Here is a 60,948-nt window from a genome sequence, read left to right as displayed (position 1 = left end):
CGCCCCCTATATAAACGCTGCCGGCGGGTTCAGTCTGTCATGGCGGCGGGGACGGGCGGAGGGGTCTGGTGGGTGCTCTGCGCCTCGCACCGCCTCTCTCTGAGCGTCGTTGCTGTTTCTTTCTGCTTCTCATAGTCCTGCTGCTGTTCCCTCTCTTGCATCCCCTGTTTCTCTCGTCAGCCTTTCATCAGGCCTTGCCTTCCGCTCCTCATTCCTCTGCTGAAGGCCCCATGTCGGCTGTGGGCCTGTGGTGTGGGTGCCCGGCTGCGCTTCACCCCAGAGCCGGTCCGGGGTGAGGGTGCCTGCCCTTCCTCCCCTACCTGCTGCTGGTCATTGACCTGCACCTATGGAAATCAGAGACATGAGGGCACTGAGCAGCCATCCTCCTTTTGCCTGCCTGGGCCTCCCTCAGCAGCACCATGAGCTTCTGGAATTGCCCTCTCAGGTGGCTCCCACCTTGTTTCTCCAGGGTACATTCAGCCTCGTGCATGGTGCTGGAGGAACATGTGGATCCCCTCTGCTGAGTTTGTCTTTGAGGTATCCTGGGCTTGACAGGGAGCCAGTGGCAGCCCCTGTTTTTCCAGTAGAAATCACCATGGAGTGTAAGCCTGAGGCACTGACTCACAGGGGTTGTCTGTGCTGCTGGCTGGAATGGTGTTTGCTTTTGGAGCAGCAGCGTTAATACCTGGTGCCTCCAACAAGCTTACTTCCCTGGGGGTACAGTGAGTCAGTGTCCCCAAATGCCGGCTTCCCCTTTAACTATGGTCTGCAGTGCTGGTGCTGGCCTGAAAAGGAGAGTAAAAAGCTCTCACCTTGGGTGGCCCTGCGAGGTTTTGGCACAGGGAGCTCCTGTTGCTCCAGGCTCCACTGTGCTCTCGCCTGTGAAGCACCTTTGCAGAGTCCCAGGCTTCTCTCTGAGGAGACAGAAGATGCCTTTAAGAGCTGCCACATTATTTCCTGAAAATACCAAAGCAGATGCCAAATCTAACCACAGAGTCGGTCAGAAATGCTGCTGCTGCGTCACGATGACTGCCCCCAAAGAGCACACAGTATAAAGCAGGCCTGTGACCAGCTCTGCCCAAAACCACACCATTTGCTTGTGTGGTGGAGCATATTTCAGAGCTGCTGAAAGCGCGGCGTCTTGCTGCAAATGTGGCAGACAGCAGGCACCCACTCAGCTTCTTTTTTAGCAGACTGGGAGTAGGCTGAGCAGCGCCGGTGGACTGGCTGCCATGCAGATCTGTCCGGCTGTACCGCTTTGAAGTCACTTGGGCGTTTGTCTTTCTCATCGTTTTTAAGATCCCGCAGACACTTCGCATACATCCAGCAAAAATGATTCACTGGTGCTGGATTTTCTGACAAAGCTGGGCTGACACAGACATTGCTTGCTGGTCGTTGTCTCCAAACCTGTTTCAGTTCCTCTCCAGCACATGGGAACTCTAATAACCCTGAAAAGTTAAGACTCCCACCTATTCTTGGCTTTTGAAACCTGCTTAGAGCCGTCTAGCCCTGCAACCCGTGACTTCTGTAGACCACAGGCATTCCTTACTCCCACCACAGCACAGCAAGGGGAAATAAGAAGCTAGGATCATTTCGGAGAGTTGGAAGCTGGGCTTCCTAAACTTTTGCATCAAATTTACAGCTAAATTATATCATCTGTGCCTCTGTCTGTTTTGCCATTCTCAGGCTGGCCCGAAGGTCTTCACTGACAAGGTACTCTGGAAGGGAAAATCCGTTGTAAACCAAAAGATAGAATCAGTTTTTATGGTGAGACCACAGGACTCTGTCAGAGTTAACTGCGGTTTTAGGAGCATCCCAAGGGCAGACTCTGCCCGGTACCTGCTGTGGAGACTTTAACGTCTTGTTGGGAAAGATTCGTTTGGGTCAAAGGCTTTATAAAAGAAAGATAAGATGAGCACTCTGCCTACATGGAGCTTGAACACCCTCCTGCTCCCATTGCCAGTGCTCTGTGGTGCTGCCCTGATGGCTGTGAAACATAACAGCTGAAAATAAGAAATTAAATTTGAGTCAAAACGCACTGAGGTCCAGATGCAAAGAAGGCTGGAATGACATCCATGCTCTCATTTGCTAAATATCCAGTAGCAATTACAGCAGCGCTGTCTTAAAAGGCATCGTCAAGATGGCAAAATTAAACAAATTAAGCACTAAGACCTTTGGGAATGTAAACATTTAGGCTGCTTGTGCAACCTGATCTGTCTGACATATCCCAGTATCCCGACGCAATCTCCGGTTACGTGATACCACACTTGACCCCCGGCAGCTCTGCTGCAGGGGTGGGGTTGGGCACCTGGAGGACCTGTTTGCTGCAGGACTTTGCCTCATTTGTTGCAAAATTTGGGAGATGCAAAGGGCATGAGGCAAAGGGATTGACGTAAGTCTTACAGTTTCATAAGAGCTTCAGCCGGAGTCAGGTCCTATCCTCGCTCCTGTGAAGAAATCCGCGTGGGATGCTGGACAGTTCTCTTAATCCAGCTCGTTTTAGGTGTTTGCTGGTTCTTTGCCAAACTTTCTGTGCTCCTGACTCGGTTCCAGGTCTGATGTAGGGTGCTGAGCACCACAGCTCAAGTCATGAAGCTGCCCTTTGTGAATGCAGTGCTAAGTAGCCCAAGGATATGTTGCCAGGCCTCGCTCTTGGAAATGGTTTTGAGCATTTTAACCATAAAATGATATGGCTGACAAGCATATAAAATTCCATTCTCATTATTTAAACCATGGACAAGGGTTGTCTGTGAGAACACGACAAGGAATCGTTCTCTTCCTAAGGCTGCTTAGTAATCCCAAACTGTCTTTACCCCTTTAGCTCTTAGACACGCTGCTCTGGGTCAAAATAAAAGAAGGTCCCCAAAAGAGATGTATCCGTGACCCAAGCACAAAATACCGGAGAGCTCAGCCCAGCAGCTCAGCGTGCCGGAGAGATGGGTCCGCAGAGGCAGGAGCCCGAATGCCTTCTCCAGCGCTGGCCCTAAAGCTCACCATACACCACTCGGTATTTCACAAGGGTTGTGGGGCTGCGAGGAGGAGACTCTTGGGGTGTAGCCAGAAAGTGAGAAGAGATGATTTTTCAGATCTGCAATCCACTTTCAGATTGGGTGACTGCCAAAGCCTCAGACTGAGACAGTCGCTGCTGGGGAGCGGGCACACGTGTAATGCAGGGTGCTGGCTACATCTTGTAAGAGAGATGTAAATCACAGAGCCAGGAAGGAGCCGATGCAGCCAGCGTCTCCTTACGCAAAGGACTTCACTCAGACAGGTTTTTGGCTACTTGACAAAATTGTCTGGCTCCCAGCTGCTCTCCCCTCCCCATCGTATCGTCCAGCCTTGCCCAAAGTCTGTGTTTTCCATCCGACCTGGTCCCACTCCAGGCTGCCCGGCCTGAGGGGTATTAATAGTCCTTTAGGCTGTGAACTCCAGGAGCTGGCTGGCGGCTGCAGAGCCCCGCATACTCTTTGCCTGAGACATCGCTCTCTGGCAACTGTCCCTGCTCCGCGTGACAGTGTGGGATGTCTCAGCCCGCAGCCGGGTCTGGGAACGGATTGGATGCGATTAATTGGTTTCACATCTTCAGATGGCCAGTCCCTCTGCCCAGTATGCGGGGCTACGGCGGGGAGTGGGAATTCAGGCGCTTCCCCCGCAGAAGAGACGTAGCAGGTCTGCCACTTCCCTCTGAAGCATCCTGGGTGAGTCATTTGCGATTACACCTTGTAGGAAAGGTGTGTCGCACCCCCAAAAAAGGGGCGAGAGCCAGGGCTGGGGTTGGAGGAGCGGGAGAACCGCAGCCCAGACACACGGTCGTGTTACGACTCAGTGAGTTCGGGCATCTTCTGTGCCACCACAATTCCCCAAGGCATGCTCCTGTCGATCACAGCGACAAGGAGGTCACTGTTAATGGATGCTGCACGCCTTGGAGCTGTGAAAGCCCCAGGTGACAGGGAGAGCCCATGTCGAGGAGCTCCGGACTTCCATCTGGTTTGCTGGTTCCTCCTCTTGCCATGGCTGAGGACTTAAGTGCCCGTGCTGTGCGTTCAGAAGAGCTGATCTTGGGATGATGCCTATCTGGATCTTCCAGCCCCATTTTCCTTATCACCCATGTAAGCAAGTCCCTGGGCTTCCTGGGAGAAGAGCCTGCAGACCTTGGGAGCGTGCCGGATCCGTGCCTCACTGTGCCATCCTTTCCCAGGGAAGAGGGGGCACCAGAACATCCCCCTCCTGCAGACCCCCCCACAGCTTCCTCGGGTCCCCGCTCTCTCCCCACTGAGCAGAAACACCCAAAAGAGCTGTAAAAATGACCACAGTTTCTCCTACCCCAGCAAAAAACCCCGCTTGTCCTCAAAACATGTCCTGTTTGACTGCAAGCGGCGGCTTACCAGATGTTCTCAAAGCAGCTTAAAAAGGACCTGAGTGGTGCCAGGGCAGCCGAGTCCCTCTGTCAGGGGGTGTTTGGGGATGCTGCCGACTTAAGGCCGTGTTTATCTGCTGTGCTTCCCTCCGCAGCCGCGTGCCCCAGCCCCTGCAGCTGCTGCTCCGCAGGGAAGGAGCTGGGCTTGACTGGGGGAATATGTTTCCTTCACACTCCACTGGCACATCCACCCCTGTTGGAGCTGCCGGGCTCAGCTGGGAGCTTTCCTGGCAGATGGTGCCTCTGCAGCCGGGCCCGGATCCTGCACCGCTGGCCAGGCTCTCCGGGCTGGCTGCATCAGGGACTGGCTTCCCAGCCAGGCATCCCAGGCCGTGAAATTACCGCTCCCCCCGCCCGGGACTGCCCCTTGAGATCCATTTTTGCGTATCCCTATCTCCTGCCACAGATGCTCTGCTCTGTTTGGATGCTGAGGTTCCAAAAAATCTTGTGAGAGTGAATTTTGACGCTCAGTTTAAATAGTGGTAAAGTGGGGCAAGGCCTGGGGAGATGGGATGGACTCAGGGTTGCATCGCTGCAACGAGATCGCGAGCACTCAGATGAAGCCACGCATGTAAATGAGACTGACAGAATAAAATGAGAGTATTAGATTAAAGATTAAAAGGCAGTTTTGGAGTGGGAGCAGCATCTCGCAGCGGCACGGAGTGGGGCAGGGCGATCCCGCGGGGATCCCAGCTGTGGTGGGATCCCCTCCGCTTCTTTCCACATGGCTCCAAGGAGCAGGATTGAAACGGAGGAGAGAGCGGGGGTGGCCCCCTCAAAAGAGGAGCAAAGCGTACCGCCCTGCCCCTTCTCGTGTCCGGCTCCTCGGCGGGTCCTTCGAGCAAAGCCCCCAGCGAGACAGCAGCTCTTCCCGCTGGTGTCAGGGCTGCTGGAAACCCCCCTAAAACACCCTCTTCTTCAGGCTCTGTTCCCTGCAAAGCTCAAGCAGGAGCTGCCCCAGAAACCCTCCGCTTTGCTGCACGCAGCCTCCTTCACGTTTGAATCCTCCGCCAACAGACGATTCCCCCTCCGTCCTACCCAGGCTGGCCGGGAACAAGGACATGGAGGAGCCGCCACCTCCCCATCGCCCGCTGCTCCTCCACCGCAGGACGGGACCCCCGGGCTTCGCTTTCTGCCCCCCGTTCCCCGCTGCACCCTCACCAGCCGCAGCCTTGGGGCTGAAGCAGGAGACGAGGGAAAGCACCTGCTTTCCCACGGTCGCCCGGTTAATTTACTAATTCATTGGCAAGGCCTGACAAGGGTGACATTTCGGCAGCTGCGGCGTGGCACGGAGCGGGCACGGGGAAGCCCGGGGGTTCGCTGTGCTCCCCCCGCATTGTCCCTGGGGCATGTGAGAGCCCCTGGCCCCAGACAGCAGCTGCCAGCCCCCGGGGCCCGCGGGGGGCTCGTGCTGCGTGACACCGGCGCAGAGGCTGGGGACAGCCTCCGGCCACCCACCCGTGCCTCCAAACAGCTCCCGGGCATGCCCGCAGCTCCGGGGGATGCCGTTCCCGCTGGGCTTCTTCACGGCTAGCTGAGCTGATGCACAGCTCCTCAGCTGGGATGCTGGAAGGACTGGGAGCTGGGGAACTGGGAGAACTGGGAGCTGGGGTGCTGGGCGGTCAGAGGACGGGGAGCCCTGGTGCTGGCAGTCCCCCGCACGGTCACACCAGGGTTACACGTCCCAGCAACTGATGTAGCTTGAAATTGCTGAGCTCCGGGGCCGCATCCTTCTCCCACCCAAGCCCCTTTCCCTGCCTCCAACTGCCACCCCTGGGCCACGTTTAACACGGAGGGGAGGGCACGATGAGGACCGCAGGCACGTCAGCGTCCCCTCTGTGCCACCTCCCGTGGCACCCCTGCCCAGGAGGATGCGTCCCCCCCCAGCCCAGTGGCTCCATGCCCCCCCTGCCCGCAGTGGGCAGGGTGCCGGGGGGGTCCCACCAGGCCCTTGGTGCAGGAGAGCAGTTTGGGAGGAGAAGGGACATTTCTGGGGCTGGGGGGGTTGTCAGGGTTCGGAACGACCCGTGCACAGGAATTGGGGGGAAAAACAGAAAATGCCCAATGTTCTACCCCCCCAGCACACAGCTCTCCCCTCCCAGTGCGAACAGCTCCCCAATTCCCTCCTCTGGCTCCAAAAAGGGACCCAGACAGGGCCTTTTGGGTGCTGCTGTGGCCACCAGTACCCCCAAACTGGTGCAAATCCACCGCAAAATGGCAGCAAGATGGATGGGAAAGCGGGAGAGAAGGGATGTAGAGGAGCGGGTGGGTACAGATGGGGAGACGCGGGCGCTGGGCTGGTGGGACGAGCGCCGGAGGACGGGGCTGGTTAAATGCAGAGGGACGTGCAGCAGGCAGGGGACGTGCAGCACCGCGTCCCTGTTGGGGACAGAGCAGGGGGACGTGCAGCCCCGTCCCCGTCCCCGCAGAGGCATCCCCGTGGCCGGGACCACGTGCAGTGCCGAGGGAGGACGTGTTTGACATTCCCCCGTCGGCGGCAGGGGCCCGGGACGGTGTGTGACCGCGGTCGGTGGCATTCCTGGACTAACTCCGGGCACTCGATGGCCTTCACTGACCTTGCAGGGCTGTCCTCGCCCGTTACCCGTCCCGTTAACCCCACAGGATCCGGGGATGGGGTGGCCGGGGCAGAGCCGTGCCCACCAGGGCCCACTTACACCATCGCCGGGTCCGTGCCAGGACCTCTCATGCCCCAAAGTGACCCGGGAGCCCCCAAACCGCTGCCCCCCAACAGCTCCGCTCCTCGCCCTGCCTGTGCGCGGGAGCTCCATCTCCCTGCGCCCCCAAAAGCCGAAGGGGATCCGCAGCTGGGGGTCTGGGGGGGGGCAACCACAAATCCACCGGAGCCGTGGGGGTCCTTGTGGTGGGACCACGGCGCGGGGCCGGACCCACGCTCGCAGCGGGGAACATCTCCCGTTACGGGCAGTAAGGACAAACGTCCCTGCGCCCCCCCGGGTGCTGCCTCCCCCGGGGCACCGGGGAGTGGGGGCTGCCCCGGTTCTGCCCCTCCTTGTGCTGTCAGATGCCTGGCAGCACCCCCGGACCCCCGCCAGTGTCTCCCACACCCCAAAACCCACATGGGCAAGACCCGATGCACCATCCCCTTGTGCCGGGAGGGGGGTGCCCAGCACCTCCCTGGATCAGGCCCTTTAGCCACGAGCTATTTTTGTCCTGTCTGGTGGCACAGCCCGGTCCTCAGCCATACAAGGAGCCATTGGCCGCCACTGGGGAGGTAATTTGTCCCCAGGGTGCCACATTTCAGGTCGCCCAAGTAGATGGCAGCGACGGAGGGATTGTCACCTCGGCAAAGCAACCTGCTCGTCTTACATCCCCGGCTGGTCACTGCCGACATCTCGCTCGCTTCTTGGGGACACCTTGTGATGTTTGTCCCTCCGTACCCAACCTCTATTTCTCAACTCGCCCCGAATTAGCACCTGGTGATGAGCAGGTTCCCGACGGATGAGGGCACACGGTTAGAAATAGCTCATCGCTCCGGCCATCGATGGGAGCGTGGTGGCCGTGGGGCTGGGGGACGAGGGGAGGGACGGATCCAGGGCCGTTGGCCCTGGATCCGTCCCTCCCCTCGTCCCCCAGCCCAGTATATTGGGCTTTGCTCGGTAGCGCATCTCCCCATCAAGCAGGAGAGCTAAGTGACATGGCCAGGGACATCCCGGACACCAGTGGCAGAGGCACCAGGACTTTCCTGGGGGTCATCGTACCCCGAGACGGGGGGCTGAGCGTTGCACACGCGCGTGCAAACCCCCGCGCTCACGCGCAAATTGCTGAGCGAACCCGAAGGGTCTCTGGATCACACAGCATCCCTTGGCGGACCCCCAAACCCCGTATCCCCCAGGATGGACCCTCGTGCCAGGGAGGGGGTTCTCACCTCCCCACAGCGTGGGGACCCCCCCGGGGCCAGGGGCATGGGAACCCCCCCCCAAGCTGCCACCCCCCCCCCCATTTTAGCGACATCCCAGCCCGGTGGGTGGAAGGGGTTTGGGGTCACCCCAATGGGTGGGAGGAGGTTTCGGCACACCCCCTTCTGCTGTGGGGCCCCCCACGGGGATGCACCCCTGTCCCACGGGCACCCTCCTGCTGTACCCCCCCACGGGTCAGCCCCCCCCGGTGTGTGGGGGGGCTGCTTCTCCCACCCAGCTCCTCCGTACCCCAACGCGGGGTCCGGCTGGGGCAGGGGGGCACCGCGGGGCTGGGAAAGGCTCAACCCCCCCCAAACCCACCCTGCGGGGGGGCTGGCAGCCGGGCGTGGGGACCCCCGGGGGGCTGCGGGGACCCTCTGGGGGCTGCGGGGACCCCCGGGGCTGCGGCACTCACCGTCCGAGCGGGTCGAGGGGCAGCGGGCCGGGGACCGGGGGGCGCTGGGGGCCCCGATTTCGGGGCGCGGAGCCCCCGCCGCCGCCCGCCGGCATCTCGGGGGGCCGGGGCGCGGGTGCCCGCGGGTGCCGCCCGGCGCGGCCCCAGCTCGGTCCTGGCAGTGGGCCCGGGCTCGTCACCGGGGGGGGGGACGGGGGGCGGGCGGTGGCCGGACACGGGTACCCGGGGGGGGGCTCGGGGGCGGCGCTGGGGAAGCCGGGGGGCACAGGGCTGGGACCCCCCGAGGTGCCCCCCAACACTGGGGTACGGGGCTGGGTCCCCCCCGGGGCTCCCCCATGGGGTGCCCCCCCCATGGTGCCCCCCCCCGTGGTGCCCCCAAAAGTGGGGGTGCAAGGTGCGGCCCCCCGCACTAGGGGTACGGGGCTGCGTCCCCCCCGGGGCTCCCCCCACTCGGGGGGTGCGGGGTGCCCCCCCCCACGTGGTGCCCCCAGAAGTGGGGGTGCAAGGTGTGGCCCCCCGCACTAGGGGTACGGGGCTGCGTCCCCCCCCGGGGCTCCCCCCACTCGAGGGGTGCGGGACTCGGTCCCCTCCCGAGGTACCCGCAGCACTGGGGGTGCAGGGCTGGGTGCCCCCCGGTGCCCCCCAACTCGGGGGTGCAGAGGTGGGTCCCCCCCCGAGGTGCCCCCCCCGAGCCACGAGCCCACCACGTGACAGCCCCCCCCCCCCCGAGTGCGGGTGCCCGGGGAATCCCCCGCCCCCTCGGTGTGTTTACATCAACCCGCCAATCAGCGGCTCTCTACCAGCACTACCGCGCAGGGGGGGGCGGAGGGGCTTGTGACGCCTCTTTCCATTGGGCGCTGCGCCCGCCAATTAGGATCTGGGCGAAGGGGCGGGGTGAGGTAGTTATTTACATTGTGGGCGGCCACGCCCACCCCGCCACGGTCCCGCCTCCGAGGGCTGCCTGTCTGACCCCACGTGGGGGACGCGTGCGCCCAACCAATCCGACCCTTCGAGATTAAACCAATCCGGAGGCTAGGAGGCGGATCCGGGTCTCCAATCAGAGGGCGGCAGAGCGGGCGGGACTAGAAGCTGGAGTGACAGCGGACTGGTGGAATAGCGACACGCTCGCGCTCCCCTCCGCCCAACAAGGCCTAGAGCCGAGCGCGGGGGGGCGGGGACGCGTGCCGGGTCTGACCAATGGGGTGCCAGCTCCTGTTAGGGCGGGCCGGGGGGGCGTGTCCCCGCCGCGCGGGGCGGGCGGGCGGCGGCGGCGGTGGGGTCCGGCGGCGGCGGCGGCGGCGGCAGCGGAGGGCGGGCGCCCGCGGAGCGGCAGCGGCCCGGCCCGGCCGGCAGGTACGGGGGCGGGCAGGGGGCTCCGGGACGAGCCCGGGGCGCAGGCCCCACCGGGCCCGGGCAGCCCGCGGGCCTCTCGGGTCGAGCACCGGGCGGGGGTCTGGGGCTGACGGGCCTCCGGCGGGCGCAGACCGGGCAGGCCCCGGCCCGCCTTGAATTAAAGCCCCGCTGGGCGACGCTCGCAGGCCCCGGCCCGGCCCCGGCTGCGCCTCGCACCTCTGTCTGCGCAAGCACGAGGCTCCGGCAGCCCTCCTCCGGGGAGCGCCGGGTGTGCGGCCGCGCTCCGGCCTGCGGGGAGGGCTGCCGCCGGCGGGGGTCAGGGGCGGGAGTGAAGGAGCACACCTCGGGTCCGGGTTCTTTACCGGCTCGCAGGCGCCGTGTTGCGCTGGGGGAGCATCCCTCCCCGGGAGGCGCGGGCCAGGCGAAGCCGGGGCCTGGGAGGCGCAGGGCTGGGGCTGCCCGAGGACCTCCATCCCTGGAAGGGTGCGGAGGACGCCCGGGAGCAGGGATTCAACCACGGCCCCGGTGGGAGAGATCGGTAGAAGTCCCTCCTGGCTGGTCTCCCCAAAGGAACCGGTGTTGGCGGCTGGGGCCCTGCCAGACTCCAGCTGGGCCTCTCCCGGCCCCCCTGGGGAGCAGGCTCCCGAAACGGTCCCCGGGCTCCTCTCTGGGTGGGCCTGGCCCCCCACCCATGGGGCGAGGTGAGGGGAGCGTGCCCCCGGCCCTGCTGACCCACCCTGCGGGGAGGGGATGCGTTCAGCAAAGCCATGGGGCAGGGGGAGATTGGCTTCTCCCTCCGAAGCCCGCTCTGACCCGCTCCCGCAGCATGATCTCCGCTCCGGCACAGCGTGCGGGGGGACAGGCACGGCGGTCCCGCAGGCTGCCGTCGCTCCGGAGGGACGCCCAACCCGGAGGTAGGGGTCACAACGTGCTGTCTTCGCAGACTGCGGTGACTGGAAGCTGGGTTCTCAAATTTACCTAAAAAACTAGCCCAGCCTGTGCCGCGGAGGCTCGGCACGTGGCACACGGGTGGGTTTGGGCTGGGAGGAGATTGCCCTCCCCAGCCCGGGCCAGCCTGCCCCCGCCAGCCGTGTTGACAGGGGACGGGATGCGGCACCGGCAGGCTCGGCGTGGCGTAGCCGGCTCCTGGCTTGTGCCCTTCAGATATTTTGTTACGTGCTGGCTCTTCAGGTTTCAGCCTGACGTGCAGCAACAAGTCAGATGTTGCTACAGGAGCATCGCGGTCAGGTAGGGAAACTTCTTTCTGCGTCTGATGTGGTGACTGCTTGACGGGATGCACGCGGGGCTCTGCGTCGCTTTGGAGGACGGCTGATCCGGATCCTTGTTCCTCTGTTAGCCTTGGCCATAGAGGCCACAGAAAAGGCTGCATGAAGCCCTCAGTTGTGTTCATTCGGTTTCTGATAGCTCAAGACAAAAGCGCGTTATTATAATATTGCGTTGAAAATGTCCACGTTTCCTTTCTGTGCGAAGAGGTCTGTGTTTTTTTCCCCTCCGAGGAGCTCCGGGGTGGCAAGCTGAGGGGACAGCCCTTTTCCAGGCTGAGTAAGGAAGAGCCAAGCATGCGTGTGCGCTGTGTGTAAGAGGCACGTGTGTCCTTGCAGGATCCTCCACGTACTCACTTGAGATGGGCAGAAAACACCAGCCGTACGCAGGTGGACAGTGTATCCGAGGGCTGTTAGAGGGAGCTGGTTTTTCATTAGAACTTTCAAGCTTTTCTTCTGGAAGCGAATGGCCGAGGAGGGGAGCAGGCTTGTTCCCCTCCCTTGAAGCAGGAGTTTGTTTTCCCCTCACAGCTGGCCGCGGGATGGTGAAGTGAGACCCTCGGCCGTTCACCTCTGGGTCGTCTCTCACTGCCAGGCGGGGCTGGCTGGTTCACGGCACCCCAGGGACCACAACGGCACGAGGACGGCGTCCGTCCCCGGAGCTGTCATCGGAGCGGCCCTTACACCGGTGTTAATTTGATCCATGCCGGTGTTGTCAGCAGCCGAAATCCAGGCTGCTGAAAGGCAGCCGCCAGCCAGCCTGCCCCGCGCCCGCTCTTGTTTGGTGTTGACAGGGTGCGTTTCGTCAGGTTTTGGGGGCCTGGAGAAGGGTGCCGAGCCCCGGCAGCTGTGACCGCACTGCCGTCCGAGGGAGGGAGCAGCGAGAGCCGGTGCAGACCTGAGCTCCCGCAACACGCGTCAAATCGCCACAGCCGCCTTTGCCCTCCCGGCTTTGCCGCGCTTCGCTTCCCCGTCCCTGCTCAGAGTGAAAGCCGCGGCGTGGAGGGCAGGCGTCCGGCGCTGGGACGGGCGAAGCCTGAGGTGTGAGTACAGGGCATGCGCTGCGAGCTGCCTGGAAAGGTGCCTCCGTGTCGGGCCTCCGACACCAACAAAGATAAAGCTGCTCCTGCAAATCCAGAGAGCCCTGGCAAAGCGTTCCATTTGCTGCCCCGATCTCTGTTTCCAGCCGTTGCTGCTGCAGAAATTGCACTGCTGGCTTTTTTTCTGCTCTCAGTTCTTTCTGCCCGTACCCGGGCAGGCAGGGAGCACTGTCCCTGCCTTGTCCCGTGGATGTCCCTGTGTGGGAAGCTCGTGGCGTGTCCGTAGGAAGAGCATCTCCCGGCTCCAATCAGGAGGTTTCTCCTCCCAGAGTAGAAGTGGCTGCGACTGCCTGGGGAGGTGGAAGGTGCTGCTTGATGGATGCTCCGTTTTGAAGCCTTTAAAAAATTTCTATTATCAATTCCCTTAAAGGAATTACAGAATATTGCTGCTTGCGGGCTCCTGTCCGGTGCTGGCTGGCGGATCGCTGCTGTGGCGGATCGCAGCATCAATCCTGGTGAGCAGCAGGACCCGTTTGTGAGCTGTCAAGTGCAGAACGTGTCGTCTTTGCCTGAGATTAGAAGTAGCTCAATGAAGAGCAGTGGTTAGGATGAATTTGAAATTAGGTTTCTAAGCGTTTCTTGGACACGGCTCATGAGCGTGTTCGATGTTTCTGGTGCTTTCAAAATGACGGGGGGGGATCTGGCGGCACTTTGGTTTGTGCCTGAGCAAAGTGGGGGACTGTGCTTGTGGAAGCAGATTAAAATAGTGCAGGATGAGATTATCCCCCGGATTGGAGATGGAAATAGGATGCAGTTCCTCAGCAACTGAGAGATCTGCAAAATGGAAAGCTCCACGTCTGCTGTGGGCTGCGAGCAGGGACTGGCACCCCCCCAGCAGCCCAGCAAGCGCGAGAAGGGAGTACCAGGACTCCAGCCTAACATTAGAAGTCCAGACTAACCTGGAAGACTTAATGCCCTCTAATTACCGAGGGCTGACGACAGCGGGGAGCGCTGGCTGACTCCCGCAGGTCTGCAGCAGCTCGCCAGCTCAGCGCTTCAGCGTCGGTGGTAGGGAATAAAACCTGAAGCGCCAGTATAATAGGAAGGAGAAGCCTGGGGAAAAAAAATACTTGAAAGACGTCAGGGTGGTGATAGAGCGTGGGCTGGGCTGGAGCTGGATTGCAGCCTAGCAGAAAAAGCCAGAGCCAGTCACGCCGGGTTCCCCGGTGAGACCCAGCTGGAAGCAGAGAGGAGGGGGGAACATCGCAAGTGCCATGCGGGGCAGCTGGCATCGCTCACGGCTGCTGGAAAAATCTGCACGGCTGGGAGATAAAAAGTGCAGCTTGGGACCTGGAGGTGCGGAGACCTTATCTGCAAACGGAGATTAGAGCAAGGTAATCTCTCTGTTTACTGCGCGAGGCGCAGGTGGCCGGCGGGAGAAGGTGGTGGAAGGAGCGAGGGCGTTGGAAGCGGGGCTGAACCAGACCGACCTGTGGAGCGCGAGAAGTACCTGCGCGAGCTGAGATGGGAGAATGCAGTCTCTTGGGAAATGAGGCTAACGAGCTGCCCTTCTCTAATTGCTGCTTCGGAGGAATTGAGAGGTGGACTGCAAAAAAGTCTGGCCCTCTCCTCCCCTCTTTGCCCCGGCGCTGCCTGGGCATGGATCAGTCCTGGGCTTCTGGTCGAGGACTTCAAACCAATTTGCTTATGCTCCAGTGTGCCTCTTCTCTGGGAAGTGTTTCTGCACTGGTTGAGGGGGAAAAATAGTGGGTTTCTTTTTATGAATGCTCTACAAGTTGGAATTTGAGTATTGTTAAACCCAAAGCGCAGCTCGGATGAGGGTGCAGCAGCACAGGCTTGGGGCTGCAGCACTAACCTCTCGCCTTCCCCCGTGGTGCCAGCCCTGGCAAACCCAGCCTTGCTCCTAAGCGCTTGCAGGGCAGTCGGGGAGGAGAGGAGCCGTGAAAGTGCACAGAGAAAGAAGGGCTCGGGGGTTTTTTCTGAGGTCTGGGTTGCGCTGGGTGGGTTTTCCTGCCGAAGGACCAGCCCGTCTGCAAACACAATGATTCCCAAAGCTATTTATAGAGCTGGGAGCCCTTGCCGGCCAGCCTCCTCCATCACGTAACCCGGCGCTCCCCGCCGAAGCAGCCTCCGCCGAGGTTTTGGCTCTGGCCGCGCCAGCCTGGGAGGGTAAGGAGGACCATATGTCCCTCTCCTTGAGCCAAGCGCGCAGCTGTGCTCGATTCCCCTGTCTGGTGCTGACTTGTTAACTCTTTGGGGGTGAAGGAGAGGAACGTGGCTCGTGCCACGCTTGGCGTAAGAAAGGGACACTTTTATAGGGGCAGAAACCGGCCAGAAGTGGGACTCGTGAAGGGTCTTGCCTCCCAGGAGTTCCTCAGTCCTGCTGTGACTAACTCTGGTTTGTTCTGCCGTGTGTTATCCTCCTGAATTAGGTAAGGAAATGGTCTAATGGCCTGCCTGGAAAGAGCGGATAACCATATGTGTAATTCTGGGGTATCAAAGTGTGTTACCCAGATTATTAATAACTCGCCGTGCCTTATGCTCCTCCGTCGCAGGAGCCTGAAGCATTCCTGCGTGGACTCTCTCCTCCCGGGACGGCTCATTCCAGCCACAGCGCGATCTCACCGTCTGCTACCTCTTGTCCGTACCCCTTTCCACCCGACAGACAGTGCCACAGCCTGCCGACCAGCTCGAGGCGGACATGCAGCACTGCCCGCCTGCCGTTCGCTCCGCATGTGGCTCATCGCTGGAAAAATGCTTGCTTGCGAGATCAGCTTGCTTCCTTGCTGCTCCGACTGCATCGCCCTGCATTATCTCCTCTGCATCAGGCTCTCGCCTCCTGTGCTCTTCTTGCAGCGGGTACCTACGCCTTTGCGCTTGCTGTCTTCTCGCTCCTCTGTCTCAGCCTTTTCTCCCTCAGACTCAGACTTTTATACCGCACTTGGGTGCTGCCTGCTGTAAGGAGTCCTTCCCCCCCTCCTGCAGAGACTGTCCACGAAGTTTCTGCCCTTCTTGCATCAAATGTCTCAACGTGATGACAAGGGGACATTGCTCTCACTCTGCTTTGTAATTCCGAGGAGCGGGAGCCCGGTGGGACGGGGCAGCCCGCCCGGCCTCGCAGCGTCTGCCTGAAGCAAGGGCAGCGTGTCTCACATAGCACAACCCGACCGCCTCGGCGGGGTTTGTACCAGCGCGGTGCACGCAGGGTCAGACTGCAGCTGCAGAAGTGCAGGTACCTGTCTGCTGCCGCCAAAGGGATCAGGTGAGGGGCTGGGGGCAGAGGGAACAGACCCACCCCGGCAGCGCCGAGCTGCCATTGCATCCGCTGACTCCTGCCTCGTGCCTCCTGCTTCTTCCCCTCGGCTTTGAAGGGCAGGTAACGCTCACAGCCCTGCAGCGAGCTCTGTGGCAGGGCTAGACGATGCCCAGCCTTGTGCCTGGACCACGGTGCCGTCCCTGCGCAGCAACACAGGGGCTGAGAGACACGTCCACACAGAAAGGTGGATGTTTCCTCCAAAAAAAGTCCATCCCCTTTAGATGTCATCGGCGTTGGGACGGTGGTGTTGTGTTGGCATGTTCCTGCGTGAGCCGCGCTCATTAGTTTGCCATTGGGTGTCTCGGTCACTTGTGTTAATTTGCCTCGGTGACTATTTCCAGGTTGATGGAGCCAGGGCTGCCTGGTAGCCCCAGCTGGGGTCAGGTCCCGTGAAATCTGCAGCCTTGAAGCATCGTGCCTTTAGGCATCACCCAAATACCAAATGGGGGACGAATTTCTGTTTCCCACCTCATATGGGAGGTCCAGTACCACCTCAAAAGATCCAGTACCTTTTCCAAAGGAAACCTACCTTGCCAGGCTGCTGTTCCAGCCCCAGGCGAGTATGGGAGCATTAAGAAAGGTGATGTTTGTAAAGACTAGCAGGGACCTCCCAGGCTGCCTCCCTGCCTTGCAGGCAGCCGCACGGCGTAGCTCCTCGGGATTTGCCGTGCTCCGGCTCAGGTCGTGCAGCTCTCGGGAGGTGGGGTTTATGCTCTGGATGTATTTTCTGAGCTCTCAGTCCCCAGGTTGAAGATTACTTTTCTATTTTTACATCTACTTAATTTTCCAGGGGAAAGGAGAAACAAATCCAAGAAGCCTTCATTATAAGAAAGCAGATTTCTTATTTATTTTAGTTTTAATGGAGAGCCATGGCTCAGAGCAGTACACTTGCTGCAGCGTCTCAGCAACATATCAAAATTACCCTGGCTCTGTGCATACTTGGTAAAGCGTCAATAGGCTGATGGTTACAGTGCTGCTCCGGTGACTCAGATAAATAACATGCAGACCAAAACATACATTGAGCCTGGAAAATGCACCCTTGGAAGGCGCTTTTCCAGGCAGGAATGGCTCTGCGCGGCTGGGGCTGCTGCAAGGGACTGCTGGCGTGCTCTGAGTGCCGGCTGATAGGGGAAAACCATGACCTTGGGTCCTTCAGACCCAGCTGTGAAAAACGGGAGATAAAAAAACCACTTTGGGTTTTTTTTTCCCCCCCTTTCGTATTTGGGCTACCGAAGCAGTACGCCACATAGGTCGCTCCTGTGCTGTCGCCGCCTGCGCACATACCCCTGCCCTGGGATACCCGCTGCCGGCCAGCACCGACGGGAGATTTGGGTGCCTGTCTTGCTGTTCGGTGAGTTTTTTCACCCAGGATATTCCCAGTGGACGTGCAGGCAGCAGCTGTCCCCCAGCAGGGACAAGCCTTCCTGGCAGCCGGCCGTGCCGGCACCGTGGGCAGCCTGCCTCTCCTGCCTGCCACTTGCTGCCTGCTGTTTCTCCCAGCAAAGCGCAGGGGCATTGCTCTGCAGAAGCGCTCCTGTCTCACTCTGTGACACTTAAATGTCCACGCTGGCCTCTCCCGGCTCCCTTTTTGCTCTGGGCCCTTTGGAAACCTCTGGCCCCAGCAGGCAGAGGATGGCTGTGGGTGAGGGGGGGCTGTGGGACGGCTCGGGAAGCTTTGGGATGGCTTAAATCTAACAAAAGAGGTGGGAATAGTGTGGTAGGGAAATGTGTGTGATAACCACAGTGAAACAACTTCCACAGTGAACATGGGGGGCACTGAATGGGGCTGGGAATGGGGCTTTGGACACCTGCATGTTTATAAAAATGAAGGAAGGAGAAAAAAAAAAAGGGGAAAAAAGAAAAATGGACCTGTTGGTGACAGAGTAAACAAGTGGCATTGACCATGACGTGAAGGTACAAACGCTTCTCACGCTCTAATTTTGGCAAGCAGTGGGTCCGCTTACACAGCCTGGGGACCGCAGCAGATGGTGCCCAGTGGGCCCGGGGCTGCCCTTCCCGGGGGTCCCGGCTCTCCGTCTGCCCCTTAGGGGATGGTGGAAGCCGAAATGGGGAAGCCGAGCTCAGCTGGCACCCCGGACCCTGCCTGCGCCATGGGAGCCCTTCGGTTCGCTCCAGGCACTGATGTGGGACGCGTGGATGGGCGAGGAGCTGCGGGCTCTGCGGATGTTGGGATGCTGGTGGTACTCGGGGCTGCCGCGCTGTTACGATCTGTTTGTGCTGAGAGCTGCTCCCCGTCTGCCTGAAAAACCCGTCCTGCCAACAGCAACCGCGATGAAAGTCCTGCTGCTGCGTTATGAACCTGAGAGGGAAACTAGGCACAAGCCATCCTTTCATGTCTCTGCTCCCCAACCACAGCACGCCGCCCTCCTCGCCGCGCCGGGCTGGCTGCCCTCCTCTGCTGCTCCTCACCCTGCAGCTCCCCGCGGCCATGCCACGGGTCCCGGGTCACCCACGCCAAACGCTCGAGGAAAAGCCCCTTTGCTGTTCAGAAAGAGCTGCAAAGCTCTGCCCGAGAGCTGGCACCACGGGAGCAAGGTCTCTTTGCAGCCAGATTAGTAAGGAGTGTGGAGTCTTGGGGAGGGAGAGGAAGCTTTTTCTTTCTTTTTTAAAAAAACCCACCAAAACATATAATTAAACACTGCAAAAACCTTCCCTGCTCTCTCATGCTGCTTTTCCAGCTAAACTGCTCTCTGCAGTGGCCGGTACGGAGCCGCTGGACCCGCACAGGCACCTCGCTGTGCCTCTTGACGGCAGGAGGCAAAGCAGGAGGGCTTTCGCTTCGACCCAGCACCGATCCTGCCTCCCTGCACAGAGGGCCTGGCTCTGGACGCTGTACGTAAGCAGTGAACCCCTCCAGCTCCTCAAAACTCGTGTGTCCTTGAGCTCCGGGCTCTGCCTGTGCAAACATCTGTGCTGGCGGCAGGAGAAGCAGGCAGGGAGGGAGGGAGAGCTCCCCCGGCCAAACCTTTCGTGCTGTTTCGCTTGCTTTGCAGCTCTGTTCCCCTTCCCGCCTGCCCTGCGACTCTCTCCTGCCAGACTTGAGCTGTCTGTGCTCCATAAGTCTCGCCGGTCACGGGAGAGCTGCCGTGTTGGCTTTGGCACGGTTTACGTTTCCGTGCTTGGTTCAGAGCCTTTCTTGCTTCTCTGCAGATAACAAAGGCTGTTTCAGCGTGGCCTGGTGCTGTGTCCCGAGGCTGCAGGCAGCCAGAGGACCTTGCTGCTCTTCCTTTTCCCTTTTTTTCCCCCCCCCTTTTTTCTTTGCCCAGGAGCAGCCGTGTTAAAGCTGTGTCACTCTTGGGGACTTGAGAGTGTCGGTACGCAAGGGCTGTGCACCTTTCGGAGGTGCCTTTCGGAGAGTAACCTGTGACAGCTGTCGTGTACTTGTCTGTGCTTCCGATTCCTCCCAAAAATGAGAATAATCTGCTTGGGCTCTAGAGCAGGCTGCGTTTCATGAGTAACGTGGGATCCCCGCTCCCAGGGGATTGGAGCGGCTGTGGGGATGCAGATCTGACGGCAGCTGTGACCTGGATGGAGACAGAAAAGACCGGGCTCCGGCGGGGATGTTGCTTGCTCTCACAGCCTTGCGGGGGCTCGTGGAGACTCTGAGAGGTCGTCTAATGTGTCTTCGTGTTCCTAAAGTAGGATTAGGCATACCCTGGTGCCCATCACTAACTGTTCCCTGAAACTTCTGGGGAGAGGCTTGTCCCCCTGCAAAGGATATTGGTTCTCATTGTCACTAGTGGTCTCCCCGACCTCATCCCCCCTCCAAATCCAATTGCTACTGCTGCAAAAACTGAAAACCCCCTCTTTATCCACAAGGACAACAGGCTGATTTTTCTGCAGCCCCCTTCTGTACCTAAAGGGCTTAGAATAGAATAGAATAGAATAGAATAGAATAGAATAGAATAGAATAGAATAGAATAGAATAGAATAGAATAGAATAGTTCGGTTGGAAGGGACCTACAATGGTCATCTAGTCCAACTGCGGGGCTCCCCAGCTCTCGTCCTCCTCGAGACCAAACCAACCCGCTCCTGCCAGTCATCCCAAGAAGCTGTGTTTTCCAACTGCTCACACGGGATGCTCTCCAGTTCATCCCTGTGCCCCAGTGCTGTGCTGGAGCTGGACACGGCTCAGCTCCAGATAAAGCCTTTACCAGGCGAGAGTAAAACATACAGCTGGGATGTCATTACGTGGTTTGGATGCTTTTCAGCAGGGTTGTGCTGGCCTCAGTCCGTGTTCTGATATTCCATAGGATTTCCCTGTTGAATTATTGTCTCATTTGTCTGTCTGTGTGTCCTTCCCTCCGTCTGCTCCCAGGAGTCTTTCAGAAATTGAGGTTTGGGACTCCGTAAGGTTTGTCTTGCTTCAGGCTGTGCTCCTGGGACTCTGAATGCCTGCTTTAGAAAAAGGCGGCCTTCGTGTTGCAAACCAACAGGGTTTTGCGAAATGCCCTCTAAAAATAAAGAAATTGCAGCAGAGATAAAGGGTCACAAACCGGCGTGCCTATGTTCTGCCAAAAAATTCTGTATTTTGGGGTAGGGGGCAATCTGCTTCTGTGGTGTTGGTGTGTTGTCTGCAGCGATAACCCGGTTGTGGTCTTTTGGTGTATTTTGTGGCAGATGTAAAATAAATGGGATGGATGGACAGGGTGTGGTGTGCCGGTGCCTGTCCAAGCCCTGTTCACAACTTCTCTGGGACCTCCTGGTCAGCTCCCCCCTTGCTCTAAGTCCAGACCAAGTACGTTCAGACTATCCCTGATGGGTCAAAACCATGAAAACCAAATGTTGCTGCTGTCAGGGAGGTGTAGTGCTGCTTCCAGCGCTTTCAAGGAGAGGAGTCGGGAATAGCACCGCGCCTTGACAAAAGCAGCCTGCAAGCAGCAGGTTCTTGTGAGCTGTTGCCCGTCAGCATGGCCGGTGGCGAGCGTCCGTCTGGGAGCTGGGTGGCTGGCGTGGGTTGGGGGGCACGGGGGTTCCCGGCAGCTCCCTCACCCCCTTGTTTTTCTTCCCAGAGTCAGTAATGATGAATGGCTCCGACCTTGCCAGCACGACGGCGTCCAGTCCCAAATCCAAAGAGGACCAAGTAGTCAATGGCCACGATGAAAAGGAAAACAACCCCTTTGCAGAGTACATGTGGATGGAGAATGAAGAAGACTTCAACAGACAGGTAGGACTGGGAAGGTGGTTGCCAGCTCCGCATTTCTAAAATTGAGGCGAGGGTAGAGGAGAGGGAAAGGTTTCCTTTGATGGGCACCATGATATGCTTGTGAGTCACAGCCGGCGCAGGCCCTGCATGGAGGTGGTGGCTCAAGGGAAGAATCATCCTGTTTATATTGGATCTGCCTGTAAGGACATGGGATGGATAAAGTCGGAAAAAAAACCTCATGACGCCTTTGACCCTCTCAGCTCTTTCTCAGAGGGACGGTGACGGCACCGTCATCTTCTGTGCTTTGCTGTGATAACAGAGACCTTCCCTTTCTGCACACTCAGCTGGAAGGAGAGGAGCAGCATAAAAATCAGCGCTCAAAATTTGAAAGCATTCATAGCCTGGCTATCGCAGCAATGAGTTCTTGCAGTTAGTACCTCTCGTTTCGGGTAGAAGTGTCCATTTCAGTGAAACGGTCCCAGATACACTTGGAGCAGCCAGACCACTTGGTAGGAGCCTTGGTCACTAGGTGTTGTGTCCTTGATGGCCGGCTGAGCCCTCGAGAGCTGCTGGTAGGTGGTGGTGGGACTTGAACAGCGCTTGCTTGTGGAATAACGATGCGACCCTGCGAGCTGGAGCAGAGGGAGCAGCCGCATAGCGTCCTCCTCGTGCTTCTGCTTTGGGTCTCTACCTAAATGTCAGGCCAGCATGAGGCAGCAGGGAAGAGCTTGCCGGAGGCTCGCTGCTCCCTCCTGCCATCATCCCAGTAGCTGGAGAGAAGTCAGCCAGCTTGAACTGAGCGAGGAAGGAGCTTGCCCCTTTGGCTGAACCTGAAGTCTCCTGGACACTTGTTCCCTCCCTGAAACGTCCAAGCACCAGACTCCCAGCACTGGGATGTTGGGATACCGGCAGGGAGGGAGCTCTGGAGCTGCGGGCAGGCTGGGCAGAAGGATGTCATGTCCCCACCGCACCCCTGGTCACCAAAGGAGGGTTTCATCAGCTTTACTGGTGTTCTCAGCAGAAAATCTCCATATGGTAATACTTAAGTCTTGTTCCCACAGGAGGAAACTGCAGCCACCCGCTGACAGTAACTCCTGGTGAGTGTGCAGCAGCCGCCTTGTGCCGCCCCGCATCACGTTAGCAATTGTTAGTGGGCTGTGACTCAAGGCTTTTGTTTTATTTAATGACGCGATTAGGCAGCAGCCGGCCCCCACAAGCAGCTGTGCTGATGGAAGTGTGCGAGATTAATTAGTTAATGTTTGTAAAGCGCTGTCTTGATTAAAAGCCTGATGAAGGCAAAGTGCAAAGCAAACCATACTGCAGCTCCATGCCAGAGGGAGCGTCCCGGGGCGGAGGAGCGGGAGGAAGCATGCGCGGGCAGAGGGAGATGGAGGAGGGACGAAAATGGAGGCAAGACCTCAGGGCTTCCCTGTGTTGGGCTCCGTGTCACTGAGATACTCACCTGTGCTTTCCTGGTCTGCCAGCCCTCCCTTCTGCGCTTCCAACTCCCTGGGAGCTCAGCCCTTTGTCCAGCTCCTGTCACGGCTGCTCCGTGTCCTGGTGAAACGCTGCTCGTGGGAAAATGGGTTGGTACAGAAGCTGGAGTTACTCTTTAAGGACTTTGAAGTCCATGTGTCTGCTGGTGGGGAACTAGCCAGGGTAGGAAGAGCTGTCCTGCACCAGGACCTTTGTCTGTTGGAAAGCAGTGCTCCTGGAAGAAGCCATCCTCAGGCTGGCGTGGGTACTCATGGGGCTTGGGATGCTGTGCCTTGTTCCTCTCGTCTGTCTCCGTTCTGCTCCCTGGCCGGAGTCGCTCCTGAGTGCCCCTGGGAGAGGATGAGACGCCGGTGATGGGGACACGGGGTGGGGGACAGCAGGCACATCCCTTTCAGTGGCGATGGTGGCTTCTGCTGCCTTCACGTGCACGCCCCAGCGGCTTGGGGCTGCTGTAAGATCTGGGGCTGAATCTTCCTCCAGACCCAACTTCCTCTTCCATCTTCCTCAGCTTTCTGAAGCCACGCTGCTTCCTCGCCCCCCCCACGAGGGTTTCTGCCATCCAGGCACTGAGCAAGGGGAACAGGCAGGTGTTTTCAGAAGCCCATGAGCTTCTTGGCACGGTCCTCCCTTATTTATGCTAGCGACGTTCCTTTTCCCATGGAGCCAGCACATCCCGGAGGGCAAAAAGGGAGTGGTGGGCTCTTGTGCTGAGAAGAAACTGTGCTGACAGCAGGTGAGGTTGGTGCAGAAGGGCCTGGGGCAGGAGGTGACAGAGCTGTGTTAGATACCACAGGAAGCCAAAGAAGAGCCCTGAGCAAATACTAAACCCTTTGTCTCCTGGTTCAGGTTGTCACGATGCAGTAAAAAGGAGTTGATGATTTCTGGCTAGAGGGGTAGCAGGTAGGTGCAGGTGTGAGCGTGTCCAGGATCTCCCCCTCCCTGTCCCCTGGTCTGGGATCGACGTTGTCACCATGTCCCCGGCTCGCAGCCAGTGCTGGTGTTGGCACCGATGGCTGGTTGTGTGCACCAAAAAGGCTCTGGCGTGGGAAGGGAAACAAGAGTGCTGCTGGGCTGTGGTTAGAGTACAGCCGGCAGCGCCGAAACTCGGAGGAGAGGGAACGTTCAGCTGGGTTTGAAGTGTTGCGAGATGCACGAAGCTCTGGGCTCACTCCATCCAGCGTCCTGTAGCAGTGCAGGATCCCAGGGCAGTCGTCGTCATCGTCACCTGCCGGGGCGAGCCAGCAGTCCTGGGGTGGTTTTTTGTTTCAATATCCTGTTTTCACATGCTAGTGCCAGCATGTAGTTTTGAGGACAGCCTCTGGAAACCCAGTTGAGGATAGTGATGGGATGGTTTGCTAGCGGTATAGAGGATTTTCCCCTGGCCAGACACAATTTCTAAGGCTGATGGAGAGCAGCTCTCCACTAGTTGAGGCTGGAGGCAGCATCCAAGGCTTAGTTACTGTGAGAGAGCTTTTCACAACCCTCGCTAAGAGTTTGCCTGGATGGGATTTAAAATGTAGCAGGGACTGGCTGTGAATAACCTGAAAGTTGACAGCACTGTGGGTTTACCAGGGTTACCTTCCCAAGCCGTTTGTGATGGCCAGGTCTCTGTAAACGCCGTGGTGGGGCGGTGGGACCCCGGTAGCCTGCCGGTGGCAGGGGCTGCCGGCCCGTCCCCAGCTCAGGGGCTGTGGCACCTGGCATGGTGGGTTGCAGAGCTCCCCTTCTCCCGCCAGGAAGCCAGTTTCGGTTGTAGTTTCTGCTTGCTTGTGAAATGGAAGGGTTTAAGCTTTTCAGAGCATTTTGTAGTTCATGGATTCGCTCAGCCCTCTTGGACTCAATAACAGCTGCTCAAAATCGTGCTGTTTTCTGGCTGTCGCCCCGACTGCTCCTTTTCTGGTGACCACGTGCCTGTTTAGCAGGAGGCCGGTGTCAGTGCAGGCTGCCCAACTCCCTGCCTCGCTTGCATTGCTCGAGTCAGCATCCAGAGAAAAACCAGCCTGGAAGATGGGAGCAGCTGGTTAATGCGACCCACCGATGGTACGCGCCTGCTGGAGGGTAAGGACGGGACCCCCTCCTGCCCGTCTCTCCTGCCTCGCTCTGCTTGCACAGCCCTGCCTGGGCAGCTTTCTGCTCCAGGAGCCCGAGCCAGGTCCCGTGGCTTTCCTCGGCCTCAGGAGGAGTTTTCCTGCAGCGAAGATGGCGTCATCCATGGTGCACTCGACGGGAGCCGACTGCCACCCTGCGTCGGTGCTTGCAGAGCACCGATCCACCGAGGGGGCTGAGCAGAGCCGGTTTAACGAACCGGAGAAGCACAGGAAGCAAGAAAGGCTGGCAGAGCTATAGCATCGCTCCGTAGCCGAGGATCCGCACAACAACATGCACCTCCAGCACTGCTTCCCGGGTGTGATTTTATTAGCCACCCCGTTTGTTTTGCAGCAAGCTTTGCTGGAGCCTGGCAGCCTGAAATCCTGTGCGTGCGCTGATGCATCTGGACGTCATGTAAATCCTATCCCGTTCCCTTCTGGATTCGCCTGGTGCCGTGAGCTTGCAGGCTGCATCTCCCCGCCCCGGCAGTCTGCAGCGGCCGGGGCGCGATGCCTGGGCACGGCCTTGCTCTGCTTAAAAGGTGCCAGTTTTTGTGCTCTTGCGTTTTCTGGGGTTTGCTACAGGCAGGTCAACAAAGCTGTGTTCATCTAGGTTTAAAATACAGCTCTGGCTCTGCTGTGGTGTTTCTGAGGCACAGGCAGATAGGATGGCGTGAGGTAGGCACGTCGCAGACTCTGCTTTTAACCAGGTGGGGACAGCGTGTGGAAAACACCAAGATGCATCGTTTGTACCTGCGACTAACGGGTCTTTTTGGACAGGTGGAGGAGGAACTGCAGGAGCAGGAATTTCTCGACCGCTGCTTCCAGGAGATGCTGGAGGAAGAAGACCAGGACTGGTTCATTCCATCGCGCGACCTGCCCCAGGGCATGGGGCAGCTGCAGCAGCAGCTGAACGGGCTCTCCGTTGGCGACGGCCACAGTTCAGAGGACATTCTGGTAAGGACCTCGGAGAACGCGCTGCGAGGTCTGGCGAAGAGCAGAGGACCTGTCCTGGGAAGGGGGGTGGACTTCCTTAGGGGCTTTCCTGACTGGCAGTGAGGTGTCGGTGCGAGAGCTGGTGCTAATGCACTGGTGACAACGCGTTTTGGAGTTTTCTGCAAGCATGCTCCTTTTGGCCCTGTACCCTAAAGACAAAAGTATCCAGCTTTGTGGAACCTGCTCTCCAGAAGCCGTGGAAATGGGGCTGCCGCTTGCCCGTGAGCTGGGCTCCGGTCCCAGAGCAAGCCGGGACCTTTCTTCCCTTTTGGGAAGAGCTGGGGTATCCTGGCAGGCTGGAGAGGTACGGGAAGACCAGCCAGGTCCACCCCAAGGGTGCTGAGCACCCTGAGCCTATATAGATATTTACAGTGGCGAAAACCTGCTGGGTGGCTGGAGAAGCAGCAGTGTTAAGGCAATGCCTGTTTTCATCCCTGCAAGCAGGAATATGCCGCAGGGCTGTATGGACCAGCACAGTGGGGGGTTGTTCTGGCCCAGCCCTGCTGCCTGTGCTCAGGCTGAGCTGCTTCACCTCCCTTCACCGTCAGGGCGGATAAAACAGCCGCTTGCACCTCGCAGCACATCCACCAGCAGCCCTGTGCCGGAGCAAGAACAGGGAGAGGCAGAGACAGCAGGTTCTCCCATGTTTTCCCCCCCCAAAAAACCCACCCTGGGAGTTGCTGCTTTTGAGCTGGCACTTGCTCAGCTGCATCTCGAGTGCTGCGGGTGCCTGCGAGGGCACAAGGGCCGGGGACAGCCGCTTTGCACGCGTGAACGACGTCCCTGACAGCATCCTCAGCAAGCGGCCGCCGGGATGGGGCACCTTCAGGGCGTGGGTCCGTGCAGTGACGCTTGGCGGGGGGTGCCGGTATCTGGACCACTGATGGGCCCCCCTCCCTCTTCTCTTCCAGAGCAAAAGCAACTTGAATCCAGATGCCAAGGAGTTTGTGCCCGGCGTGAAGTACTGACCGTCAAGGCAGGCTTTGGAGAGACTGTGTCCCTGCTCCGGGGGAAGGTGGCGGGGGGAAGGAGGGAGGGGATCAGCCCCCGGCTGGGCTCTGCGCCGTAGCGGAGTTGCTGCAACGTGGCGAAATCTTGCTCTACGCTTCAAGTACCTTTTTTCCTTTCTTTTATTTTTTTTTTTTAAACTGTTCCTTTGTATCGTTTATCACCTTTTTTTTTGGCAGTTTTTGCTTTCTAGGACTTGCAGCCCTTAGGTCTGCCCTGGAATCCAGCACTCCCCCTGCTTCAGAGGCCCATTTCGATGCGTGCTTCAAACCTGCTAGTGGAAAAGTCATGTTTTCTTGTTTAAGTAGAATTTATAGGGATCCCCCCTGCCCGCCTGCTCCCAGAGGCAGCAAGCCTGGGCCAGGAGCCGCGCTGGCTTTCCCTGTTTCCGTTAAACAGGATTTCTTTCGCTAAAGGAAAAGTGAAGTGTAACAAGACTGTAAACCCTAAATTCCTCCAAGCAGCAGCCTGCCCCACCTCTCCGATGGGTGCTGAACACTAATTTACATGTTTCTCTGCTGGGATATAAGAGTCCTCCCTGCTTGCTTAATCGGTTGCAGGAGCTCTTAGGGGAGACCAGACCCGTCAGACATCACCCCAGCTGTCCTTCCCAAGGGAAGGGCTGCTCCTACAAAATACGGCTTCTTAAAAGAATTTCCCCCCCCGGCTCTTGAGCTTATCCAGCACTACAGGGTGCGGCTCTGAAGCACCTCGTACCGTCATTTCTCATTGAAATAAACCCAAGAAAAACTGAATAGAGCCCGTTCTCAGCAGAGCGGAGCGGTGGGGAGTTGGTGTCAAGCAGCCTCCCTGGGAGAAGTATCCTCTGTCAAGATGAGTCTGAGCCCCGAGGAGCACCCGCAGACGTAGACAGAGAAGGTGATGGGCAGTGTCTTCATGCTGGTCCCTGCGGTGCCCTTTGCCGAGGCTCTGGTGGCGGGTAGCATTCAAGGCAAAGCCAGCGGCACGGCTGTTGGTGAGCAGAATCTGTGCTCGTTGGGTGCACGTGCTCTCGGGGACCTCCTTCCCCATCGGCAGGAGCTGGCCGGGCTTCAGCTCCCCGAACCACGGCCCTGGGTGCTTCTGGTATTTTAAATCCTGTGCTTAGTGGGCTCCTTTGGAGAGCCAGGGTCAGAAATCTGTATCCAGAGGAAGCAGGAGCTTCTCGGTGAGGGGCATAGCCTAATGATTCGAATAGTTACTGGCTCTGGTAACGCTGGGGGTGAGTTCTTGCTCATCCGTGTAAATCTCACCTCCCGGGTGCAATTACTTCCAGTATTCCCTTTACTTAAACGGAGTAGTTAATGGAGGGGGATTACAGATCCCTGCGGGGTTTGCAGAGATGGAAGCTAATGGCCACTCAATAACTGAGGGCTTGCTCCATCTCCATTAGCTCGGCACAGCAAAGCCGGCGGCCGCAGCTCCCGCCGCCAGTGCCCGTTGGCGAGCTCAGCGGGAGAGCCCGGGGTTATTGGACCACAAACACTAATGTCGAGCGGAGGTTTGAGCTGATTTAACTCAGCTGCTCTCTGTACAGTCCACTCCGTACCTCAACAGACCCCCCCGCTCTGGCTGCCGGTCTTCAAACCAGCACTAAACCCTGACACAACCGCAGCTGGAGCCGGCAGCCTGTTGAAGGTGCCCATCTAAATAGGTGCCCGTCTTAAATACTGCTGCCCGGAGTTTGGGTTGAGTTCTCCCGTTTCCCGGTCCAACCCGTGCCTTCAGCGCCTGCGCCGTCACGTCTGGCTGCCGGAGGCTCCCTGCGCTCCGGGGCCAGAGCTCAGGCTGTGTCCAGGGCTTTGCAGGACGTGATCCGGGGCACGGGGAAGGGCAGCTGTACACTGGGCAAACGTTCTTTTGCAGCGGTAGCGCAGTTTTTTCCCCCCACCCTTTCTCTGGTTTCTATTTGATTTCTTTACCAAAAACACCCACCCCCACCCTCCGACATGCTGTAAATTTCAGACGATGCGTTATTAAAAATAAACTTTTTTTGGACCTGAGCGGTGCAGAAGTCTTGCCTGGAGAAGGGGTAAGGTCTCCCTTCAAGACCAGCTCCTCTGATGCCTCAGGAAGCTCCGGGAGGATTTTCCTCCTTTACACCCGCGCTGGTGCCGTTCCCTCCCCTGGGCTCCGCTGCGGGGCCGTGGGAGCGCCGACTTCCAGCTGCCTCTGCCCGAGGCCGGGGCTCCCGTGGAGGAACGTGGCACCAAGAAAATAAAATTTAAAACAAAATTCTTGAAAGCCACGGAAGAGGGTTCCCAGCACCGAGGCTGCTGCCTCTTCTGCCTCTTCCCCATAGCTTCATCCTGCTGCTGGATGAGGACGTTGGCGCACGGAGGAGCCTCGCCGGGACGCTGCGCTGGCAGAGCAGGATCAGCCCCACTTGGTACGTGAGCTCCGTGCCCATCCCAGTGCTTGCACTTCCCAGCCAGCGTTCCTGGAAGGAAGAGGCAGCTTTTGGGTTTGTGCTTTAGCTCAGGCACAGCCCCTTGCTGCGTATTTCACTTTATTTCCTTTTACCTGAGGACCAGCCCTGAGAAAACTGCTTGAACTCAGGCGGGCAGGACCAGCCCCAGCCTTCCCCTTCACCGGGGCCGTTGCTCGCCATCAGTGCCCAGCAGCATCGTCTCCTGCTCGCCAAATGTCGGCATCGCTCCCTTCTCCCCGTCGCCGAGGCCGAGCTCGGGGGTGCGCCTGGCCGTGGTCCCCACAGCCGCTGGTAGGGGCTACCCGCACCCCGCTGACCTCGTGGGTATTCAAGCCCAAAGGCGTCCTCCTTCCTCCTCCTCTTCCTCCCTCCCATTCTGCTTGGGTCCAGCTGCCCCCTGAGCGCCGGACCCCCCTCCCTGCCCGCACCCCGCACCGGCAGGCTTGGCTTCTGGGCTGCAGCCCAGCTTCCTCGGGCACCGAAACAGGAACCTTCAAGGTCTGTTTTTCTTCTTTTTCCAGCAGCCCCACCACGGCTCGCAGCTCTCGAGGCTGCGCCGGGGCTGGTTCCTCTCCCCATGGCTGCCGAGCCACGCTCCCGGCCCCATGCTGCCCCGCTGCCCCCGTGCCGGCTCCCAACCCGTTTCCCTTTGAGCGATGCAACCTTTTTATTGCCAAATTACAAAACCCATTCATCCAAACCCCCGCCGCCGCGTGCGGAGGGTCCTTCCTTCCCGGGGGGCCGCGGCTAGAAGATGTGGGTGTAGAAGACGTCCACGTTGCTGGCGTAGTCCAAAGGCAGAGCTTGGCCGATGCTCCTGGCGCCCAGGCGGGCCCCCCCCAGCGCCGAGGAGCGCTTCAGCTTCAGCAGGCTGAACCGGGAGAAGACGCGGCCGGGGGCCTCCTCCCGCGCCTGCGCCAGCACGCGGATGAACCCTGGGGGGGACGCGCAGGGTCGGGGTTACAGGGGACCGCAGGATCCCCCCCCCCAGTAGCCCCCATCCCTCCGCTCACCCGCCTGCATCCTCTCCCAGCTGTTCCAGACGGAGCCCACGCAGACGATGGGCAGCCCCAGCTCCCCCAGGAACAGGCTCTGCAGGGGGGGCAGCGGCTGAGAGCCGGCACCGGGCCCCCCCCAGACCCTGCACACCCCCCTCCCCGTCCCCATCGGCTCTCACCCTGTCGATTTTGGGCAGCACGGCGACGACGTGGCGAGCCAGGACCTCGCCGGCCTTGTTGAAGACGTGGCAGCAGAGCGGGTCCCCAGCCTGGGCGCCTGGGTACGGGGTGGGGGGAGTGGGACGGGGACCCGGGACCCCCCCTGCACCCGCTGGGGCTCGCACCCGGCTCCTGCAAGCCGGGCTGGGCTGCATGGGGGGAGCAGTGTGTCCCCCCCAAGGAGGGCGGAGGGGGCAGAGATCAGATCCGGAGAGCCGTCGGACAGCGAAGGGGTGGCCGTCCCCAGGCGGGGACCGACGGTGGCAGGGAGAGGCAGCCCCAATCGCCCCAGGGACGGACTGCCCCCGGGCCTGGCCCCCCCGTATGGCCCCTTCCCTCTGTGCCCCCCGGGGAAGGGGTTTCCCTACCCTCCGCCAGCTTCTGGCAAAATCCGGCAAACTTGGACTTCTCGAAGGTGCGGTAGAGATGCGTCAGGAGGCCCATCCTGTCGGAGATCTGCAGCGCCGGGGTGGGGGAACCCACCGGTGAGCCCCGCGTCCCGGCTGCCAGCACAGGGGACCCCCCCCGGGACCCCATCATCCCAGTGTGCAGCCTGGAGCACCCCCAGATCCCACCATCCCAGTGTGGCTCCTGGAGCATCCCCCGAATCCCACCATCCCAGGGAGCTCCCCAGAAGCGCAGCATCCTGGTGTGGATCCTGGAGCATCCCCCGCACCCTGCCACCCCGGCGTGCGGCCCGCAGCCCCCCCCGGACCTCAGCACACAGCCCAGAGCCCCCCCCCGGACCCCCCAGCAGCACCTGGAAGTAGTCGAACATGGCCTGCTTGATGTAGCCGACGTCGTGGGGCGGCACCTCCAGGTTATCCATGCAGTCGAACACCATCTTCACGGCCTGGTGCGCGATCCAGTACGCTGCGGAGGGAGCGCGGAGCCGGCTGAGCCCCCCCCCGCCCCGCGGTGCCCCCCACCACCCCCTGCCCGCCGGCCTCACCTGAGCCTTCGTCACCCATCATGTGTCCCCAGCCGCCGCAGCCCGTCTCCGACCCGTCGGGGTTGATGAGTTTGCAGTTGGAGCCGGTACCCGAGATCAGGACGATGCCACCTGCGGGGTCAGAGCCGGCGGAGGGGGTCACCCCACCCTGCACCGTCCCCCTCGCTGTCACCCCGGGGCGAGCTGTCCCCTACCGTGGTCGGTGGCGGTGGCCATGGCCCCGACGGCGTCGGTGGTGATGTAGTAACTCTGGCTCAGGTGCGGGAAGCGCCGGCGCAGCTCCTCCGTCAGCTTGCCGATGGCGTCCTTCTGGTCACCGCCGCTCAGGGACAGCCCCTGTCCCGCACCGGAGGGTCCCCGTCACCCCCGGGTGGGACACGGAGCCGGAGCATCCTTGGGGAGGGTGCTGGTCCCATGGGGGGGTTGGGGGTCTCACCAGCGAGCGGAGGGGGACGTGGGGGTCGGCCCCGGCTTTGCTCTTGGCCTCGCTGACCATCCGCTCGATCCTCTCCAGGCACTTCTCGGAGCCGATGAGCTGAGAGCCGAGAGGGGGGGACAGGCACTAAAGCTCCCCCCACACCCCCCAGCTCCATCCCCGGGGGGTCCCGTGTGGCCCAAAGCTTCGCCGCCCCCCACGAGCTGCCAGCAGCACCCCAACACCTTCTCCGGTGGCTTCGTCCCACCCAAGCGCCCTGGGAGCTCGGGGACAAGCGGGGCCAGCCCCCCCGCCGTGTGTGTGCCCCCCCCGGGCTGGGTGGGGGGGTGTCCCCCGGCTCACCCAGTGGTTTGTGCAGGGTCCCTCCGTCTCAGCCAGGACCCGGCCATCTCCGGAGACCAGCACCACCCTGGAGTGGGTGCCCCCGCTGCGGAGAGGTGGGGGGGACGCTGTCAGCACTACCCCGTGCCCCCCCCCAACCCCAGTGCGGGGAGGGACCCACCACCCCCCTCTGCATCTCCCCGGGGACCCCCTGCAGCCCCTAAACCAGCCCTTGGGGGTGCTGGGGGGGAGTGGGACCAGGATGGGGGTCCCGGGGGGGAGTGGGACCAGGATGGGGGTCCGGGGGGGGGGGCGGACACCGGGATGGGGGTCCGGGGGGGGGGGGGGCGGGGGGGCTGTTGACCCCCCCATCCTGCCCCGCTGACCTCAGCCCCTGGTCCCACCCTGCACCGGGCACGAGGGGTCGGGGGGGGGGGGGCGCAGGAGCCGGGCCCCCCCCGGCCCAGCTCCTGCCCCCCCCCGACCCCTCCCGCCCCCCCCCTCCCAGGCTGGGGGTACCCGGGGGGCGCAGGAGCGGTCGGGGAGGGGGGGGGGGGTCCGGCTGCAGCCGCCCCCCGGGCTGGGGGTACCCGGGGGGGGGGTGTCAGGGTGCGGGGGGGCGCAGAGCCCCGTGGGGACCCCCCCACCCGCGGCGCGGCCCCTCACCCCTCCACGCCGCCGAAGAGCGACGCCATCGCCGCCGGGACACGCCCCGCCCTGCCCCGCCCCTGACCACGCCCTCCAGGGCACGCCCCGCCTATGGCTCCGCCCCGCGCCCCGCTCCCGGCTCCGCCCCGCTCCGCCTCGCCCCGCCTCCCTGGGCCCTTGCCCCGCCCCTCCGCCCGCCCCGGGTCCCTGTGCCGCCCCTCCGACGCCGTCGTTCGGCCCCCCCCCCCGCCCCGTAGCCCCGGGGGGCCCTGTGGGATGGGGACTGGGGGCGAGGGTTCGTTCCCGGGGGTCGCGGGGGTCGTGCACGTGCAGGGGTACAGGATCACGCGGGATACAGCCCGGCGTACCCATCCGGGACACAGCCCCGCACACCCACCCGCGACACAGCCCCCTCCCACGATATAGACCCCCACGCACCCAGCCGGGACACAGCCCCACGCACTCAGGACACGGCCCCCCGCATGCACCCACCCGGGACACAGCTGAGCCCCACGCACCCACTCAGGACACAGCCCCACACATGCACCCAGACACAGCCCTATGTAGGCACCCACCCGTGACACTGCCCCACGCATGTACGCACTCAGGACACCGCCCCACGCACACACCCAGCCCCAGACACCGCCCCACATACGCATCCACCCAGGACACTGCCCCGCGCAGGCACCCACCCAGGACACAGCCCCACACGCGCACACAGCCCCCCGCCCAGGCACCCACTGGCATCTTTGATCCAAGCAAAAGGGGGGGTCCCACTGGGGGGGGGGGTACCCCACTCCAGCCCCCCCCTCAGCCATCGCCCCCCAGTCCCGGCAGTGGGGTGGGAGCTGGAGGACGCGTCTGTGGGCCAGCAGCCACCCCAGCACCGGGGTCCTCCTCTGTCCCCAAAGCCACGTCCCCCATGGGGGGACAGGGGCCGGGGTCCCCCTCCCCGTGAGCAGACGCCCCTTCCCCTCATTAGAGCCTCGCTAACGAGCGCGGGAGCGGCTGTCAGCTCCCATCGGCCACGGCCCAGCCGAGTGGCAGACGGGGGCAGCTGAGCCCCTCCTCGGGCACCGCGGCCCCTTCTGCGGGTGACAGCGGGTGACAGCCGCTGCGCCCCGACGCTGTCCCCGCGCCGGGGGCTGAGATGGGGGGGTGGTGGATGGAGGGGAGGGGGGCAGTGGTGGAGGGATGGAGGGAGGGATAGAAGGATGGGCAGATGGATGGATAAGATGGAGGAGTGGATGGATGAAGAGGATGGAGGGGTGTATGGCTGAGTGGATGGATGGATGGATGGATGGATGGATGGATGGATGGATGGATGGAGAAGACAGGCAGATGGGTTGAGAGGATGGCTGGGTGGATGGGTGGATGGGTGGATGGATGGATGGATGGAGAAGATGGAGGGGCAGACGGAGAAGACGGACGGGCAGATGGATGGATGGATGGATGGAGAAGACAGGCAGATGGGTGGAGAGGATGGTTGGGTGGATGGCTGGCTGGGTGGATGGATGGATGGATGGATGGATGGAGAAGACAGGCAGATGGGTGGAGAGGATGGTTGGGTGGATGGATGGATGGATGGATGGAGAAGATGGAAGGGCAGACGGAGAAGACAGATGGGCAGATGGATGGATGGATGGATGGATGGAGAAGATGGAAGGGCAGACGGAGAAGACAGATGGGCAGATGGATGGATGGATGGATGGAGAAGATGGCAGGGCAGATGGATGGAGAGGATGATGGTGTGGCTGGACATGGCTGAGCAGATGGATGGGTGGATGGAGAAGACAGGGGCAGATGGATGAAAAAGTTGGATGGATGGAGAAGATGGAGGGGCAGATGGAGAAGACAGAGGTGCAGGTGGATGAAGAGGGTGGGTGGGTGGATGGATGGATGGACAGATAGAAGGGCAGAGGGATGGAGAGGATGACGGTGGATGGAGAGGTGGATGGCTGAGCAGGTGGATGGATGGATGGATGGGCATATCAGAACGGAAAGAGGAAGTGGGGGAAGATGGGGCAGACAGGAGGAAGTGAGAAAGGGGATGTCACAGGATGGGGATGGCGGGACAGTGACTGGGTGGAGGGGAGAGGTGGCCCAACATGGGCATGGGGCTGGTTCCAGCCTGGCAGGACAGACCAGGCCACCCCATGCATGGCCCAGCGACGTCGCTGCTGCCGGGGGTTCCCTGGTCCCGGGGTGCTGGGACGGGGACACCAGCGGAGCAGCCAGCCCAGGACTGGGGTCGGTTCCTCCCCACCCACCGGCCCCAGCCCTTCCAGGGCTCCCCTGTGCCGTGGGGCAGAGGGTGAGATGTCAGAGACCTGGGGCTGGGGGTGCCCCATGACCCCAGGGTGCTGCGGAGGGACCCGGTGGGTTGGGGACTGTGGCCACCCCACTCTGCGTGGCTCGGGGGACAAAGATGCTCGGGGGCATCCGCATCCTTCCCAAGCGCTTTGCAGGGTGGGAAACCCCGGGGGGCTGCGGCTGGGACCCCCCGAGGCCAATGCCAAGTGCAGGGAGCACCAAGGGCACAGGGGAGCCCCCAAAAAGTCCCCAGCTGCCCCAAAGATGGGGTGGAGAGGAGCAGCAGGGGAAGGGTTAAGCTGCAGTGTGTGTGTGTGCATGTGTGTGTGTGTGTGTGTGTGTGTGCACAGCCCCCAGCCCACCGCCCCTGTGCCCTCATTAAGTCCTGGTGGCACCAGGCTGTCTGGGGACAGTGGGGACAGGGACGGGACACGCTGCCTTTGTCTCAACTTGTGGCAAAGTTTGAGTGGAGCCGCCGGCGGCTGCCGAGGTGCCGGGAGCTGCGGGTGAGTCCGTGGCGGGTGTCCCACCAGGGCTGTGGGATGGGACAGCGATGTCCCTCCGTGGGCTGGATGCCACCCTCGGTGCCAGGGAGCTGGTGGGGTTATGCCGGGAGCACCCTGACTGCATCCCTCCACCCCACTCAGGGACGAGGACTGGAGGGCAGCGGTCCCCGGGACCTCCCGACCCTGTCCCCAAGGCTGTCCCCACCCCGGTGACGGTGGCTCTCCCCATCTTGGATCTGACCAGGGCAAGAGGCGGCACCGGCCGGACCGAAGCCTGGGCGCGTGGGAAGCGTCTGGGTCCCGCACCAGCTTGGGGTAAGAGATGGCGATTTGGGATTTGCGGGCAAAGAGGCAGCAAATCCCCCCGGTGACTCCATCGCGCCCCTCCGCAGACCCCCCATAAATGGGCTGCAGGAGCCAGGAATGCTCCAGGGGACACCCCGATCCCGCTGGAACCCGGGTATCCCTGGGGGCCTCCGTCCCCAAAGCCGCCGTGATCCCAGACGGGCATGGGGAGGGCGAGCGAGGGCGCCGGGGCGGAGAGAGGACGTCGGCACGCAGGGACGTGGGCTGAGCCCCGCTTCGTTAGCCCGGGCTCAGCCCCGCTTCGTTAGCTCGCCTGAGCCCCGCTTCGTCAGCTTGAGCATCCCGTGGGTGCCGGGGTCGCCCGCTGCCGTGCAGGACCCGGCTCGAGAGGCAGAGGAGGGAGAGAGGTGGGAGGAAGGCCCCACCATGGCAGCCAGGAGCGGGTTTATTCTGCTCTGCCATCCTCGGCGCCGGCGTGGAAGCACCCATCTTGGAGGGGACCCCTTCTTTCGGGGCTCCGGATCCGTCCCGCTGCCGGTGGGTTGGGGAATGGGCTGCGGCGGTGGGCGGGCTGGGTGCGGTGCTGAGCTGGGGGACGGAACCGGCACCGCGTCCATCCTGAGGACACCCTGCGTGGAGGAAGACTCTGGTGAGAAGTGAAATGGGTTTTGGGGCGGCTGTGGGACGGGGTCAGCAGCTGCCCAGCTCCGGGGGGCTGCAGAGGGGCTGGATGCCGCCCCATGGCTGGGCAGCTTTTGGGGTCGGATATGGGGTGACCTGGGAGCGCCCACCCCAAGCAGCCGACTCCTCGAGCCCATCCCCATCCCGGCGCAGCGGTGCCGGGGCTGCGGTGCATCCCGGTCCGGTCTGGCACAGCACGGGGCCGGCCAGGCACCGGCCGGAGAGCTCTGGGAGAGCAGAACTGCTGAGACGCAGGTGAAGCGGGCCCCGTCCGTCCGTCCTTCCTCACACCCGGATGCCTTCCTCCGGCTCCGTAACCCCTCTCCGTTCCCAGAGGTTGCGTCTGTGTGGTAGGTACTGCATTGTCCCACTGTTCCCATAGCATCCACCCACCTGTCCGTCTGTCCGTCCATCCATCCATCCATCTGCCTTCCCATCCTTCCATCCATCCCTTCACCCATCTCTGCATCCATCTCTCCTTCCTTCCTTCCTTCCATCCATCCATCCATCCATCCATCCTTCCATCCATCCATCCATCCCTCCGTCCGTCCCTCCATTCATCCCTCCGTATTTCCAGGGGGACGGCCTCAGTGGGGGGTGTTCGTGACCAGCCAGACCACGGCTGCGCCCGACCAGGGGGTCCCCTGGACCCGTCCCCCTTGGAAGGGGATTCTGTTGGTTGGAAGAGACGTCCAAAACCGGCCCCAGGCCGGCGGGACGAGGCGTTGGGGGTGCAGGGGTGGTTTGTCCCCAAAGCCTGGAGGGGGACGGACAGCGTGACAGTCCCCGGCACGGCGCGGCACCGCTGGCCGCTGCGGTGGCATTTGTGCTTGCGCTGTCCCGGCCACCTTCCACCCGGACATCTGCAGAGGGGACGCGAGGTGAACGCTGGAAGGGCACAGGGAGATGGCAGGGGGCACGGGGAGGTGGCACGGGGGCACGGGGAGGCAATATTGGGGTCCGGGCAGCTGCTGCAGGGTCGCAGTGCTGGGGGCACCCAGCTGGTCCCGTCGGTGGCCAGGGTGGCTTCCGTGCCGGGGGGGCTGCCGCGCGTTTTGGGGAGCGGCAGCGGCTCCGAGGGCTGGTGCTGAGCACGGGGCCAGTCCCCATAGACCTTTCCGCTGGGGAATGTCACCCGCGTCCATCGCCCCCGGAGCCCACCCCGCCTGCCTACACTGCCCTGTGCCCACGCTCCTGTCTCCTCTGGTCCCCGCGGGGACAGGGATGGGGACAGGGATGGGGCAGGGACGGGGATGGATCCCAGCTCCCCCCGGGAAGATGCCCTTCAACGACTCGATGCTGAGCGGGTGCCCGTCACCATCAGGCCGGACCCTCGACCCCTCTCCTACACCAAACCCTGCTCCCAGTTTTGCCAACTCAGCGTTTCCAGCCCCGTCTCAGCCCCGGTGCGGGGGTCCCGGTGCTTGGGGGGGGTTTTGGGGCCGCGGAGCCGCTCGGCAAGAGGCAGAGCATTAGCGGGGGCAGAGGGCGGCTGAGCTGCCGGACGCCGCTCGTTAAAGCTGATCTGTGCATCTCTAATTGATATTATTGCAGGGCGGAGCTGGGGGGAGCGGCAGGATCCCCCCGCACAGGGGCACCCCGAGGCCGCCCTGGCTCAGGGTGCCTTGGGTGCCTCGTTTACCACCCCGTGCCTCAGTTTCCCCATCCACAGGATGCACACACATGGGCGCGAGCGTGCACGCATCCGTGCACACGTGTGCAGGAAGGCGAGCGCTCACATGCGGGGCTGCACGTGGCTGCCGACGTGCGCGGCACCGGCCTGCGCCGCAGCCCCGAGGGTGGGTGCCGGCTGCGGGGTGCTGGGGTGACCCTGGCCCCCCGTGCCTCCCCCCGTGACCCCTCGTGGCCCCTGCCCGGCGGGAGGGCGGTTGGCGTCCGGCATGGCCACGTTGGCCGGCGCACGCCTGACCTGGTTAGCTCCCGCTCCGGCAGCCGGCGGGGCCAGGCGCTGAAAATGAGTTAATAAACTCCGAAGGAGGGTTTTTTCCGGCTCACGGGAGGGGATTTAGAGCCAGGCTGGCGTCACCCGCTTGGCGTCACCGGGCTGGGGACACCGGGCTGCCCGCCGCCTCCCCGGGCATGGCGCTGCTGGCTGAGCCGCCAAGGCGGTGGCACCTGGGAGTCCCACGGTGCCATCGGGGGGGACAGGCCACCTGCACCCATGGGTGTCCGTGGGGCTGTGCTGGGCATCTCCCGGCTCCTCCCGGTGCTCACCGGGACTGAGCCCGGAGCCGGAGGAGGGGCCGAGGTCTTGGGGTGCCACACTGGGGTGTCCCTTAAAAAAGCCCCTTCTCACCCCGATGGGTGCAGAGCTGGGGTGGGGCAGGCAGGAGGGTGCCCACCCTCTATTAGCCACCCAAGAATCCCCCCTGCGTGGCAGGGGATCCCCAGCACCTGGCACAGGGGAGGATTTGGGGGTCAGTCCAGGAGACCAGAGCCCGCAGGCGATGCCGGCTCTGCCACCCCCCCCCCGCTTTGTGTCCCCACGTCCCGCCGGGCACCAGGGACCTGGTGGCAGCTTTTGGTGGCATCAGGGGCCACCGAGCCCCGGGCGGGCGCCTGGTCTGGGTGCTAAGCGGGATCAGGGGCGCAGGCGGATCCCGGCCCCGCTAATCCCCGGCTGACGCAGCCCAAGCCGCCGGCCCCCCCCGGGCCACCCCCACCCTGGCACCCAGGGGTGGGTCAGATGGGTGCTGGTGTGTGGCTGTGTCAGGTGGGTGCTGGTGCCACATGGGTGCTGGCGTGCAGTGGGGTGCCGTGTTGGTGCAGGGGGGCACCACGTGGAAGCAGGTGGGGGGGTTTGTGGGTGCAGCGGGGCACCCCGTGGGTGCTGATGTGCCATGGGGGTGCAGTGGGGTGCCGTGCTGGTGCAGTGGGGTGCTGTGTGTGTGTGCAATGGGGTGCGATGCAGGTGTGCCCTGGGGGTGCAGTGCTGCAGGCTGTGGGGCCACGCTCCCCCCAGGGCACCGGCGTCCGCCACCCGCTGTGTGGAGTGTTTGTGGGTGCTGGGTGCTGAGCCGTGGGGTGAGTGCAGGATGAGCCCCAGCACCCTCACCCCCATGGGGGTCTCCGGGGGAAGGAGGGGACGCGAGGCAGAGCTGGTGGGTGACGATGCCCTGGCCCCATGCCCGTGTCCCCGCGCCAAGGGCTGCCGGCCCCGGACCCACGTCGCAGGGTCAGGCTTGGCGGTGTCACCGGTGGGGCACCCACTGTAGGGGGGTCCTGGGTGTCCTGCGGAGAAGCCACCCCGGGAGCTCCCCGCTGTGCGTCCCCACCAGCTGGGAAACTAGAGGGCAGTCCAAGCTCGGGAGAACCCAGGCCAGCGAGCGGTGGCTGCACGCCCCGCCGAGGGGAGACGGGACCCCCAAACCCCAGCCGAGGGGAGACAGGACCCCCGAACCCCACCGAGGGCAAGAGGGGTGGCATGGACACCCCACGAGTGACAGGGAGAGGGGCAGGAGATGGAACAGAGAGAGAGGGCTGTGAGGGATGGGGACCACCCCAGGGTCAGGGGGGCACCCCGAATCCAGGTGAGCATCCCAGGTCCAGGTGGGAACCCCAGGGCCAGGGGAGCACCCCAAATCCAGGTGAGCATCCCAGGTCCAGAGGAGCACCCCAAATCCAGGTGGGAACCCCAAACCCAGGTGAGCACCCCAGGTCCAGGTGGGAACCCCAGGGCCAGGGGAGCACCCCAAATCCAGGTGAGCATCCCAGGTCCAGAGGAGCACCCCAAATCCAGGTGGGAACCCCAAACCCAGGTGAGCACTCCAAACCCAGGTGGAACCCCCCAGGGCATCCCCCAAATCCAACTGAGCACCCCAGGGCTTCCTTCAGGTCCAAGTGAGCCCCCCAGGTTCAGGGGAGCTCCCCAAATCCAGATGGGCACCCCAAGGCCAGGGGAGCACCTGAAGCTGCAGATTTTTTCACCGCAGGGGAGCTGGGGACCATGGGGCAGTGGGGAGCTGGGGACCATGGTGGGGGGCCCCTTGCACCCCCCAACGGGCAGCTGAGCTCTCCTGCTGGGGGTCCCGCAGGGACGAGCACCCCACAGCACACAGCCAGGGTGGGGTTCCTGGGGCACCTCACCAGCCCTGCCAGGCTTTCGGCCACCTCCTCTGTGCCCCGTGGGATCCCTCCAGGAGGAGCCTCCCCGGACTGGGGACCTTAGTGGCACTGCATGGGACAAGTGTGGGGCAGGGGCACAGGGAGGCCTCCCCTACCACCCCATGGGGACATGCTGGGCTCCCCTGCCACCCCATAGAGATGTGTTGGGCTCTCCTGGAACCCCATGGAGATGTGCTGGGTTCCCCTACCATCCCATGGAGATGTGCTGGGCTCTCCTAGAACCCCATGGAGACATGCTGGGCTCCCCTACCACCCCATAGAGATGTGTTGGGCTCTCCTGGAACCCCATGGAGATGTGCTGGGTTCCCCTACCACCCCATGGGGATGTGCTGGTCTCCCCTAGAACCCCATGGAGAGATGCTGGGCTTCCCAACCATCCCATAGATGCGTGCTGGGCTCCCCTAGATCCCCATGAAGACGTGCTAGGTTCCCCTACCACCCCATGGGGACATGCTGGGCTCCCCGACCATCCCATGGAGATGTGCTGGGCTCTCCTGGAACCCCATGGAGATGTGCTGGGCTCTCCTAGAACCCCATGGAGACATGCTGGGCTCCCCTATATCCCCATGGGGACATGCTGGGCTTCCCGACCATTCCATAGATGCGTGCTGGGCTCCCCTAGATCCCCATGAAGACGTGCTAGGTTCCCCTACCACCCCATGGGGATGTGCTAGGTTCCCCTACCACCCCATGGGGATGTGCTGGGCTCCCCTACCACCCCATGGGGATGTGCTGGGCTCTCCTAGAACCCCATGGAGATGTGCTGGGTTCCCCTACTACCCCATGGAGATGTACTGGGTTCTCTTAGAATGCCATGGAAATGTGCTGGGCTCCCCTATATCCCCATGGGGACATACTGGGCTCCCCTAGATCCCCATGGAGATGTGCTGGGCTCCCCTAAAACACCATGGGGACGTGCTGGGCTCCCCTAGAACACCATGGGGACATGCTGGGCTCCTGTACCACCCCATGGGGACATGGTGGGCCCAGCTGGGGGGCACTGGAACAATGCTGGGGTGGGGGAGCAGGGTCACGGGTGGCTGGGGGGGGGTATATCACACTGGCACCTATAGCCCCCATACTCCCCCTTTCCCATCGGGGCTCCTAACGCAGCTCCTCCCTCACCCCCTCGCCTCTCCCCTCCCGGAGAGGTGGCGATCAGGGGGCGAGGGGAGCGGGGTGCCCCCCACCCTGGGGTGCCCCCAGCGCTAGTTGCTGAGCGGAGCGGAGCTGACAGGCTCACATGGCCCGGTCCCCAACTGCGTTGCATTCACAGTTCGGGGAGCACGTCAAGGCTAAGGGGAGCTGACAGAAAAACCTTTACTGGAACAAACGGGAATATAGTATCAGCCAAGGCTGACCGGAGCGTGAACCGCCGCCCAACACGGAGCAAATTAGCATCAACCAAAATAGCAGGCAGCTCCGGCTGCTTATGTGCGAGGTACCAAATGCAACTGGCCTGTCAGGCTGCATCAGGGCAGGGATGCATAAGGAATGCAGCCTCTGCCCCCCACCTTCCCGCCTGCCCCCCTGCCCAGACCCGCAGGGTGGGGGGTGGGGGGCTGTGGGGTGGGGGAAGGTAAAACCCATGTCTGTGGGGCGGGGGGGGCTGAGAAAATTCCATCCATGGGGATGTGTGGGGCTTGGCAGGGGCAAAATCCCATCCATGGGGATGCACAGGGTTTGGGGGGGCAAAATCCCATCCATGGGGATGTTCGGGGCTTGGGGGGCAAAATCCCATCCATGGGTGTGTTCAGGGCTTGGGGGGCACATCCCATCCATGGGGATGCTCAGGGCTTGGGGGGCAAAATCCCATCCATGGGGATGCACAGGGTTTGGGGAGCAAAATCCCATCCATGGGTGTGTTCGGGGCTTGGGGGGCACATCCCATCCATGGGGATGAGCAGGGCTGAGGGGGTGAGAACCCCCAGCCCACGGGGATGCACAGGCCTGGGGGGTGGCAGGCAGGATCCGTGGGGATCCATGGGGGGGAAACCCCCCACCCTGGCCCCTGAGGATGCAGAGGGGCTGGGGCGGGGAGAAACCCGGATAGCCGGGGATGCCCGGGGATGTCAGGGGGCCAGGGGAGCCGGAGTCGGGGTGCCCCATGCCATGCAGGCAGGGAGCGGGGAGGGAGAGAAAAAGGGTGTGGGGCGGGTAAAGCAGCAAAAAGCTCTGTCAAATACATAAAGAGCTCTAAAAGAGAAGGGAAAAAGCCGGTCGCGCCTCCTCCCGGGGTGCTCTCGCACATTAGTTGTGCTTGGGTGCCCCGGCAGCGCGGGCAGGGAAGGCAGTTCCCAGCGGGGCGCGGAGATGAGCTTCGCAGCCATTTTGTTGTTGGGTTGAACTGGGGGAAAAAAGGGGGGGGAAAAAACCCCAAAAAATACCCCCCGTGGAGCCCAGCCCCGCAGCCAGCGTGGGGCCATGCCCACCCACCCACCGCAGCACACAGAGGGTCCCAAACACCCTCGCCGGGGCCAGGAGGGATCCCCAGGGCCCCTCCAGGCCAGATCCTGCACCTTCTGGTCCCCAGCATGGAGACTGAGCACCGCTGTGGGTGCTTTGCTCGGGGGCTGCAGCCTGGTCCCCCCCCGGGCGGAGGTGGCCTGGGGGCTGCGGGGGCTGAGGGCTGCCCTGTTTGGGTGCCTGGGGTGCCCAGGGTGCCTGGAAAGCCCGGGGGGCTCAGGGTGCCCAGGGTGCTTGGGCTACCTGGGCTACCTGGGCTACCTGGAGTCCCCAGGGTACTTGGGGTGCTCAGTGTACCCGGGGTGCCCAGGATGGCTGGGATACTTGGGGTGCCTGGGGTACTCGGGGTGCTCAGAGTGCTCAGGGTGCTCAGGATGCTCTGGGTGCCCAGGATGGCTGGGGTGCCCGGGGTACTTGGGGTGCTTGGGGTACTCGGGGTGCCCAGAGTGCTCGGGGTGCTCAGGATGCTCTGGGTGCCCAGGATGCCTGGGGTGCCCGGGGTACTTGGGGTGCCCAGGGTGCTCAGGGTGCCCAGGATGCCTGGGGTGCCCGGGGTACTTGGGGTGCCTGGGGTACTCGGGGTGCCCAGGGTGCTCAGGGTGCTCAGGATGCTCTGGGTGCCCAGGATGCCTGGGGTGCCCGGGGTACTTGGGGTGCCCAGGGTGCTCGGGGTGCTCAGGATGCTCTGGGTGCCCAGGATGCTCTGGGTGCCCAGGATGCCTGGGGTGCCCGGGGTACTTGGGGTGCCTGGGGTACTCGGGGTGCCCAGGGTGCTCAGGGTGCTCAGGATGCTCTGGGTGCCCAGGATGCCTGGGGTGCCCAGGGTACTTGGGGTGCCTGGGGTACTCGGGGTGCCCAGGGTGCTCAGGATGCTCTGGGTGCCCAGGGTGCTTGGGGTGCCCGGGTTTCTCCGGGTGTCCGGCATCCAGGCAGTGGCGGGGGGTGCTGATGCTCACGGCGGTTGCACATCGGGGTGCAAAGGGCAAAACTGCCCCCCCTGCTCCGCCCCCCGCTGCAGTCGCTGCTGCTTCCAGCCCGAGTTTGGGGCTCCCGCTCCAGCCGGAGCTTCCCCCGGGAGCGGGCAGCGACCGGCCGAGCCCCTGAGCAGCCCCCGTGGCAACGGCAGCTCCCCAAAGTGGGAGAAAAGGGGGATCAACAGGGAATATGGTAAAGCTCAGGGCAGGGGACATGGGGCATCGGCCCAGGAAGGCTGGGCACCACCGGCTCTGCCAACCACCGCTCCCGGCATGACCCCCCCAAAATCCGGGTCGTCGTCTTTCCAAAGAGCTTCCCAGCAGCTTTCAGCCCCCGTTTTTTATCAGATGTCTCCAGAACCGTTGTGAAAACCCGCCCTTCCCAGCAAATCCCAGACGCTGGGCACCATTTTGAGAAAAACGCCTATTTTGCAATGGAAAGCGCTCGGCATTTCAGCTGGTTTGGGGGGGCTCCCTGCTCTGGGTGGGGGGGAGCAGGTGCCTCGCACCCCGAATCCTCCGGGTCCACAGTTCCACCCTGCCACAGCCCAGCCTCCCCCCATGGCGGGCAGGAGCCCGGCGAGGGGCTTGGCCAGGGATGCTCGTGGGGAGCACATGGGTGCTCTGCACCCAGTGGGACAGCGATGGGAGAAAAGGAGCAGAAAGGGCGTCCCAGGGGACAGGGCAGCACCCACCTGCACCCAGTGGGTGGGCGCCAGCCCCACAGCCCCTTTCCCCCTGGGTGGCCCCAGGGCCTGGGCTTGGGGGGCCGGGCTGGGCCCCCCGCGTGGGGGTCAGCGCTCAGTCACTGAGCCCCCGGGGTCGGCACCGGGACGGGCAGCTGCCACCACATGCCAGGGTGCATTAGCACCCACTGCCGCCGCCACAGCAGCGCCGGGACCGTGGGCCTGGCCTCCGCGCACATATGAGCACACCCCCCCACGCACACACATGCACCCCATGCATGCACCCCACATGCATATAGCCCCCAGGTACCCCCCCCATGAATGCACCGGCCAAGTACAGCCCCCCAATGCACCCCCATGCACTTACACCCCATGCACCCCTCCACGCATGCACCCACCAGGCACAGCCCCCCAATGCACCCCCATGCACTTACACCCCATGCACCCCTCCACGCATGCACCCACCAGGCACAGCCCCCCAATGCACCCCCATGCACTTACACCCCATGCACCCCCCCACGCATGCACTGGCCGTGCACAGCCCCCCAGTGCCCCCCCATGCACTTACACCCCATGCACCCCTCCACGCATGCACCCACCAGGCACAGCCCCCCAATGCACCCCCATGCACTTACACCCCATGCACCCCCCCACGCATGCACCCACCGTGCACAGCCCCCCAGTGCACCCCCATGCACTTACACCCCATTCACCCCTCCACGCATGCACCCACCATGCACAGCCCCCCAATGCCCCCCCATGCACTTACACCCCATGCACCCCCCCACGCATGCACCCACCGTGCACAGCCCCCCAGTGCACCCCCATGCACTTACACCCCATGCACACACCTCACACACCCCCCCTCTCCGGGGCCCCAGCAAGGTTTGGGGGCCAAGACGCAGTGGGGCAGCAGCTGCTGCATGTGGGGGAGCCCCATGGGGTGCTGCAAAATCCCCCCCCACCCCGTTCCCGCAGCTGGTGGTGGGTGGGAGAACGCTGCTGCACCCCGAGCGCTTTCGGGGCAAACCCAGCGAAGCCCCGCAGGCCGCTTCGCTCCCCGTCACCCCATGGGGCACCCCGAGCTCGGCGGGGGACGGCGACGGTCACGCGCCCCAAGACGAGGGGCCGCAGCGGCGAAGCCTCCGGGGGAGCGGCTCGAACCCAGGCGGGATCCTGCCAGCACCCCAGCCCTGCGCCGAACAGCGGGCGCTGCCTGGGCACCCTTGGGTGGGTGCTGCCAGGGGCTGCCCCTCTGGGGGGGCGCAGTATGGGGCACCCCTACAATAACAGCTCGGGGTACGCAACCTGGCGCTCGTGCAACCCTACAATAACAAATGGGGCAGGTACACAGCGCGATGCTCACGCAACCCCACAATAACAGCTCGGGGGGGGGGGTACGACCCCCTTCTCTCGCAACCCCGAAACAACGCTGGGGGTAAATAACCCATTTCTGGCGCAACCCTACAACAACAGGCTGGGTGCACGGCGCGCTGCCCGCGCAGCCCTACAATAACAGTGCCGCAGGCAGAAGCAGGGGCTGTTTGTGTCCCCCCCTTCGCCGGCTCTGCCCCCCACCCCGCCTGGCCCCTCGCTCCCTCCCGCACCCCCCGGGATTTCCCCCCTCCTGCCCAGCGGAGCGGGGGGGGCTGAGCTGCACCCCACTGTCCTGGGGGTGCTGCAGGCACCGAGGGGGAGATGGGAGATGGGGGGAGAGGGGGAGCACCTGCGGAGGCAGCGGGGAGATGGGGGTGCAGGGGAGATGTGGGGGGGTGCAGGGGGATGCAGGGGAATGCAGGGGGAGGCAAGAGGGATGCAGGAGGGATGCAGGAAGGATACAGGATGATGCAGGAGAGATGCAGGAGGGATGCAGGAGGGATGCAGGGGGATGCAGGAGGGATGTAGGAGGGATGCAAGGTGATGCAGGAGGGATGCAAGAAAAATGCAGGGGGATGCAAGAGGGATGCAGGAGGGATACAGGATGATGCAGGAGAGATGCAGGTGGGATGCAAGAGGATGCAGGGGGATGCAAGAGGGATTCAGGAGGGATGCAGGGGGATGCAAGGGGATGCAGGAGGGATGCAGGAGGGATGCAGGGGGGATGCAGGAGGGATGCAGGGAGATGCAGGAGGGATGCAGGAGGGATGCACGTGAGATGCAGGAGGGATGCAGGAGGGATGCAGGAGGATGCAAGGGGATGCAGGAGGGATGCAGGAGGGATGCAGGGGGATGCAGGAGGGATGCAGGTGAGATGCAGGAGGGATGCAGGGGACATGCAGGAAGGATGCAGGAGGGATGCAGGTGTGATACAAGGGGGTGCAGGGGGATGCAAGGGGAAGGCAGGGGGACACGGGGATGCCAGGAGTGTGCTAAGCATGTCCCAAAGCTGCAGACCCAGGGCGGGGAGTGTGAACCAGCCCGTGCCCGGCCCGGGGTGGTGAGGTGTGGGTGCAAAGAGCTCTTCTGAGCCCCCTCCCCGCTCCCCGGCCAGCCCCGTTGGGGGGGTAACAGCAGCTCCAAGTGGGGGACACCAGCTCTGCCCCCCTCTGCCCCCAGAGCTGTGCAGGGGTGGAGGGGTACACACATGGGTGCACATGCGTAGGTGCATGCACAGAAATAGGTGCACGCGTGACAGGTCCTGCCCATGAGCTTGTCCCACCTCCCCTCGGGCTCCCGGAGACACTGAGCCCCCCAACACCTGCAGTGAAGACCCCCGCACCCCACGGCGAGCACCCCAGCACCCTGCAACAAGGACCCCAGCACCCAGCAGTGAGGGCTTCCACGCTGGCACCCCAAAATCCTCCCCACAGTGGTTGTTGCCCCGGGGATCCGGCCGGGGCTGGGGGCTGCTAGGTGCCCTGGCAGGGATGGGTGGGGGGATCCCTGGCACCCCCCGGGTGCGGGGAAAGGAGGGGATGCCTCCAGCGAGAGCCTTGGCCTGGATACACAGCCCAGTGCTGGCCCAGTGCAGCCCAGTGACACCCAGTGCAGCCCAGTACCAACCCAGTACAGCCCAGTGTATCCCAGTGCAGCCCAGCAGAGCCCAGTGCATCCCAGTACAGCCCAATGAAGCCCAATGCAGCCCCACCACAGCTGCAGGGGAGGGAAGAGGCTGAGGATCCCCCCCCAGGGGGTCCCCAAGATTTAGGGGGGAGGGTTCAGTCCCAGACACACAGTGGGTCAAGATTTGGCCTGGCATGAGGGTGCTGGGGTGGGGGTCCCTGCGAGGTCCCTATGTGGGTGCAGGAGCTCCCAGCCCAGGCTCCCGGTATGGGGCAGGGGGTGCCCATATGGGTGCGGGGGTCCCAGCTTGGGGTCCCCACGTGGGTGCAAGGTTCCCTGTATGGGTGCAGGGAGACCCTATGCAGATGAAGAGGGTCCCCATATAGGTGGAAGGGATCCCGTATGGGTGCTGGGGTCCCAGCCCAGGGTCCCTAGGTAGGTGTAGGGGTCCCTATATGGATGGAGAGTCTCTATATGGGTGCAGAGGGTCTCTATATGGGTGCAGAGGTACTTATATGGGTGCTGGGGTCCCTGGCATCCCTGTTACCGGAAAAGCTGGTCGTGAAAGAACTCATTAACGCTTGTTTGTCGGATAGAAAGCAGGTTCTTTATCGCGGTGTCGGATGCACGGGGGATAGATCCTCCCGGTGCGTGTACCTGAACGGTGTTTGCAGCTTATATTGCCCCGTTACATACGGAGGCGTTAGATTTCCCGGAATGGCTACACACATTCATCTTATTTCTGGGAACTAAACAACGCGTTTGCACAGTCTACCCACGCAGTTTGGGATTCTTGGGGAGGTCTTCGGGGCTCCCAGGGGGTCTCTGGGGGTCGTTTTCTGGTGTCCACTGGTTGAAATTCCCTTCTCGCGCCCGCGCAGTTCCTTCCCACCTCGTCGGGCTCAGCCTCCGGCCTCGAGAACCGGTTCTTTCCCAGTTTTTATCTTTAAGCTCCTCTTTCCCTGTATACAATACCTACTGTCCGTGGCTATTCCAGCGCTTGCTCACGTTACGCCAAGCGCGTCGGCTAACTACCAAATTATTTCAAAACGCGTTCCATATGTTATCATCCCCACGTGGTTTCTGGGTCCCTATACAGGTTGTGGGGTCCCTATACAGGTTGTGGGGTCCCTATATGGCTGCCAGGGTTCCTATAGAGGTGAAGGGAGTCTCTATACGGGTGCTGAGGTCCCTGTGTGAGTGTGAGGGTGTCTTTATGTGGGTGCAGAGGAACCCCTGAATGGGGTTCCGGGGGCTGTCGCGATATGTCGTGTGTTTCTTGGCAGGGGGGTGCAGGGACACAGCACCAGGGGGTGCAGAGGGGGCGCCTATGGGTGCGGGGTGGGGGGGAGCCTGTATGGCTGGACAGGGGGTCCCTGTTTAGGTGCAGGGGATCCCTATACAGCCTCAGGAGCTGTCCCTGTACACACGAAGGGGATCTCTATATGGCTGCAGGGCGTCCCTATATGGGTGCAGGGGGGTTCCTATATGGTTTCGGGGGGTCCCTACACAGGTTTGGGGGGGTTCCCTGTACAGTTTGGGAGGGTCTCCATGTGATTTGGGGTCCCTGTACGGTTGGGGGGGGTCCTTGTGTGGTTTGGGCATCCCTGAATGGTTTCGGGGGGTCCCCGTTCAGTTCAGGGTCCCCATATGGTGTGTGGGGGGGTCCCTGTGCAGTTCGGGGGTCCCTGTGCAGTTTGGGGTCCCTATATGGTTTTGGGGGTCCCTGTATAGTTGGGGTGTCCCTGTGCGGTTTGGGGGGTCCCTGTACAGTATGGGAGGGTCCCTGTGTACTTCGGGGTCCCTGTAGGGTTGGGGGGGTCCCTGGATGGTTTGGGGGTGTCCTTGTATGGTTCGGCGTCCTGTACAGTTTGGGGGCTTCCCATACAGTTTGGGGGGGGGTTCTGCGAGCGTTTCGAGGCCCCTCCGCGGCTCGGGGTCCCTGTACAATTTGGGGGGTTCCTGTGCGTTTCGGGGTTCTCCCGCGTTTCGCTCCCCCCCACCCCGCGGCGGAGCGCGGCGCGGAGGCCCTCCACGCCTGCAGGGGTCGCTGTAGCGCCGGGCGGCGGCGGGCGGGCCGGGCCGGGCGCGTCTCGTTTGTTCCGGCGCCGCGTGGTCAGCGCCGCGCGCCGCCGCCGCAGCGGGAGCAGGAACCGGGAGCGGCGGGGCCCGGTCCGGCCTGTCCCGTCCCGTCCCCGCCATGTGGTTCATCTACGCGCTGAGCTGGCTCTCCCTGCTCATCCAGGTGGCCTTCGTCACCCTGGCGATCGGTGAGCCCGCAGGCGGGGGTCTGCCGGGGGACGGGACCCTCGGGGGTGCCGCCGCGCGGGGTCTGGGCCCGGCCGCAGGCTCCTCCCGCGGGCTGTCGCGATATGTCGTGCCTTCCTCGGCAGGGGGATGGCTCCGGGGAGGGGGCAGCCCGGGCTCCTGCAGGGACCGGGTTCGGGGCCCCGGGCCCCCGGGGTGCTCCAGAGAGTGGGCGTCCCCTGGGTGCCCCTGAGGCCTGTGGGTGCCCCTGAGGTCCTGTGGGTGCCCCAGAGATTGGGGGGTCCCATGGGTGCCCACGAGGCCTCTGGGTGCTCCTGAGGAAGCCCTAGAGTTTGGGGGGGTCCCATGGGGTGCCCCTGAGGCCTCTGGGTGGTCCTGAGGAAGCCCCAGAGATTGGGGGGTCCCATGGGTGCCCCTGAGGCCTCTGAGTGCTCCCGAGGAAGCCCCAGGGTTTAGGAGGGTCCCATGGGTGCCCCTGAGGCCTCTGAGTGCTCCCGAGGAAGCCCCAGAGTTTGGGAGGGTCCCATGGGTGCTCCTGAGGAAGCCCCAGAGTTTGGGGGGGGTCCCATGGGTGCCTCTGAGGCCTCTGGGTGCTCCTGAGGAAGCCCTAGAGTTTGGGGGGGGTCCCATGGGTGCCCCTGAGGCCTCTGAGTGCTCCCGAGGAAGCCCCAGGGTTTAGGAGGGTCCCATGGGTGCCCCTGAGGCATCTGGGTGCTCCTGAGGAAGCCCCAGAGTTTAGGAGGGTCCCATGGGTGCCCCTGAGGCCTCTGAGTGCTCCCGAGGAAGCCCCAGAGTTTGGGAGGGTCCCATGGGTGCTCCTGAGGAAGCCCCAGAGTTTGGGGGGGGTCCCATGGGTGCACCTGAGGCCTCTGGGTAGTGAAGCCCTAGAGTTTGGGGGGGGTTCCATGGGTGCCCATGAGGCCTCTGAGTCCCCTTGAGGTCCTGTGGGTGCCCCAGAGATTGGGGGGATCCCATGGGTGCCCATGAGGCCCCCGAGCGCTCCTGAGGAAGCCCTAGAGTTTGGGTGGGTCTCATGGGTGCCCCTGAGCTCCCCTGGGTGCCCCAGAGTGTTGCGGGGAGGGGGGGCACCCCTGCCCTTCAGTCTCTCCCTGTCCGGGCGAGCACGGACCCCCACGGCTGAAGGCACCGGTGTTTCTCCCGCAGCTGCTGGACTGTACTACCTGGCGGAGCTGATCGAGGAGTACACGGTTGTCACCAGGAGGATAATCAAATACATGATCTGGGTAAGTCCCTGTGCTTGCAGAAACGGGCGGCTCCTTGCCGAAATCACCCCCGGGGCAGCAGCGAGGCTGGTGGAGCAGCTGTGGCATGGGACGTCGGCTTTGGACGGAAGGGACAAGCGCTTGGGAAGCTCCTGATTCCCCCGGCCCCAAGATGGCTCCGGCTGCCGAGGAGAGAGGTTGGCAGGGGTCGCTTCGATCGGCACCTCGCTTAACCAGGGAGGCGGTGATCCTGCCTAACCCCTCCTGGGCAACACCTCTCCCCCCCGGCTGGGGAAAAATGAGGCCCAGCCACAGCGTGTCCTACCAGGAGCCGCAGCAGCAAGGTGGGATTCCTGTTTGGACCTTTCCCAAGGAGCCGGTGCCAAGTGGGAGGTGGGTGGGAGACGTGGTGCTGTCAGAACGCGCTAAAGATCACCGGGATCCCTGCCTGCACAGCTGCCTGCAGTCCCGCTGCCTGCACCCCATGTTTGCCCCAAGCAACCCCCATTTTCTCTTCCAGTTCTCCTCGGCCGTGCTGGTCGGCCTCTACCTCTTCGAACACTTTCCCGGTTTCATGGTGGGCGTGGGGCTCTTCACCAACCTGGTTTACTTTGGTTTGCTGCAGACCTTCCCCTTCATCATCCTGACGTCCTCCAATTTCATACTGTCCTGCGGTGAGTGGGGCTGTCACCTCCCCGTGGGAGGAGGCACTGGGGTGGGAGCGGGCGCTGGGGTGGAGGAAGCCTCATCACCCCCATTGTCGAGTGGGCTCTGGGTGGCAGCAAAGGTTTGGGTTTTGCTGTTGAAGCCCCTGTGGATTTTAAAAGGACTTTGAGCTTTGTGCCGTACTTTTTATGGTGCTATAATTGTGGGCTGGGCCTGGTGGTGTGGGAAGCACCTTCGGTTGTGTGCCCCAGTGTAGAGCTGGGGACAGTGGACTTTGCCGGGCACCCTCTGCTTCACCCTTCGGCTGGCTCCGCTCCAAACTCAGGCGGCAGCACTAGGAAAGTGAGATCCCGTCTGTCCCAAAGCTTGGCGTCCTCCCTGCAGCTCCCCTGTTCTGGGTGTTTGCTGGATCTTGGTAAAGGGCAGGAAGGATTTGAAGCAAACTAAAAAAACCGTCGTGTGTAATTACAGCCTGACATCACGCTGGGCTGTGTGAGACAGCGCGTGTGTGTCATCCTAAGGAGCTGATGTTTAGAGAAAGAAAAGCTTTGAGACAAATGTCCACAATTAATGTGGAAATTAGTCACAGCTACTGGAGAAAGTCCCGTTAGAAAAGTGCATTGCCGAGCTTAACTCAGGGATTTTTATTTTTCACGTTTGCACCTTTCCTGTGGTATTTGCCGAGCCCGTTTCTGTAGCCGCCGTGGCTCCATCCCCGGCTGGGGTGCGGGCTGCCTGGGCAAGCCCTGGTGCGAGACAGGCCCGAGGGTCTCTCCTCTCTCCTGAGCGGCTGGCGCGAGTGCAGGGTTGTGGTGTGGGGTCAGGCAGGGGCTTAAATTAGCGTATTTTGGCCGAAGTGGGCAGCTTAGTCGTTTGTCTGCCACGCTCAGCGGACAAACATCCAGAGCCGTGTCATAGGCTGAACCTGGGAGCAGCTCCGCTGCTGGGTCTGGGGTGGTGGGCCAGTAGCTCTGCCAATTAAGCTTGTTTTTGGCCGCTCTGAGTAGGTCAAATGGTTTCCTCCCACCGCGAGTTGCCCAGTCTCCTGCATGTTCTAGTATCCTGTCCACGGATCTGACATCAAATCTCTGCTCTGAGTGATTTGTAGTGACACCTTAAGTAACGAACGGGCAAAATTTCTTCCAGCGTGAGTTTCTGGAGTCCTTATGCATATTTCAGGGTGCTGTCTGTGTACGACTAAAATACCTTTGCTCCTCAAAGCATTCACATAGGCAGGATTTTATCCGCTACTTGAAAATGAGTGTAGCTCTCCCATGGTGCGTAGATCAGGAGCTGCGTTTTCTGGCGGACCCGGACTCATTTGGTGACATCCTTAGGCCAGAGCAGATGATAAAGCAGCACAGGACGCGGCATTTCGTGTTGGGGCTGTCTCTTCCTGCGGCTCTGCTGATGCGCTGCTCCTGGGCCGGAGCTGCTGTCTTGGCGTCTCAAATAAAAGGCAAAAGCGAGCTCTGATTCCTGCTCCTTAAGAGCTAAGTGGTGTTTTTTGCTGCTGAGGACAGTGTTAACCCTACTGTCCTGGCCGCGTTTCAGCTTGACTTGGTTTACAGATGGCAGAAGAGCTTCTCTCTGCAGCAGCTGTCGGGGACGTGGGGTTTTTCGCTTCTTCTCTCAGCGCTGCGCAGCATTAGCGAGTGTCAGGCTGCTCTCTCCAGGGCGCCCTCGGGGACAAGGAGAATAAAACACCGGAGCGGGGCTCGACTGGGGCTGCACAGAGCAACAAAATGGAGCTGGGATAGGGGGGGGACCTCTGGCTGCTCACACTGTTTCTCACTAGATGCCTGAAAATATTTTAGCAACGGCGGGATTCCAGGTGTACAGGGGCGGCGGGGAAGGGGATGTGTGGCAGGGAGGAGCTGCTCCTCGCGGGGTCTGCGGCAGTGGAGGTGGATTTCGTCTTTCAGGGGCCTTGGAATACGCCGATGGTATTTCTTCCAGGCCGGAGACTGACTTTGCTGTGTTTTCCTTTGGCAGTGCTGGTTATATTCAATCACTACTTAGCGTTCCAGTACTTCGCCGAGGAGTATTACCTGTTCTCTGAGGTGAGAGACTTTTGGGAAGGAGTCGATCCGTGTTCTTCCAGCCAGCGTGAGTCTGCTGGTGGGAGGAGGGAGGGGAAAATGCCATCTTTTCAGTCAGCAGTAAGACACACTGAGGATATTTTTCGCAGCCCTTCCCTGGGGGTTCCTCTGCTTGTTACCTCAGAAGTACCAGGGAAGCTGCAGTTTCTTTTCTGAGCTGTGGGTTTGGGGCTTTCTCAGCCAACTCAAGGGCAGAAGAAATACTGAATCTTAAGCGCTGATTTTTTTTTTTTTTTAAATGCTAAAACCTAGGAAAAATAGACAATAATGCTATTTTTCTTTTTTTTTTTTTTTTACAAGCTAACCACAAATCACTTCCCTTTTGGCATAACTGCTCCTCATTATTTTTACGTCTCTGACACGCTGATTATTCTTTCTCGCTGCCCTCGCACCTGCCAAGACGAAGGTCTGAACTCACCGAGGGGCTTGTTTGGGCCCAACAGTAGCTGCCACTTAGCGCAAATTTTAAAAACAAACAAAAAAAACCTTCCACCAAAAAAAAAAACCACCCAGCTTTTTATGAGCTTTAACACTTCTCCAGCATCTCCACGCACAAGGAGGCTGGTGTGGCAGCTCGGCGCCTCTTGGCTCTCCCCAAACTGCAGCGGCTGCTACCCCGAGAGCCGACTCCTTGTGCTACACCAGCGTCCCACCCCGGGGCGGGAGCAGCAAGCCCAGGTCTTGACTCTTCCTTTTAGTCCCTGGAAGGTGTGAAGAGGATTTAATTAGTCATAACGGCACGTCCAATTTCCTGTGTGTTTAATTGTGCTCTTTAAAATCCTGGGGTTTGGGAGCAGTAATGGTTTTCAGGTGCCTAGGACGGGAGCAAGGGCTTTTCCTGTGCACCCTGTCCTTCCATGGAAGTTGCTGGGTGAGTTTTATCCCCTTATCAGCTTCGCAGGGTGATGCTATCTCGGCACCGAGTTGCGGTTCTCCCTCTTCAGTGCCCTTTTTATCAAGGGGTTCAGGCGGAAACTTGGGGTGTATCATAGGGAGGTACAGCTGGGGCAGAGGCAGCACTCCTGTCTGGGCTGACGCCCACAAGTCAGCGGTGAAGGGCCGCTGGGTGCGTCGCAGCTCTGCTCTCATTGCATCTCTTGCTCTGCCCGCAGGTTCTCGCCTACTTCACGTTCTGCCTGTGGTTAATTCCTTTTGCTTTTTTCGTCTCCTTGTCAGCGGGAGAGAACGTCCTGCCTTCCACGGTGCAGCCTGGAGGTGAGCGCTCCCGAGGCCCGGGCAGACGCCCGCTGGTTTTTGACAGGAGCTGTGCTCGACACACCCCGTTCCCATTGCACAGAGCGGGGAAGGGGGGCAGCTGATCGGGTAAAACCTTCAAAAAGCCAGGGTGGGAAAAGGGGGAACTTCTGCAGGGTGAGGGTGAGCAGAGTGGAGGGCTGTTCTGGCTCTACATCCTGTATCTCTCTGTTCCTGGGGCCCTGTTGCTTTCCTGGGACTCTTCGTACAGCTCAAGAAAGGCTCAGGATTTGGGCTCCCTGGCAGTGGCTTACGGGAATGCCCAGGTCGGCCAGATGTGACCAAACCAGAAACCTTCGTGCTTTAAAGGCAGCTTATGCATCGCCCTGAAATCAGACGACCCATCCCAGGGCTCCCGTGGCTGTCAGTGGGTTTGTGTTTGATTGTTCTTCCTTTCTCTCCGCAGACGACGTGGTCTCCAACTACTTCACCAAGGGAAAGAGGGGCAAACGCTCCGGTATCCTCCTCATCTTCTCTTTCATCAAGGAGGCCATCCTGCCCAGCCGACAGAAGATTTACTGAGCCCCGGATGCAGCCGGCATCGGCTGCGGTGACGGAGCAGGGCAGACCCAAACTGTGCAGAGGGGGCTGCGAGGCAGCACTGTCCCCCGGCCTCGCTCGAACCCTCCTCCATGTCTCTCGATGGGATTTTGCTGGGAACGTGTAAACTGGGCGATGGCCGGAGGTGCCAGCAGCGCTGGACAGACGCGCGGGGAGGGCTCGTGCCTTTTTACACAGCTCCGCTGATCCCCCGGGACTGCGTGCAATGATGTTTGGCTCCAGCCGAGCGTGAGGAGGGTCCGGCCTCCCCCCCCGGCGCTGCCCACCCTGCTCGGGGACCTGGGAGGCCTTGTCATCTGCTGGGGTTTAAAGCCAGGAGTTTGCGCCTGGTGTAGTTTGGCTGTGGGGGAACCGTTCCCTCGGAGTGGCAGCAGAATGCGCTTGACATTTAACTGAGGTTTACACAGAGCCATTAATTAAAAAAAAAAAAAAAAAGGAATAAAGTAACCAAACTGTCGAACTCCCACGTATTCCCGCTGGGAGCCTGCCAGTGCTGGAGGATGCCGGCGTCCCCCCGCGCAGCACGTGTCGGGAGGGGAGCACGAGGGCGGGCGCCCCTCCTTGTGCTCCGCAGCTGTGGGGAGGTGACCTGGAAGGACTCGGCGTTGCTTTTATGTTTGATTTTTAATGTTGGAAATACCTGCTTTTCTCTGGTTTTGCCGGAAGCCTCCCTGAGTGGCCGGGATGCTGTGGTGGTGCTGGCCGGCTGAGGGAGGCCCCGGGAAGCCTTTTCACGGAGAGCGATTCTCCGCTCCGCATGTGTAGGTGTGAGGGGAGCGAGACGCTGAGCGAGTCGCCTCGGCTTCCCTTGGGTGTCATCTGCTTGGCGTTCCCTGTGCTGCTAAACTCGCCAGGCCTCCCTCCTGTCCTAAAGGGAAAAAAAAATAATGATCGTACCTAGAAGGAGGTGAACCCTTTGTTCCTTGTAATTCTAAAAAAAACCCTTTCCCCCCCCCTTTTTTTGCTTCGTTGTTGGTCACCTTCAGCCAGAACTAGATCTCCCTGTGCTAGCCAGGAGCCAGGGCTGTGTGTGGCTGTCACGCAGGAGTGCCCGGCTCTGGCAGTGCCGTTTCACAGTTTGGGAAGGCTTTTTGAGGAGTTTCTGAGGAAAATGGCTCATTTTTCTCTCGTGGCCAGTTCTGCTGAAGGCGAAGGTGAGGCACGCGGTCCCACCGCACCCCTCCCTGCCCCTGGGTTTGTTCAGGGCCCACTAACGTTGGCGTGTTTTGATGCTGATTTAATAGAAGTGTGGTTTCTGTTTGAGAGCTGCTTGTCTAATAAAGGCTATAGATGAAGTTCGCCTTATTAGAGAGGCTGGATGTGGTGGTGTCCCTCCAGCTCACAAGCATTTGGCTCCCGTGTTGAGTCTGTGTCGCGTGGGGAAATTGCCCTCTGTGCCTGCCGATTATTTTTTTTTGTTTTTAGAGAAATAGTGGAGGATGAGTGAGCTATCGAGGGGACCAGAGCGCCGCAGAAGGCACATCGCAGCGGCCTTGGAAGATGCTTATTGCTGAGAGGGGTTAGCAGGAAGTGTGTATTTTCCGTGCAGAGCTCTTTGTTATTGGGGAGTCAGAGAAATGAAGGTAAAAGCACCGAAAGCAAAGTGGAGGGATTAGTAGCGGGCAAAGCGTGCGAGAAGATGCAAGAGCATCTGGGAGAAAACCCATCGGCCTTGCCTGGAGCGCTGGGAAGCTCCTGGAAAAGCTGCTCCCCAGCTCAGGGGCTGTGCTGTAATTTTGCTTCAAGGCCACAGGGTGGGGGACGCCGGGCCCGCGCTCTGTCCCCTGCCCCGGCTCAGCGCCGCCTGGGCAAGCAGCGGGACAAGCCGGATGCTTTTGCTCCCTTCCGTGATCAACAGGTTTAAACTAGACCAAATCTAGGCTGAAAAATAGATTTCCAGCCATGGAGGAGGGATGTGGACGCCGGCAGCGCTGGGGGCGGCAGGCTGCCGGGAAGCTCCTGGATGTGTGTTCACAGCTCTGCTCCAAACTGTCTTTAACAGTTTCCATCACCTCGGGCGCAGCCAGATGGGCCAGGGCAGGCGAGATCCGCTGGCCAGGGGCGGCAAGTCAGACGAAGCCCCCCCAGGGCTGCGGGGCTGCGTGACACAGAGGGCACGGCCGAGGATGGCAGGGCAAGAGCCGTGCCTCTCGCCAGCCTCGGCTCGGGTTTTAAAGTTAGTTTTCTCTCTCTGAACGTGATGCGGGAGGGATGGAAAATCCCTTGAGAGCTGTCAGCGCCACGATGGGGAGAGTGGGGCACGATGGAGGGCTCTTTCTGCGGGGTATGGCAGTAAAAGCAGCGCCCCAGGACTCCTCCGCTACTGAACCAGCAGATAGCATGTAAATGGGGAAGATCAGTAGCTTTAACGTCCCTTCTACCACATCATTTTAATCCTCCTTTCACCGTTCACTTAGCCAGAAAGCGAGGATAGGTTATTTCGTGTTTTTCCAGCTGACAAGTCCATTTTTCCCCAAGTCCTGCTTGTGATCGTCGGGTGTTTAAGATGTTAATGAAACGCATTTCTTCGAGCTGAACCAGATTCAGATAAGTCGCGTAACTGAGTGATAGCGAGCGAAACCCTATAAATATTTCAAAGGCAAGCATCAGAAAAAGCCCCCCCGAAGGCTACGGTAAGGCCGGGGGGACTGCGAGGACCGTGCTCAGCTCCCCGGTTGGGCTCTCGTCTCCTGCCACAAGCAGAAGTTTGGGGCTGGCTCCTGAAAACGCAGCCTCACACGGGAACCTGGCTTGGGTCAAAACACCCCGTTCCCCGCCCTGAAACACGGGAACCCCGGGAAATCTGTTGAATAAGATGTAAAATCTCTCGTTATTCACAGGGCTGAGGCAAGGATGCGCCGGAGTCCACCCGCAGAGGGTTTGCAAGAAGCTCCAGCTTAAAAAGAAGTGTGAATTACCACTTTGATTAAGTATTTAAGTCATGTATATTAATAGGCGGCTGCTCCCCGAAGCGTCTCTGCCTGCTCGGCACCTCTCTCTCCCCTGGCTGCGGTGGCTGCGGTGGCGTGGGGACGGTGCAGCCGGCGGGGCATGGCTTTCCCGTCCCGCGGGAGCGGAGCCGGCATTGATTTTTCATGGGTGTTTGGAGGTGTAATCAGGGGAGAGGAATTCACTCGATACGGAGCGGGCAGAGCGCAGGCGATGCGGCGGTGGGAAAGGGCAGGCTGCCGATGAGTAACAGCGCTCGGGCCGCGGCATTTTCCCCCCAGTGGCGCTGAGCAGGGGAGGCTGAATTCGGCGGGGATCGAAACGCGGGAGCCAGAGGATGCTGGGTCCCTTGTGACGGCGGTCACCCGAAAAGCTGGATTTGGAGAAATTCAGCTTTGGCCAGGGAAGGAGGAGCCGGGGGGCAGCCTGGCTCTGGCCTCCCTGGGCTTTCCGAACTGGTCGAGCTGGTCCCAGTGCCGTGGTGGCTGCGGCTCTTGCCGCCTTTTCCAGTACGAGGATCTCTTCACCAAGCTGACATTCATCCTTCAGCCTGGTGAGCTCGTACGTCTCACGAGCAGCTTTTCCTTGTCTGCTTTCCACATGGCAGCCCTCGGGTGTCTGGAGAATCGAAAGGCCAGGACGAGAAACGCTTGGTAATTAGAAGGATAAGCTCCTTGCCTTAAATATTTTAGTTCAAGTTGTTTACGCCTTAGAGAAGGAGAAAGAAAATGTGTCAAAAGAAGCAGAGAGCTGGAGTGCTGTAACCCAGCGACCTGTCCTGGCTCTCCCCGAGGAACAGGGGGGACCGCCCCATGTCCCCGGCAAGGGACCCGTCCCTTCCTTGGGTGCACCGAAACCAGCTCGCCCTTTCTCCGATGCCACCGTGGCCAGCGGAGCGCGTTTCCTGGCACATCCTTATTCCTTTGGGCCCTTTGCTCTGATCCCAGACGGCTCTTTAACGATTGCAAAAAGGCACCCTGAGATCGTTGGCTGGAAGCGGAAGGTACATAGTTGTAGTCTGGATTTAAGGCGTGCGTTTTTAACGGGGAGAATCATTAACTCCTGGAAGGAGATGCAGCGCAGAAGGGGGATGCTCGGGAGCAGCCGCGGTCCTGCCCCCCCCCCCCCCGGCCACGGTGATACACAACTGAATAAACTGGTTAGAAAAGAGGACGGGTCCTGCCTGCGTCCTGCCTGTCCCCCAGGGCTGAGCAGCCCTGGCTTAGCCCTCTATAGGGGATGCCAGATGTACATGCCTGTTCCTATAGGGACCCGACCCCACATTAGTGACCGGCTGTGCAGACCTGCCCTGACACCCTCCATGTCCCCGCAGCATTGTCCGAAGGAAGCGTGGCCCCCTCCGCCCGGGGAAGGGTCATTTGGGGACCCACCAGCCTCCCGCCGTGCGTGGCTTCCCCCCCCAAAAAAAATACGCTGATGGCCGAGCCACCGCTGGCAGCTCCCGTTTCTCCCGGGTTTTTAGCACAGACCCAGCCTGTCCTCTCTGCCACACGTTTGGTGCCTGAACCGTACAATTTCTCTGCGAGAAAACCCGCCCCGCGAGGAGAAAGGGAATTGCCCTGCCTAACCGAGCGTCTGGTGCAAAGGCTCGGATGCTCTCGCTTGCTTTCCCCCTGCTCGGCGTCTCCTGCCCGCAACAAGGCAGCCGAGCTGCAGAAACCCAAATTAAATTAAGGTTTTCTTGTTCTTTGGATTTGAAAGGAAAAGCTGTGGCTTGAAATCTCCTCGGGCCGGAGGGAGGAATGGGTGCGGCAGGGTTTGGGAGCCGCTGCCGCTGAAACCAGCCCTTAAACCCCCATGTCCCGTCTCCCAGAGTATTCCAGCATTGCCGGCGTCTCGCTGGGTATTGTTGAAGTTGCAGTGGGTGAGTTCAAAGCTCGTCTGTACGAAGCTGTTCGCTTTGTGCTGCGCCTGAAGGACTGCCTTAAAGCACCCGAAACACCCCTGCAACGGGCTGCGGCAGGGAGAGGGGATGGGATGGGGGGACACGGGCAGGGCAGGGGGCACCCATGGGTGCCCTGGGACCACGGGCGCTTGGGAGCATGACCCCCATGGAGTAGATCTGCGTTCTTCAGCTCCAGTTCCCTATATACAGAGATACCTTTCCCTGGACTGGGAACAGCCCCCCCGGAGCAGCAAACCTTTGGGACCCACTCAATAGCCTTGGAGGCAGCAGCTCGAGGGAAAACCCAGCTCCTGTGGACCCCGACGCTTAAAAACAAGCGTCGGCTTAAGAGCATCATCCCTGAGAGTAACTAAGGGTCTGCCGGCTCGCTGGGGACC

The 60,948-nt window shown here is 61.4% G+C and overlaps 3 protein-coding genes across 6 annotated transcripts; 2 read left to right on the top strand and 1 right to left on the bottom strand.

Moving 5' to 3' along the window:
* The first annotated feature begins 3,677 nt into the window (after positions 1-3,677).
* PAIP2B (poly(A) binding protein interacting protein 2B) lies at positions 3,678-26,539 on the top strand. 3 transcript variants are annotated; one of them, XM_059817703.1, is made up of 4 exons: positions 3,678-3,698; positions 20,814-20,968; positions 25,312-25,488; positions 26,439-26,539. In XM_059817703.1, exons 2-4 carry the CDS (start codon positions 20,822-20,824, stop codon positions 26,493-26,495), a joined length of 381 nt encoding a protein of 126 aa, XP_059673686.1. In that variant the 5' UTR covers positions 3,678-3,698; positions 20,814-20,821; the 3' UTR covers positions 26,496-26,539. The 3 variants fall into 3 exon arrangements, with proteins under 3 accessions (XP_059673686.1, XP_059673684.1, XP_059673685.1); XM_059817701.1 differs by lacking the exon at positions 3,678-3,698 and adding an exon at positions 10,094-10,120; XM_059817702.1 differs by lacking the exon at positions 3,678-3,698 and adding an exon at positions 18,611-18,633.
* A 3,089-nt stretch (positions 26,540-29,628) lies between these two features.
* NAGK (N-acetylglucosamine kinase) lies at positions 29,629-32,587 on the bottom strand. Of its 2 annotated transcripts, XM_059817964.1 has the most exons (10): positions 32,559-32,587; positions 31,914-31,998; positions 31,572-31,670; positions 31,330-31,471; positions 31,136-31,246; positions 30,944-31,056; positions 30,552-30,639; positions 30,144-30,241; positions 29,980-30,058; positions 29,629-29,901 (listed from the first exon to the last, which is right to left on the bottom strand). In XM_059817964.1, exons 1-10 carry the CDS (start codon positions 32,585-32,587, stop codon positions 29,714-29,716), a joined length of 1,032 nt encoding a protein of 343 aa, XP_059673947.1. In that variant the 3' UTR covers positions 29,629-29,713. The 2 variants fall into 2 exon arrangements, with proteins under 2 accessions (XP_059673947.1, XP_059673948.1); XM_059817965.1 differs by lacking the exon at positions 31,914-31,998 and having other exon boundaries at positions 32,559-32,576.
* Positions 32,588-49,787: 17,200 nt separating this feature from the next.
* TEX261 (testis expressed 261) lies at positions 49,788-56,133 on the top strand. Its single transcript, XM_059818025.1, has 6 exons — positions 49,788-49,891; positions 51,054-51,133; positions 51,633-51,786; positions 53,774-53,841; positions 54,993-55,095; positions 55,541-56,133. The coding sequence occupies exons 1-6, from the start codon at positions 49,822-49,824 to the stop codon at positions 55,654-55,656; spliced, it is 591 nt and encodes a 196-aa protein (XP_059674008.1). The 5' UTR covers positions 49,788-49,821; the 3' UTR covers positions 55,657-56,133.
* The last annotated feature ends 4,815 nt before the right edge of the window (positions 56,134-60,948 follow it).

This window comes from Gavia stellata, chromosome 5 (assembly GCF_030936135.1).
Source record: "Gavia stellata isolate bGavSte3 chromosome 5, bGavSte3.hap2, whole genome shotgun sequence".
In the NCBI taxonomy this organism is placed as follows: domain Eukaryota; kingdom Metazoa; phylum Chordata; class Aves; order Gaviiformes; family Gaviidae; genus Gavia; species Gavia stellata.
This window is presented reverse-complemented; position numbering and strand designations above follow the sequence as displayed.

Bases quoted from the DNA above. Each gene is read 5' to 3' on its own strand.
- TEX261 (XM_059818025.1), top strand. From the start codon at position 49,822: ATGTGGTTCATCTACGCGCTGAGCTGGCTCTCCCTGCTCATCCAGGTG. The intron at 49,892-51,053 runs GTGAGCCCGCAG...TTTCTCCCGCAG, and splicing joins CTTCGTCACCCTGGCGATCG to CTGCTGGACTGTACTACCTG. The intron at 55,096-55,540 runs GTGAGCGCTCCC...TTCTCTCCGCAG, and splicing joins TTCCACGGTGCAGCCTGGAG to ACGACGTGGTCTCCAACTAC.
- NAGK (XM_059817964.1), bottom strand. From the start codon at position 32,587: ATGGCGTCGCTCTTCGGCGGCGTGGAGGG. The intron at 31,247-31,329 runs GTAGGGGACAGC...CTGACCCCGCAG, and splicing joins GGCCACCGCCACCGACCACG to GTGGCATCGTCCTGATCTCG. The intron at 30,242-30,551 runs GTAGGGAAACCC...CCCCGTACCCAG, and splicing joins TTGCCAGAAGCTGGCGGAGG to GCGCCCAGGCTGGGGACCCG.
- PAIP2B (XM_059817703.1), top strand. From the start codon at position 20,822: ATGATGAATGGCTCCGACCTTGCCAGCACGACGGCGTCCAGTCCCAAA. The intron at 20,969-25,311 runs GTAGGACTGGGA...CTTTTTGGACAG, and splicing joins AAGAAGACTTCAACAGACAG to GTGGAGGAGGAACTGCAGGA. The intron at 25,489-26,438 runs GTAAGGACCTCG...CTTCTCTTCCAG, and splicing joins ACAGTTCAGAGGACATTCTG to AGCAAAAGCAACTTGAATCC.